Genomic DNA, 68,400 nt, shown 5'->3' with positions numbered 1-68,400 from the left:
AGGTGACCTTGCAGTGAGCGAGTGAGCAAGGCCAGAGAAGGAAAGCCTGGGCTGGTGCGATCGCTCTGGGAGAGAGTTCAGGTCCTGAGGGCTGCCAGCCCTGGCCCCAGCCCTCCCTGAACTTGTCCTTGGGGACAGTAGTACTTCAAGTCTCCTCTGTCTGTCCACCTGCTAGCAGAGTCTGCTCCAACCCCCCCACAGCAGCTCTGCCGGGTATGTCATTCCTAAGGAGTGTGGGGGACACCCCACGAGCCAGGGGGCCTTGGCACAGCAGGTCTTCTCTCTCAACCCCAAGACCAACCCCTCCACCCGTGGGCACAAGTGAGGGGCAGAGGCTGCTGGCTGGTGTGTGGCACAAGAATCAGGGCCTGGCCGAAAGGGCAGATCCGGGCTATACACTGTGAGGGCCATCAAGGTTAGGGACGGGGACTGGGGTGTGGGACGGCCCAGGGAGGCCTGACCATCTGACCGTTTCACAGACAAACTCTCCTTCCCACCCCCCACCCACCCCACCTGCACTGGCCCAGACTTCCCAGGCCTGCCTCCCGGGCTTGAGTCAGAGCCTCGAGCTGAAGATCACGGGACTTCCCGGCGGGCCATGGCTGGTCTGAAAGGCAGGGCTGGACGTGTGACTTCTGTGGGGCTTGGGTCAAGGTAGCCAGCACCCCCAGACTGTAGTGTTTCCAGGAAGAGAGGACCAGCCCCCGCCCTTGGCCTTGGGTCATGCTGTCCAGTGGCCTTGTGGGGACAGCTTGACTAACAGGCTGGGGGGCTCAGGACCAGGGGATGGTGGAGGGGAAGAGAACCGCACAGCCCCTCCTGGTTCGGGAAGAAGGGCTCGAGCAGGCTGGACCGGTGTGGGAGCGCGCAGGCCAGCAGGTGACAGGGGACGGACAGCTGGAAGGAGAGGACAGGTGGGCGTCAGGTGGACAAAGACAGGCCCCGGGCAGCTAGGGCTCGGCTGACCCCAAGCTCAGGCCCCAGGGACAGTGAAAGCAGCGTGGGGCGACGCTGGTGACAACGGAGGACTGTCCCCCTCTCACTGGCTCCGGCCTGCCCGAGGGACAGGCAGAGGAGGGGTGGGCGGTCCCCCCTCCCGCACTACCTCCCGTCACAACCGACCCACCCACCCGCCCCCTGTTCTCTCAGGGACTCTGAATTCTTATTGAATCCGCTGGACCGTTTTCAATAGCTGCTTCCCCCAGGGGAGTGAGGCCGGGAACAGCGGAGAGAGGCGTGGTGAGGGGGGCCTCCAGGAGGGTGTGGGGGCTGGGGGCTAGGGGCGGGAGGCCCAGGCCTGAGCCGAGGACTCTTGGCTGGAAGAGGAGTTGGCCACACGGGCTCCCCAAAGGCGCCGAGGCCTCTCGGATGGACCCGAGCGGCCCTGCATGGGGCCAGCACCCTGTCCCCTGGACATGCCCGGCAGGTGGCACATGCCACCCGTAAGGTCAGCGCTGTCTGTTGGGGCGGTCACTGATCTGGCCTGATGCCGGAGCCAGCCTGTGCCAGACCTAGCCCGGGTGCCCGCCCGCCTTGCCAGGGAACCCCAGCCAGTGGTACCAGGTAGACCGTGCCAGTTCCACGGACATGGACGTCCCTGACCTTCCGGGCAGCAGGGGCAGCCTTGCTGGGCCCTGTCCAGCTCGTGTCTAGAGGGCAGGGCTTTGTCTCACCCAGCAGAATTCCCCAAGGGTTGGAACACAGTTGGCAGACAAAATGGGACCTGTGGAAGGGGCTGGATGGCGCCCAGAGCCTGTGCCTGGAGCTCTGGACCCAGCTGGTCGGAAGGTGGGCTGGTGCGTCGGGCCTGCCCCGGGAGGCTCTGCAGCATCTGCCTGGAGGGGTCCCTTGGCAGAAGTGTATCGCCTGCAGGGCTGAGCTGGGAGCTGACCCGGACGGTGAGCTGGGAGGTTTGGGAAACTGATGGATCCAAGTGACTGTGGGTGTGGGGCCCCAGCACCCAGGAAAGGGAGGGCAGGGGCGGTGGGCAGAAGTGCTGGGCTGTGTATGTACCTGCGTGTATGCGGGTGGCAGCTGGACGGCCCTAACAGCTCATCCAAGCGCCGTGCCCGCTGTAAACAGGAGCTAATGAGTGGATTTGTAGCGAGGTGTGTCAAGGTGCGTCGGGAGCTGTGACAGAGAGCATTGGGGGAGGGCAGCTTCCCCGGCCCTGTACCCAGCCAGGTGGAGCCTGTGCCCTCCAGGGGCCCTGCCTGCCCCCTGCCACACCCTCCCAGCTGCCAGCTTGGCTGCCTCCAAGGCCTCCATCTGCTGGGAGCAGGGCCTCACCTGGCTGTGCAGCGTGCACGGCAGGGATGTTAGGGCGGATTGAGGGGGGGCGGCGGTTGGAGCTTTGGTGTGTACAGATATGGGGAGGTCCAGGACAACGTGTGAATCTGTCAACGTGTGTGTGTAACTGGGTGTGTTTCTCCAACTCGATGTGTGTGTGTATACACCCCTTCCCAGAGCTCTCAGAGAACTGACCCCCCATGTTGGTAGTGGCCCTGCCCCTCCAATGCTCTTCCTGGGGTGGAGGGCTCTGGGGTTCTCCAGCTGGCAGGGGTAGAAAGAGGGTGACCCTTTCTGTGCATCAGAAGAGGCGGGTCGGAGGTGCTGGTTGCCTCGGAGAAAGGGGAGAACTTTGCACCTGTAGAACCCTGCCAGCCCCGTGGCTCCCGAGAGCTCAGGAGCCCCCAGGATGGGAGAGGAGAGGTGCCAAGGCATCCGTCCTAGCAGGTGGGGGTCTCACAGTGTGGGTTGGCAAAGTGTGCACCCTGCTTCCAGCTGGGGTGGGGGATGGCGTGGGGTGCGGGAGGCCTCAAGGGGTGCCGGCGTGAGGCGCTCCATGAGGGGAGCAGAGGAGGGAGCTGTGTGGCAAATGTGTCCAATTAAATTACTTCAAACCCTGCCGCAGCAGCTGCTCCCGGCGGGGCCCTGGGTACAAATTGGATCCGTCTCATTACCGCGGGGTGGTGTCAGCGGGGCCGTAGAGCAGTGGCCAGCTCAGCTAGTGCACGGCCGGCCCTCTCCCGCCCTGCCCAACCTGGGCCTGCTGTGACACCTGCAGGCACTGGCTCCTTCCAGCATCCCTCAGGTTCCTCAAGTCCCCTGGGTGGGGATCCTGGAGGTCCCTGTTCTTGCCATCCCGACCCCGACTCCTGGCAGCCCAAGGTTTCCTCTGCTCTCTCACTTTCTTTCTCCAGGAAAATGGGAGTTTCCTGCTTTATGGCAACCCACTCCCATATCCTTGCCTGGAAAATCCCATGGGCAGAGGAGCCTGCGGGCTACAGTTCATGGGGTTGCAAAGAGCTGGACATGACTGAGTGACTGAGCCCACGCAGCCTGCTTTATAGGGGGTCCAGCCTAAGGAAACCCCTCTTAGATCATCCAACAGACTTTGTTCCCTCCACTGATAATAACAGCAGGACAATAATAGAAAGTTCTTGTTTGTGGAACATTTGGTGTGTGCTACGCACTTCATGTCCATGCAGCAAGGGGTGGCTTGTTTAAGCCAGGTGTCTGGGGTCAAACAGCTTCTGGTAGAGACACTTGCGGCTGTGTCCCTAAAGCAAGTCCCCCCACCACCCTGGCCTCAGTTTCCTCCCCTGTTAAATGGGTATGATGCTGATTCTTACCTCCCATGGAGTCAGAGGATGAGGCGAGATAAGGCAGGAAACATCTTTAGCAGAAAGCCCAGCACATAGTAAACACTCAACCAGCGACAGCTGTTATCAACATTACCCTGCACTGAGTGATTGACGTGTGGGATGCAGGTTCTGGAAGCTCCAAGGAGGACAGGCCTGCCTCAGCCCCACTCCACCCTGCTTCTGGCAGTTGGGAGGGCTTCACGGAGGCAGTGTTGGTCCATCTACTTCAGAACAGCAAAGATGTGTGGAGCATTCAGTAGATGCCAGGTGCTCTTCTAAGCCCCAGCGTACGTTAGCGGGTCCATCCTCAGACCACCCTGGGAACCACCCTTGGGAACTTGCAGTTAGAAGTTGATTTGGGACCAGCCACACTGCCAGACCCAGGACCATGAGCCTTGGGTCCAGGGTTTGGGGTTTTGGAGGGAGAATAAGAGCTGGCCATGTGAGCAGGCAGGAAAGGGTCATTCCACAAGGTGGACACAGCACGTGCAGTGCCCCGGAGGCCTGTCAGGTCTCGGCGGTCGAGGCAGCAGTGAGTGTCTAAGCCTGCAGGGCTGGAATGGAGGTCTTTGCGGGCCATAGTAGGAGACTCGAAGGGCACGGCAACCCACTTCAGTATTCTTGCCTGGATAATCCCCTTGGACAGAGGAGCCTGGTGGGCTACAGTCCATGGGGTCGCAAAAAGTCGGACACAACTGAACAACTAAAGCACAGGAGTTGAGGCTTGGGTGCAGCAGGCGGGGCCAGCTGATGAAGCTCTTGGCGTTCTGAAGTAGGCAAATTGGACTTTTTTTTTTTTTTTAATTTGGGCAACAGCAGGCTATGGATGGCTTTTCAGCATTCTCTATGAAGAATTTTAACGCAGCAGTGTGGAGGGTGGGAAGCCTGGTGGCAGGCCCGTCTATGGAGCTGGATCCCCAGCCATTAACATCTTTGTTCCCACCTCTGTCCAGCCCCTCCACTATCTCTTACCTGCACAGGGCTGTGTCCAGAGCACCCGCAGCAGGGGGTCTGGGGCCCTGCCCTTGGAAAGCTTGTGGTGGGTAATGGGCAGTCAAGGGAACAGCCTGGTGCAGGGGGGCATGGCTACACACCCCCAGGGGCTTACCTAGGGGGCCAGGGTATCAGAGGAAGTCTCCCAGAGAGAGATGTAGAGCCAAGTGGGGTGGTCCCAGGGCCCAGTGAGCACAGTAAAGGCTCCTGAGAATCAGTTCTGCACCCCACCCCCCACCATGGGCATCAGGGCCTGGCCCTGGAGGAGCTGTACTGCTCAAGCTCCAGCTGCCAGGCCTGAGCTCCAGAGCCCCACCAGAGCCAGCCTGTCTCCACAGCAACTAGGCAGGCCGCCCCCCTCTCCATGCCCACGGCCCCTGGCACAAGGACCCATTCACAGCAGGGCCTAGGTACGTCTTCCCACTTCCCTAAGGGGGTCATCCCAGAGCGAACGCCCTCACACCCAGGCACTGGCAGCAGATGAGCGTGTTGGCATTTGGGTCCGTGTGCACGCGCAATGGGTATGGGTGCCCCATAGCAGGAAGCAGGGGGTGGGGATGGTCTATGATTTCTGCCCACCTTAGCGGGGGGTTTGTTTCCCTGGGGGAGAGGGTCCAGTGGGTACCAAAGAGGATGAACTCTGGGCTCCTGCCTCAAGGATCTTGGTAAGGAGGAGGATTTGCCAGTAGGGGAAAGCTGTAAGGAGGATCTCTCAGCAGTGCCTGGTGGATCCACAGACCACCTCATTCTACATGTACGGTTTTCATCTCGTCTTCACAGCAGCCCCTCGAGGGAGATATCCTTAACCGCTATTGTACAGATGAGGAAACTGAGGCCCAGAGAGGTGGAGCGTCTCTCCAGGTCACTCAGTAGAGCAGGGATGGAACTGCACATCAGCCTCACCCCCAAGCCCTGGTCTTAACCACTGCACAACACTGCCCTTATCCCGCTAGATCCGAGCCAGCCTGTCTCTTGGTCCACTGCTCAGAAGGGAGGGTTGGGGATGGGTGCTGGCTTCAGAGCTGGACCCAAAGCGTATCCCAGCACCTGCTTTAGTGCCCAGTGTCCCCTAAAGCTTTATTCCCAGGCTCCTGGAGTGGGGTGGAGCCTCCTTCCCACCATATCTTCTCTCCCTCTCTCCGGGCGCCGTGGAAAGATCCTCTCACTCAAAAGGAGGCACCCCTTACTCCCTACTTGGCACCTGCCAGCCCTGGAGGAGCCTGATGAATCGGCTGTGTGTGTGCCCCCCCTCACAACCCCGTTCCTCCCTCTCCAGCCCCCGCCTGGTTAGGGAGGTGCGAAGGGAGCGATTTCACAGCCTGTCAGCTGAGGCCTAAAAATACACAGAACTCTGAGATGCTTGGGCAGGGGGAGGAGAGAGCAGGGACCAAGGATGGGGTAGGGGGTGTGTACCGGTAACTTGGCCAGAGTAGCCCTCTCGGCATCACAGTCCTGCTCAGCAGTGGTGGACAGACCCTCCGTCCCCTGATTCCCCATCTGGCCCCATACCTAGTGATGACAAAGGGGAGCTGGCATCTCTAGGGTCCTGAGGAGCTCAGCTCTGCGCTCAGACCTAAGGGAGGGCTTAGTGTCCGATGGGAACCATAGCCCCCAGGCCCCCAGAGCCTCTGATCGATGGCTCTTTCTCCCTCTCCTCCCCCAGGTTGGCTGGCATCTTTGGGCTGTGGGAGCCAGACTGGGCCTGTGCCTGCTTCCTTCCTGGAGAAGGTGCCTGCTTCTGTTAGGGGAGAGGCGTGAGGAAGGCAGCATGGATGGGGGTGCCAGCAGGTGTGCGATGTGACGTTTGAGCCACCCAGGCACTGGGGGGGGAGGGGGACGCAGAGGAGAAGGGGTGTGGCAGCCCACGTCACTGCCACGTGGCCATATGCTGAAGCCTGGCACACGGCTCCCTCGAGTCAGCCAGTGCCCAGAAAGGGGGCCGTGCATGCACGCTCATGTGGGCCTGCCGGAGCTGGCCTGTTCTTGCGGACACGAGTGGTCGTGTGTGGCTATTCCAGACAGAAACTGGGCGGAAGCACAGGAGTGGGTGTGGCGGCATGAGCAGACGCATGCTGTGTTATGCAGACATGTGATAGCAGGTGTGCCTCCCATGTGGAAGCGTGACGGCATGTGTGCCAGGGCCGAAGGACATAGGCAGATCTCTCTGGGGCACCAAGCCGGGGCGGAGAGAGTCATTAGGGAAACTGCAGGGTGGCAGGCAGAGCATGGGCTCTGGGTCAAAAGTAATGGGGCCCAAATCCCAGATCAGCCATGTATTGATTAGAATTGTGGCCTTGGGCAAGTTACTTAACCTTTCACTGCCTCATTTTCCCATCTCTAAAACAGGCAATAATAGCTCTTACTTTAGAGTGGGCTGGAAGGGGCTGCTGAGTTAACATCCATACACTGCCTAGAACTGTGTCTGTCACAAAGTTAGTATCATGTATACCAGCTCTGCCTGGAAAGAATTCCATGGAGGAATTCCGTGGAGAGGAGCCTGGCGGGCTACAGTCCATGGGTTGAAAAGAGTCAGACATAACTGAGCAACACACAAACATACATACATACATACATACATACATACATACATACTAGCTCTATTATCTGGTCCTACCCTTTGATGGAGAAGGAAATGGCAACCCACTCCAGTATTCTTGCCTGGGAAGTCCCATGGACAGAGGAGCTGGCGTGGGTGGGACTACAGTCCATAGGGTCACAAAGGGTCAGACATGGCTTAGTTAACTAAATAACAGCTCTCTGATGATATAGGTGGGAGAATCAAGGCCAGAGAGGGCAAAGGACCTGCCCAAAGTCACACAGTATGTTAGTGGCAGAGCCAGAACTAGAACCCGGACCCCAGCACTGTAAGACAGGGCTTATTCAAGTCTAGGATCTCCTTTGGGCCATCAGAATCTTCCACAACACAGAACTGTAACCCCATTGGCATCTGGGGCCTAGATTCTACCAGGGCTGGGCTAGGATCTTGCAAATTCAGGGCTCTGAGCATCTTCAGATAAGGGTGCCAGGGTGCAGGGGTCCTCAGAGCAGTGGCCAGCCACTAGAGTTAGAACCATGCCACTGGTTAGTCTGCAGACTTGGCCAATTACTCAACCCTCCTGAGTCTCCATTTCTTCCCTATAATAGAATAACAGTAATACATACTTTATAAGGTTATCATGGGGATTAAATGAGATCTGCATGTAATGTCTTAAGTGGCTGGAACACTGTACCTAGTAAGTGCTCAATAATGTTAGCTGCAATTATAACCCATGCAGAACACTCCCACCCAGGGCTCCATAAATGGTGACTTCCTTTGCTTCCCTTCCAGCCCCTGGCAACCCTCGCTGCCTTCTGCCTGCCACCCCATACTCTGCAAGGCTTAGACAGATCAGGGACTGACTTGCTGGCAACCAAGACCTGTCTTGTCTCCTGTTATTGGCTTCACCCAGGAGGGAACAGAACCTGCCCCTGAGACTTAGCCCCTGAGCCTTTTCATCTGGCCTCCTTGCTCACTTGTTCTGTGACCTTGGACAAGCTCTGTTTCCTGTCAGGGCCTTGATCCTCCCCTCCGTAAAGTGGAGGGGCTGGGCTACACAGTCCCAGACCCCCTTGGTCACATGGCTTTGTGACCCAGGAGGGTCCTGGCTTAGCCTGCTGGAGGAGGGCGGCAGGTTGGCAGAAAGGAGAGTCGGCTGGCTGCCCTGGATGAGTGAAGCATCTGGGGCCTCAGCCGGCTGGTGGCCTGCCATCCTGCCCGCCCGCACCTGTGGCTGCGTAGGAGGGCGGGCAGGCCCGGCTGGCTGGGCACTGACATTGGGGGAGGCTCAAGGACAATGACGTAGAGAAAGCCCTTCTTCTTGGGGCCCTGGGAGCGGCCACTCCAGCCGCCCTCCCCGCTCTCCTCCCCTTCTCCCCAGGGCTTTCCTTCAGCAATGCCTCCTTCCTCTCTCCTTCCCCCTTCCTGGAGTCCCCTGGTATCTCCCGCCTCTACCTTTTCCACTTCTGTCATCCTGACCATTTTCCAAGGTTCCGTCTTTCTCTCCCTCAGCAGAGGGGAAATCTCTCCCTCCTCCTCTGTCTCCCTGCTTCCTGAGATGCCTCCTTGTCCCTTCCTATGACGTGTCCTGTTTCTCTGGATCTTCCTGGCTCCCCCTGCTCCTCCCGAGCCCAGGTCTTTCTCTCACTCTGCCCGGCATGTCTAGGCTTCTTCCAGCTTCTTGTCCCCTGGCGCTCTCTCACATCAGAGCTGTAGCATCCTCACCTCCCTTCTTCCCATTCCTTGGAGCACCTGACTCCACCACCTGTCCCCCCGCCCTCAAAAGTTTCCTGGCCTCCTTCCGATGATGGGGCTGGTCCAGGCAGTTTCTGTGGCTGGTGCTGCTCCCTAGGATCTCAACAATCCCCCACCCCCATGAGTTGAGAAAAGGGGTCAGTCCAGGGCCCAGGGACTGGCAGTCTTGCCTCCTAATTAGCAGGAAGTAATTGCCTGGAAAAAAAAAATCATTTCGAATGAGACTCCAAGATTCCAAGTTAGAGCTGAGCCAACTGATGGCCCCTAGGGAGCAGGAGAAGGGAAGCAGCTCAGGTCAGGGCCTCAGGAAGCCCCCCAGGAGATGAAGGTCCTTAAGGCCTCCTTGCTGGTTTGCCTGCAGGACCCCAGCCATGAAGAAGTAGGGAGAGAGAGCACTGGGCTGGGAGCCCCACCATCTTCACCTGAGTTCTGGCTCCATTACTCATTGTGTGACATGGGAGAAAACTTATTCCTTTGAGCCTTAATTCTGTGTGTTTTTTTCCTCCCCTGTAAAATCGGAAGAGGGCCTCAGTATCATGAGAGTTGATTTGAACAGTGGCTTTGAAAGCAATTCATAGGCTGTAAAGTGCTGTGGGAGGGTGAAGTGTTACTGTCTTCCTCCATGTGGCTCTCAGCTGAGATATGACGATGGTGGAGGGGTGGGGTGGCTTTAGAAACACCTAAGGGGGCAGTGAAGCTTCCCAAAGAACATGGAAGGATGGGGTGGTAGACCCAGTTGAGCTGTAAGGTTAAGGGCACATAGATGTGGTTTCCCTTGCTGGTCTCAATACTTGCCAGCTGCACCAACTGAGTGGTCACCTCACCTCTCTGAACCCCACTTTCCTTATCTGTAGGATGCTGACCATGATGCTTCCCTGGGGCAGCGGGGTTTGGCCAGGCTAAATGAGATAATGTTCACAGAGCTCTCAGCACAGCGCTTGTCCTGTAGTAACTGCTCAATGTATATTAGCCATATCTGCTGTAATTAAGTGGCTTCCCTGGTGGCCCAGCTGGTAAAGAATCCGCCTGCAATGCAGGAGACCTGGGTTCGATCCCTGGGTTGGGAAGATCCCCTGGAGAAGGGAAAGGCTACCCACTCCAGTATTATGGCCTACAGAATTCCGCGAACAGTACAGTCCATGGGGTTGCAAAGAGTCGGACACGACTGAGCAACTTTCACTTCACTCACTGTAATTAAAAGCTATTATCTTTACTCCCTGCCTGGATCCAGAGAAGCTGATTCGGGGTGTTGTCTTCAGGTGGTTTGATTTGTTTTGCCATTTGTTTTACGAAGAGGAGAATTTCTGCACCCAGTGAGGCTAATACAAGCAGTCCCTAGAGACACCAAGCTGCTGTGCCTCTCCAAGAGCCCCTACCTGTGGGGTGAGGGGAACAGGCTTGGGCTGCAGCTATGGCCCTCTCCCCCAAGCCCCATTCTTTATAGGAAAGAGCTGTGGGCACGTTTCTTATTTGGGTGGATGTGAGGAAGAGAGGCTATGCCATGGTGAAGGCATATTACAGGCCTTAGTGTTCATCTTGTTAGGACTGGCCTGCAGCAGGAGAAAAGGTTGCGTTTGTTTAAACAGGTCTACCCCACCCAGCTTGGAGGAGAGAACAGGAAGTTTCACCTGGTAGGTCCAGTTGTGTGGGTTAAATTTGCTGTGAATGGAGCAGCACAGCACCCCAAGGCGGCCGGAAAACAATTGGACAGCCTGCAGCGTTTGGGTGTTGGGCAGCGCTGCAAGCTCAGAGCTCCAGATTGCCCCAGGAGGGGTGAGGGGGCGGCGGGGGCCCGACCGTCTGCCGCTCCTTCCCCACGCTCCCAGCACCACCGCTGGGGACCTTCTGTGTGCCTGCTCTGAGCGGAGTACCCGCGCTAGCCGCCAGGAGGCAGTGTGGTGGGGGGCTACCCTGAGGGAAGGGGATGCCGCATTTACGTTATCTGGGAAGCTCTTTTTATCAGGAGCAGGGCTGCTGACTGGGGTTCTTGGCATCTTCAGGCCTCATCCAGGAAAAGGGGGCTCTTGAGGTTGGCTGCTCGCTGCTGGGTCTTCAACTCGGGACTTACCAGGGAGTAATTAGCAGAGGAAAGTGGGACCGCCACGCTGCAGTCCCGGAAAAGGGCGCGGCCCTGGGACCGATTTCTGTTTCAGCACCAAGGACAGAGGCGATGTGCCGATCGTTGTTTCAGCACCGCGGACAGAGTTCAGAGCAGCAGGCTCAGTGGATCCATCCAAATAATTTGTGGTGCAAATAATACCACCAGAATATGGAAGAACAACAGCTCCAAGAAGGAATCTCAGATCCCTTATATTCTAACGCGGAGACAGGGCCAGAGAGTTAAGTTAGTTGCCTAAGGTCACACAGCCACAGTGACAGTGGGTGGCAGAACTGGGTTAAGATCCACAGTGGTCTCTCTCCATCCACCTCCCCCCACACCTGGGTCCCAGCGAGTTATATCCCTCCTTCTTGAACATCTCTGGGAGCAGCTTCACATTATGTTGCATCCCCCAGAACTTTGAGCTGGTGAGGATTAAGTGTACCCCCTCCCTCACCAAAAACTCAAATCGGGAATTTGAATCCCAGGAGAGAAGATTCTCAGCTCCCACGGCTTTCATGGCTCCAAGCCTCAGGTGGGAACGTGTCACGGCAGGACAGGTGCCCTGTCCTGTAAGGAAGTGTATGACTTGTGGAGGTAGAGTTGAGTCATCAGCATGAGGAACTCTTAAGTGCTCTGAGGTCCTCAAATAAAATATAGCGCACCATTCCAATCCCAGCTTCTTTGCAGCTGTGTATTATTAATAACAATAAGATGCTGATTTAGGCCAAGGCACAACAATGCATTATTCATAAGAGTAACTAGTGGTCAATGCCTGCACTTAATCATCACACGTCCCTGATCCTGCCTCTGCTGCACACTCCTGGTGGAGAGGCCCTCTATCTGAGCTTCTCCTTTTCCTGGGCTCTTGCTTCCCTGATGGACATGATCATTTTCATGGCTGCCCAGGAAACTCATCAGCTTTGGGGTCAGGGTGAGTGACAGGTTCCAGGCTAGCTTCTGGCTGGGCACCCTTCCGTCTGAGCTCCCTGCTCAGAGCTGGCGCCTGGTCCTGTCTGTCCTGAATGGCTTTCACCCTGAACACTTCCAGACTCAGTAGGTCTCTGGGGTCTACAGATGTCCTGTCACCCTCCCTACATACACCGTCTTTTGAGGCTGAGGACTGAAGCCAGATGCACCAGACTTCCCTAAGCCAAGAATTGTAGGAGTTTGGGTGTGTGGCTGTAGTGAGGGGAGGGAGTCACCAGATAGAAGATACCCTCGACACCTCCATTAAATATGACAATGGATGGAAAACCCTCAGTAAACCCTGGAGCACTCTGTCAACTGTTCTGCACTAAACAAACCTGAGCCATGTTACCAAGGCCATGCTCTCTGCTGGAGGACAGAGCAGAGGTAGAGAAGGTGTGGATGAGGTCCTGGTAGTTCACCAGGCCCCACTCCCTGATGAGGAGTCGGAGTTCTTGTGGATCCTGACATGTCCCCGTCCAATTTCTTGCTGGAACGGCTCCTGGCCCATCCAGATAATCCTTCATTCGCTGTTTACTCACTTGGCATCTCTTCTGAATTCTAAACTGTCTGCATCCAGCCGGCCTCTGCGGCCCCTGCCAGCACACTCTCCCTGGCTCACTCATGCATTATCTGTTTTTATTACAGTCAAGGTTGAGGAGGCTTGCTCGTGCTAAGCCCCTATTTTCAGCTACTTGTAACTTTCCAAAACAATTCCCCTCGGGCCTCCTCTTTCACCAGCCTTGTTCCTGCCCCAGGTGAGGCCAGAGGGCTTGTGGGTGCCTCTGCTGCTTTCTGAAGGACACTCAGAGAGACTGTCTGGAGGGTATGGGGGTAAAGCCACAGCCCAGCTCTCCTGGGAAATAGAAGAGAGGCTCTCTTTCCTCTCCTTTTTCTTCTTTCCTTCTACCTGTCCATCTCATTTTCTTTTTCTTGTTGGAAGGAATGAGCTGCCCCCATTCCCAAGGTGGGTGGCCTGGAGTGGGGGAGTTTTCAAGTGAAGAGAGGGCAGAAAATTCAGCATGACAGGAAGCCTGGAGCCTTGCCTGGCTGTTTGGGGTTCAGAGTTTAGCTCGCTGGTTTTCTGTTGCTTTCTCCCACACTCTGCCTTTTTCTGGCTTCCTTGTGCATGTTGGGTCGAGAAGAGGAAGGGAGGTGGGGTAGGCACCAAAAATGTTCCCTTTCCTATGCCCAAGTAGCCCTGGGGCTGGTAGGCTCTGCCCTTGCCCTGCCACCCTCCCCCATTTCCATCTGCTCTGCACGCACGTGGAGGGGTGCTTCCTGTGGAAACCTGTGACTCCAGCTTTCACTGTTTTCCACCTCGAACGTCATCCTGCAGCCACCAAAGGATGGTGGGGGGAGGTGCTGGGGCATGATACATTGCAGTGCAGAATCAAGTGGGAGGAGGCAGGATTGAGATGGGAAAGTGATGGCAGATGTAGCCCCAACCACCCCCAACATCACTGCCTCATCTCTGGAAGAGTGGTTGCACCCTAGTCAGCACCTGCGACAGGGCCCTGGGCGAGTCCTCAGATACCCCACCCACCCCTTCTTCCTGCTTCTACCCTGTCCGGCCCCAGACACCCAATCCCCAACCTATTCTGAGACTCTAGAACATCTTAGCATCTATCTGATGAGGATGCTTTACTGAGGCCAAGGGCTGGACCAGTTGAGGAAGGAAGGAGCAAAGATCTGTGGGTAGGAGGGGTCTCTTACCCACTTCTCTCCAAGAAGTGTTTGGAGAAGTTTGTGGGAAGTGGAAGCCCTTTCCCTTTTGATGTGGAGCAGTTTTAAATTCTTTATTGAATTTGCTACAGTGTTGGTACTTTAAAAAAATGTTTTGGTTTTTTGCCACAAGATACGTGGGATCTGAGCTCCTGACCAGGGATAAAACTCGCACCCCCTGCATTGGAAGGTGAAGTCTTAACCACTGGGCTGCCAGGGAAGTCCTCCTGGCTGCTCTTTATATTTTGTGTTCACTCGTTTCTTTCTTCCCTTCCGTCTCTCCTTGAAGCAACTTATTTTAAGGCTTAACTCTCATGGGGCACAGAGTTGAGGCCTTCCAGACTCCAGGTCCACTCCTGGCTTTGTCTCTCCTCTGCTGTGTGTTCTCAGGCAAGTATTTACCCCATTCTGAGCCTCAGTTTCCTCCTTTGTGAAATGAGGATAAGAGGGTTTACCTTCAGAGGGCTGCTGAGGACCCGAACATGATTCAATGTTGAGCATACACTAGTTATTATGATTAAAGGCACTTGGTGAGGAAAGCAAGGCCTTGCGATCTGAGGATCCCCCAAAGAGGGAAGCAGTCTAGGTTAGGAGGTTGTGAGGGTAATGGGACAACTTTGGAAGGGCTGGATGTGGGGAGTGTGAATGTCACCATCAGACTGTCAGAGCAAGTGAATTCTTGGGGAAAGAGCCTGTGCGCCCAGATTCCCAGCATGTCCACTTGTTTCTCTATATTGTGTCCTGGGCCATGGGCTGCGGGAAACCCGAGCAATGAGAACCCCCTAGGCCCTGCTTAAGGGACAGACCTACTCCCAAGAAAAGGAGGTTGGGCAGAAGACAGTTTATTCAAGTTTGGCGAAGGAAGAGACTGCTGTGAGCACTTGTCATCAGGGAGGGCTTCCTGGAGGAGGTAAGCTCATGTGGGGCCTTGAATAATGTCATGCATTTGTTTAGCACTTATTTATCTAGCCTTTCCTGTGCACCAGACCATGGGCTACCAGAGATGAGTGATCTGGGGGTCTCAAACCTCCAAGTGTTCCCAGTGGGGGAAAGACATGGAAAGTGCTAATTATTAATCCACAGGGATGGATTGCCATAGTTAGAGGGGAAGTATCTGGGAGGAAATGAAGACCATCTTTGTCTAGAGATCTTGAGAATAAAAGGAAGAGAATAGATGGTAGAGAATAGAGGGAAGGGCCTTCAAGGCAGAAGGAACAGCCTATGTGAAGCCTCCAGTGTGAAAGAGTTTGGCCTTTGTGAAGGAGACAAGTGGGTTGTGGCTGGGCTGTGCAGTGTGGCATGTTACAAAATGCTCTCACATGCTTCAGCTCACATAGCAGGATCGAGGCCAAGTTCAAGTTGCCTTAATCCTCCATACTTGTTTCTTCCTCTGCAAAAAGAGATAATATAAGGTTGAGGAGATCACATGAGATGGTGCATATAAGCTTCCTGGCACAGTGTCTGCCAAAAAAGGCACGTGTTCAATGAATGTTAGCTATTCTTTGATCCTGGTGACACCTCAGCAAGAGAAGTCGGGGTTCTTCTCATCATTTGGAGGTAAAACACTGAGGTCCAGAAGGAGACTTGCCCTTGGTCACTGGCCAGGTGCAGAGTTGGGACTTGAACCCAGGTCAGTTGCCTCCAAGTTTACTTCTGGTCCTACTGCTCTGCCCCAAAAGACAAACGGGGTCCACGGGGAGAGGATTCCAGGCCAGAGAAGGTGCATGAACACTTAGACCTCAGGGACAGCAGAGTGGGTTAGGAATCTGTTCATGACTGTAACCGTGACTGTGTATTCACTTTTGTGTGTGAGAGCATGGGTGTCCATCCATGGGGTAGGTCCCGATGGCTTGTGTGTATGTGTGTGTGTGCGTGTGTGTGTGTGCATCTATGCATGGGGGAGGGGCGCACAGATGTCTGCGCCAAGGGTGAGTCTCCATGACCTGTGTGTGTGCATGTGAGCCCTGGGAGTCTCTGGCCTGTGTGTGTGCCTGCGCCCCCTCTGGCTCCCCTCGTGTTCCCCCTGGGCAGCTGTGAGCTTGCCTTCAGAAGTCCGTTGCGTCTCCAGCAGCTCCCCAGGGCATCCCAGCAGCCGCAGCCTGTTTGATTCTATTCATCTATAAATCATGGCTTGCTGAGGACATGAGGAGGAGTTGGGAGTTAAGGCAGAGTCCTGGCAAGGGATGGGGTCAGCTCTGCGGCTCTTATCTGAAGCCTTGCCTGGCTTCCAGCTGTTGCCCCCACCCCGCCATGCCTCAGCTCTCCCCATTCCTTGTCATAGGTGTTCACTGAGCTTTGCTCTTGTTAAGCCCTGGGCCAGGTCCTGGGGAGGGGGTCAGGAGTACACAGCATTGAGTGAGACATGACCTCTGACCTCTGCTATCCTGTGGGGAAAATTAAATGTGTTTTTAGTATTTCATTCACCACTCACTGAGGGCCAACTTCGTGTCCCAGATGTCTCTAATGCAGGGCTCGATGTGGTAATATTATGATAATAGCTAGCATTTATTGCCTACTTATTCTGTGTCAGGCACTATGCTAAATGCATTGTATGTGTTAATTCCTTTAAGCCTCACAGTAGTCCTATGAGGCCTGTACTGTTCTAGCCCCTGTTTATAGATGGGGAAACCAAGGCACACAGAGAATCAGAATTTGAGCCTAACAGTCTGGCCCCAGACCCCTGGCACTTAATCACTGCACCGTAAAAGAAGGGTATATGCGCAGAGTGATGGGAGCTCAGAGGCAGGAGAAATTTCCACTGGGCAGATTATGGAAGGCTTCCTGGGGGAGGTGCTTTTCATCTGGGTCTAGAAAAATCAGGACTTGTCAGGCAAAGATGGGTATGGGAAAAGACCAGAATGGATCCTGGTGTGTGTGTGTGTGTGTGTGTGTGTGTGTGTGTGTGTGTGTGTGAAGAGAGAGACTCTCAAACCCTCCCATCTCTTCTCTCCCATCTTGCTTGGGTGACAAGGGAGGTAACATATGCAAACACTGGGCATTCAACAAATATTTACTGAGTACCTTGCATGCATTGGCCTGTCACAAAGGTTATAGGAAAAAGCAAAACAGAAACATCCCTTCCTTTATAGTCTGGTACACAGTAGGCACTTAATAAATGGTAGCGTCTATTATTATGTTTATCCCTAGAGGCTTGGTATTCCTCCTCATGCATTCTTTCAACAAGCATTTATCAAGCACCTACTATATGCCCAGCTGTCCTTGGTGCTGGGAAGACAGTGGTGAACACGAGGTCCAGTCCCCTTCTTGTGGAGCTGATGTTCTAGAAGGGAAGACAGTGGGTGGACCTCTTGTCCACCTTCAGAGGGGACCACTTCCTCGAGCACACAGGTTTTATTTACCCTGAGAGCTCCCGGTGGGATGGCATGGTCAGGACCATGGTGTCTGTCCACAGCACCTGGCGGAGTCCACAGCACTCCACCAGATGGTCATTGATCCTGGGCTCTGACCTGCTGACATGGTGGCCACAGTCCCAGGCAGAGGGGCAGGGACGTGCCTGAGTTCATGGCTCGCATCCTGCCACCCCTGGGGCTGGACCCCGAGGGCCTGGCTCTCCTTCTTCCTGGCTCACCCTGCCTCCGAAGGTCTCCTGAAGTCATCCGTCTGCCCTTGTCTGTGTCTCACCCCTGGGACCCAGATGTCTCTTCTGCCCAAGGGTAGGTCGTGGAACTCAGCCCTGTCTAAAGGCTGACTAGGGACGCATTATTTTCTTTCCCCAAATGTTAATATGCTGACGCTAAGGGGACTTGAAACCATGTATGTCATCAGAGGAAGGGTTAGAAGGGCTGGGGCGGCTTTGCCTGGAGAAGACCGGAAGGGGACATGAGAGCTGTCGGCGGGGATTTGGAGGCCTGTCATGTGGCAGAGGGAGCCGGCTTGTTCCCAGCAGCTCTGCAGGGTAGGCTTAGGACTGCGGGGGAAAGATCGAGGGAGACAAGCACAGCAGCCCTAGCTACCAGTGCCTGTTCGTGGAGGGTCTACCTTCTGCAGAAGCAGCTTCCTATCCCTGGCAGGGCTGCCCAGGGGGTTTGTTCATTGATGGGGCCTGACTTCCGAGGTCCCTTGCAGCCAGAGACACAGTGACCCCACGCTCTGGAAATGGTTTCACTCTGGCTGGCAGGCAAAAGTATGCTTGCCCCCCTTGGTGGCAATATCGCGTGCTGGCCAAGGGCGTCGTGCCGCTTGTTTGTGGCATCAATGCAGTTTCGCACTGGCAAGCATTTTGTTTTACCCTAGATTCAAGGACTGTTCAAGGGTTGCTTGGTGGGGGGTAGGGTGGGCAGGGAACCTTTGGGAGAGAGGTCAGCTGTGTGGAAGATGATAGCATGTAGGGGGTCCTCGGGTCACTGATCAGGGAGGGTTCAACTTTCCTTAGTAATATTTCCCTTTCTTCACATGGGATGTTCCATGGATATGAAACAGGGAAATCAGGTTCTTTTGATTGCAAACGGCTTGAGGGGACACAGCCCTATCTACTCAGCATCCATCTCTGTCTGTGGCCCTTGAGAAATTCCTGGGAACCCTAGGTGTTCCAAAGAACACACTTGGAAAACCACTGATCACTCTCGTCTGTAGTGGGTGTGATGTCTGGGCAGAGTGTAGGCTCGAAGTCAGATGGTCTGGGTTTGAGCCCTTGCTCCACTACCTACTAGATGAATGACCTTGGACAAGGTACTTGACCCCCTTTGTGCCTCAGTTTCCACGTCTGTAAGATGGGGACAATCTTAATGCTCCCCTCAGCTGTCGTGCAGACTAAATTGTCACTGCACATAGAACACCTTGAACACCTGTTCCTCATCAGAGCAAGGACAGGTCAGCTCTTCCACACAGGAGGGCACTGGCATCTAAGTGGCTGAGTGCCTTGCAACCAGTGCCACACATCTGGTTAGTGGCCAGATTAGGGCCTCAGCCTCCTTCTCCCAGACTCCAAGTTCGGTGCTCATTCTGCATCCCTGCAGAACGCTGATTGCCTAAGACAGGTGTTTTCTGGATCTCTGGGGACCGTTCAGAGGGGCCACTGGCTTCTGGGATTGACAGGCTCTGTCCTCAGGGGCTCTTCAACTCACAGCACAGGTCAAGGAGCAGTTTTGATAAGGACCTTGTTTGACAACGAGAAAAGGGAGCTCCAGGGAGGTGACCCCGTGGAGAATTGCCCCGTGGCCAAGAGATGTGGGGCAGAGTGAGTGCAGAGAGGGCATCAGGGCAGAGGAATCACCTGGGGTGTAATTGCCAACCACAGCTCCCAGCTCACGAGCTTGCTGACTCCCCCTCTGATCCTGCCCTCCCCTGCTCAAAAACCTTCTATGGCTCCCACAGCCCACAAACCCAAGGGGCCCCTCAGCGTGAAAGACAAAGCCCTTCTCCATCAGGCCCTATTCTCATTCCCAGCCCAGCCTCCACCACTTCCCTCCCCATCCCCTAGTCCAGATCTTCCAACAACACTCCTGACCGTTCTTCCCCGCTCATGCCTTTGCTCTTGCCCAGATTGTGCTACCTTCACGTCCTGTCCCTTTCCCAGATCACACCAAACACCATCTCCTCGGGGAAGCCTTCCCAGTTAGCTCCCTGGTCCAGCAATCACTTCTCTGTTTGTGCTCCTGGAGCTCTCTGTACACCTGAGAGAGAACGGACACTGCTAACCCTAATAATAATCCATATCTGCTCAGTCGCTTCAGCCGTGTTCAACTCTTTGAGACTCCATGGACCCACCTCTGTTCATCGGATTCTCCAGGCAAGAATACTGGAGTGGGTTGCCATGCCCTTCTCCAGGGGATGTTCCTGACCCAGGAATCAACCTCCGGCTCCTGCGTTGCAGGTGGATTAGTTACTGCTGAGCCATCATGGGAGCCCAATCTGTATCTGCTGCTGCTGCTGAGTCGCTTCAGTCGAGTCTGACTCTGTGCGACCCCATAGACAGCAGCCCACCAGGCTCCCCCATCCCTGGGATTCTCCAGGCAAGAACACTGGAGTGGGTTGCCATTTCCTTCTCCAATGCATGAAAGTGAAAAGTGAAAGTGAAGTCGCTCAGTCGTGTCCGACTCTTCGCGACCCCATAGATGGCAGCCCACCAGGCTCCTCTGTCCCTGGTATTTTCCACAACAACTCCATGAGTGGGTGCCATTATTATCTTCACTTTATTTTTTTTAATGTGGTGGTGGGGGGATTAATTATTTTATTTTATTCTTTTGACCATGCTGCTCGGCATGCAGGATCTTAGTTCCCCAACCAGGGATTGAATCTGTGCCCCTGTGGTGGAAGCTCAGAGTCTTAACCACTGGACCACCAGGGATATCCCCTATTTTCACTTTGTGGAGAAAATGCAGACACTGAGAGGTTAAGACACTTGTTCAAGGCCACATAGCTATTAAGAGGCAAAGACTGTACTCACACCTGAGTCTGTTCTTGGGTCTTCTGGAGTCTTGAGCTTCAGCCTGGGTGTCTATCTGCCACTCCCCGGTTCTAGGACACCAGCCGTCCTAAGAACAATTAGCTGAATTCTCACCTGTCCCCTGGGCCTCAGGGTTGGCTCTTAATAGACAGTGGTTGAAGAAAGCTCAGCCCAAGAAGGGAATTTATTTAAAAGTGAGTTCAGTAAAGGAATGTCTGTTCTCCCAGCCCACGCAGCATCCCACCCCCAGACTCTCTCCATGGAGGCAGGGGCAACTCCCATGGAGAGAGCTGGAAAGAGCGCTGGCCCCATTCCCAGAAGCTGTGTCCCACGTCTCTTGACCACAGGCCTGAGTCTGGGGCCCTATGGTATTATGGTCCCTCCGCACCCCTTGGAGCCTGAAGGTTCAAGATGGAAGCCTCCCATCTCGCCTGAGAACCATGATACAAGAGGCCCCCCCAGCCTCAGCAGAGCTGTGCTCCCTCTGCTGGAGGGAACAAAGGGCAGGACCACTTCCCGGTGTCTGCAGGCTGTCCAGGCCAGAGCCCCTGGATGCTGTGGACTCTGAGGTTGACAGTGAGCTGGGTGCAGTGGCTTTCTAGGGGCCAAGGCCAGGGACTCAGGACAGGAGGAAGCGTAGATGGCCTGGCAGGTGGACAGGGAAGGGCCCCGCAAGAGTGGCCTTTTCCCACAGCTTGCAGACTCCAGACGCTGGGATGGGAGGGGTGGAGCCCAAGCGGGATTCTGAGGAGACCAGACAACGGGACCAGCTGCCCAGAGCGCTGGAGTTGTGGTGGGAGGCAGCCCGAGAGCCCTGAGTGCTGGGGCTGATCGCTGGGCCCTCCTCCATGAGGCCCCACAGCGAAGCAACAGGGACCAGGTGCCCAGAAGCTAAAACCGCAGGAACCGGGAGCAGACAGATATTGTCGACTCTTAATTACCACCATCGCTGAAACCAAAAAGCCCACGCAGGCTCCTCTGTAAATAAACAGCGTCTCCTTGACTTGAAGATCCATCCGGGCGCACACATATTTACAGAGCACGTGTGATCGGTGCCGGTCTCTGTCGACTCACTCCCCCACACGATAATCTCCGGTCAACTTTCTCCTTCCTTACATGTAGGTTCGAGCTGGTGTTCACAACCACCTGGGAGGAGGGAGGGAGGAGGGCTAATCCACATTGACAGGGGGAGAAAGCCCAGCGGTTAGGTGACTAAAGCCGCATAGCTAGCAAGCAGTGGGATTTGCACAGAAACCTGGGCTTTGCCTCCCAGGGCATGTCCGTCAAGGTTCCCACCCTGGAAGTTTAGGGCCCCTGGGCTGTTAGGAAGGAAGCACCCTTCCTCACCCACCCCTGCCAGGAGCACTCAGGGGCACTGTGAGCAACCAAGGCGAGGCTGAGCTGGGAGGGAGGTGGGTGCGGGGAAGGACAGGAGGTGAGCTCAAGGACTAGGGCAGGGGAGGACAGGGCATGCAGAGGTCAGTTGGGTGGGCTTCCAGCCCAAGAAAAGCTGAGCTAAAGGGGATGAGGACTGCTCAGGGGGTTCCAGATTCCCTCTTTGATTACACGTGTGGCCAGCATTTGAGGAGGGTCTGTGAGGGCCCATAGGGCACATGGCCTCAGAGGGGCTGTGGGAACTAACCCTTTTGGCAAATGAGGCTGGAGTTGTGGCTCAGAGTATGTGTATGGGGTGGGGGCGGGGGAGTGGAAGCATTCTTGGCAGAAGCTCTTTAAGAGGTACTTGAAAGCCCAGTGGGGGCTTCCCTGGTGGCTCAGACAGTAAAGAATCCGCCTGCAATGCAGGAGACCTGGGTTCCTTCCCTGGGTTGGGAAGATCCCCTGGAGGAGGGCATGGCAACCCACTCCAGTATTCTTGCCTGGAGAATCCTATGGACAGAGAAGACTGGCGGGCTACAGTCTGTGGAGTCACAAGGAGTCGGACTCAACTGAGCAACTAAGCACGGCACAGCACAGAAAGCCCAGTGAGGTCTGGGTACGCCAGGGGCACACTTGACCTCTCCCTTGCCGGGCATGAAGTTTGGAGGATGGGGAGTACCCCATGCAGGGACTGGGAAAGACCTACCAGAGGCTCCCATTTTACAGATAAGGAAAGGGAGGTGCAGAGAGGGGAAGAGACCGCCCAAGGTGAGCCCGCAGGGCAGAGCTGAGTGTAGAACTCGGGGCGCACAGCTCCCAGTGTGGGTTGGGTGGCTGTTCTGGGGCGGGGCTCTGGGCTGCGGGAGAATGGCTGGCTTTGGCCAGTGAGGGTCTGACCTGTGCATGTCGTCTCCAGGGGCGCCCACCCGCGATGTCCTGCTGGTCTCTGCCATCATCACCGTCAGCCTTAGCGTCACTGTCGTCCTCTGCGGCCTCTGCCACTGGTGTCAGCGCAAACTGGTGAGGCTCCTAAGGGCCCCCGGGGGGACGCGGCCTGGCCCTGCACCCCGCCCTCCTCGATGACAGGCTCGTGAACGCTCTCAAGCGCGCGCGCCCACGACCCACCTGCCCACAGAGCCAGGCACACTTCCGTGGAAATTCACTCCGGGCGCCCTGTGTTTGCTGGGGCTTGGTCCCATATGTCTGTGTGCACACCCAGAGCCACACACCTAGGCACACACTGGTGGACAGACAGGGGTCTCACGGGCATTCGCACACTCGTGACTATGCGCACACACGCCGCACTTCCCGCAGAAAGGACCGCAGGCACACACGCGCAGACTGAGAATGGAGACCCCCCCTCCCACCCAGCGCCGCGCGCCCCCTCCCCACAGCCCGCGCGTTCCCGCCACCACCCAGGGCTGGGCGTGGCCGAGCAGGGCCTCCTGTCCAATGAGGAGGCTCCGCCCGCCCCGCCCCGCCCCCTCCCCCTGCGCCCTCCCATCCATCCTGGTTCTCGGGGGTTTGTACAGGCACAAACGGCTTCTTTTCATTTTTAACGAGGGCTGGGAAATTAACGAGCAGGATTAGGCCATCAATAAGTAAAGAGACTGTCAGGAGGGACATTCATCACCGGAGGGCGCCGGGAGGAGGAGTCAGCTTGAATCACCCTCCTGCACCCCCGCAGCTCCCCAAGGGTGGCTGCCCTTGAGGCCGCCCCCCGTTCCCTCTTCTGCTGCCGCAGTTTAGAAGTGCTGCGGGGTCTTTGAGGACTGCAGGGGGCACCCCCGGAGGTGGGCCCAGAGGTGTCCCAGGTGTGGGGCGTTCCTGAGGCTTCGGTGAAGAAGGGTCCCTGGCAGACACCTTCCATGCCCCAGATCGAGGATGATGGGAGCGAGGGCAGAGTGCCACATTTTTCTCCCTGCCCGATCACAGAAGGGCGAGGGGCAGGGAGGGGAGGGGCGGGGAGGGCATGGGTACCGTGTAGGTGGGAGCTCCATGCCTCAGTCCTAATGAGGAGAAGGGGCAGATACCCCTGGGGACAGACCCAAGAAGCCACCATGCTCCCTTCAGGAAAGGCAAGTCTGGGGGATGGGAGTGTTCTTCTTCATCCCAGGATGTGCAGTTTCAGGCAGCCCTGTTCCCTGGGGAGGAGCCAGGGAGAAGGCCAACCCGGCCCCACGCGCAAGAGTGTGCGAGTATGTGTGTGTGACTTGGGCCCACTCCTTGTGAGCAGGTGCCAGCCTGGCTGCCCTGCATTGTTCCTGGATTTCCTGCCTCTGTGTCTGTCTCAGAATTTCAGGGGAGGTGGAGGAGGGGGCTTGGCCACGTGCCTGTGTGCGCCAGTGTCCTCGGAGGCCTGGGAGGGGCTGGGCCTGCACTGCAGCCCCGTGCGTCTGGTTGCAGGGCCCCTTAGGCTGCCCGTCTGTCTGTATTTGAAGGCAGGGGACCGTTGTGTGAACAGGCGCTGCTGGTGACCTTGAATGGGGGCTGTTTTGTGCTGGGGGTGTCAGTTTTGAGGACATTAGTGCTGTGTGCGTGTGTGTGTGTGTTCCACCCTGCACGGTGGAATGTGGATCATCTCATCACATCCCCATGTAAGTGCTGCAGTGTGTGTGTCTGTGTGTGTCTGTGTGTGCGTGCGTATCTCTGTGTTTGTTGAGGGCCTCACCCCCACTCACCTGGGGATAGGAGTTCAGAGATGACAGCTTTTGTAGCAGGTGGGGGGCTGTCACTGCAGGAAGTGCCTTGGGAAGCGTAGAGCTGCAGAACCTTCCTTGGCCCAGCCCCTCCTCCCAGCCTCCAGCCAGGAGCTTCCTCCGGGGTCCAGACCAGACCGGCACCACGTGTCCCTCTTTGACTTAATCCTCTGAGCTGCTGCTAGAATGTTACTTTGGCCAGGACCCCCCAGTCCTGCCACCGCTTCCCCCCTGCCCCTCCACCTGGGTCTCAGAAGCCAGGGAGCTTTTTGTCCAGATTGTCTCCATGTTCCATGGAAGGGGCTTTCAAATGCACCCCCCCCCAACAGTTGCTGGGCTCTCCTTGCCTGCCTGTCCCCTCAGCAGCAGTGACGTGATACCTGACAGCCCAGATCCCATTTCCAAACATTAATAACTTCCTTAATCTCCAGCTGGCTTTTTCCGGATCAGCCTGGCCAACCCCCTCCCTACTAAGCAGGCTGGGGGGATCAGGCTCCTTTAGAGCCACCTAATTCTCCAGTGGGGAGGCTTCTTAGATGGCGTTAGTGGTAAAGAATCCACCTGCCTATGCAGCAGACGCCAAGAGACCCAGATTTGATCCCTGGGTCGGGAAGATCCCCTGGAGAAGGAAATGGCAACCCACTCTAGTATTCTTGCTTGGGAAATCCCATGGATAGAGGAGCCTGGTGAGCAGGAGTCCTTGGGGTCGCAAGAATGGGCCACAACTGAGCACTTGTCAGCAGCAGTGTCTCCAGGACCCCAGCTGGGGTTCCTCTCTTTGCCCCATTTACTTCCCCCTGACCCCTAAAGCAAGTCCTGCCTCGGTTCCTATCCCCCATATGCCCCAGCTCCTCTGCAAAAGGATCGTTGCAGCTGGAGGGGAAGCTTCCCTGAGCTGTGGCAGGAAGAGGGGCAGGCAGAAGCTTCCAGAACACCCTGGGTGAGCCAAATGCCTGGGCTTGGGGCAGGGGCAATGGACCAGTCTTGGAAGAGGGTGCTGGACAGAGCAAGTTCCCTGAAGACCAGGAAGAAAAAGGAGAAGGGATGAGGGGTAGGGTAGGGACTACCAGCAGATGCTCCCTGCCCCAGGCTGCCTGAACAGCTGGAAAACCACAGGGCTGGGGCTCCTGACAGAGGGTCCTGCCCATGAAGGGCACTGGGCCACCACAGAGGTGCTCCAGGCTCCCCATCTTCCCAGGTGGAACTAGGAATTGTTTGGGGCTTGAACTTCTGGGTGATGATGGGAGGGACCAGAGCTGAGGTGTGAGAGGGCAGCTTTTGTGGACCCAAGGGATCCAGCAGCTCTGGTGGGGTTTGTTTTTTTTTTCACTCTTTGGGTTCTGGCTCAGGGCATCAGCCTGAGGCTGGGATGCCAGAGTGGGTGGGGTACCAGAGCCCATACAGTCCCTGCCACTGGGGGCTACATTCCCAGGGGTAGGAGCTGAAGTAGGTAAAGAGAAGTATTAAAGCCATGATGAGAACCTTGAAGGGTGAGGGATGAGGGCTCATCCAGGGATGCCGCACCATTTCAGAAAGGAGGAAGGGAGGCTGGAGAGGGCAAGGGACGTGAGCGGGGTGACAGGGGGAGTGTGGGGCACTGCTGGGACAGGACCCTGGTGCCCCCAAGGCACAGGGGTGTGGGGGGCAGCATGAGGGCCTTCCCCCCACCCCCACCCCTCTCCCTGCAAGCTCCGCTGTTGTCCCTAAACAGGCAGCTCCAGTCCCGGGAAGGGGCTGCAGCTGGCAGGAGCGTCGGGGAACACGGCTGTGCGGCTTTTATTTTGCTTTAGGGAGAATGGAATAATTGACTGTTGTGGCTATGGTCTTGGCGCACATGACGGGATGTTGGGGAAATGTATGCCGGTTTGTGTGTGTGTGTGAGTGTGTGTGTGTGCGTGCGTGTGTGCACGTGTGTGTGTGCCCCCGTCCCAACTCCGCTGGGCAGGGGCAGGCCAGTGCCCAGTGGGTGACAGCCCCAGCCCCTGCACCCCCCCTTCCCCGCCCAGGCCCATGGCCCCTGGGTGCGCGTGAGGACGCTCGGTGGCCGCCAGGAATGTTAATGGTGCCGGGCTCTGCAGGAGCTAAATTTAGAAACCCAAACCGAGAAGGTGAATGGTGCTCACCTTCCCAGCAGCAGGCCCGGTCACCGCTGCAGCCGTGGCCCTTGCTCCAGCCAGGGGACCCGGCGTGCCCACCCCATGCCCATCATCCTGCCTGGCCCGTCCCTCCGCTCATGCGTTGAGGACCTCTAGGGGGCTGAGCCTGGCTGCCCCCAGCCCCAGAGTCCGTGGGCGGCCCTGCTTCCTTCCTACAGCGGTGGGTCCTCAAGCCCTGCCCTGCCTCGCGGGCCCAGAGCAGAAGCGCCTCAAGGACCCCCCAGACGGTAAGGGACACAGCCCCGGCAGGACTAGGCCCGGGCCCTCTCCCCGCCCCCGCCGCTCACGTCACTGGCCACTGCCAACCTTGCCCTGCAGGATGCCACCCCCACCATCTGGGGGCAGTGACGTGGCCTGCGTGACGTGGCCAGGCGCCTGAGAGCCGTCTGTCCATGGCAGAGGGAGATATGTTTCTGGGAGCCGAGCCAGAGCCCCAGGAGACAGGCAGGCGGGAGGGGCCTCGTCCCCAGGGGTCAGGGATGCGGTGCAGGTCAACGGGGCGGGGCATGGGGCCTAGGAACTGCCAGCCGGGGAGCAGGGATGGGTGGGGGCCGGCACCCCTGGCTGGTGGCACTCTCACACATTGGCCCTGGCCCTTGCCGCTGAGGCTGGGTTCACATCCACTCCCCTACCTGCTGGAACCTTGCTCTGGGGAGGCAGGGAGAGTCCAGGCCCTGTCTCCCAGGACTGACCCCAGTGCTGTCTCCACAGGGCAAACGCTACAAGAACTCCTTGGAGACGGTGGGCACGCCAGACTCAGGGCGTGGGCGCAGTGAGAAGAAGGCCATCAAGTAGGTGCCAGGCTTCGAGTCTGGGGTGGGGCACGCAGGCAGTCCAGGTGGGAGGAGCCCCCCCGGGTGTGGTCACACACAGCTTCCTCCTTACCCTGGGTGCTGTGCTCTCTCCGCCCCGCACCCCCATATACGCCCTGCCAGCACCTCAGAGTGACTCTAGGACCCCGCCTTCTCTGCCCGTGCCTCCCAGAACCCTCGCGAGGCTCCGGGGCCCCCAGCCCTCTCTCTGGCTGCCCTCACTCCCAGCATGGTCTGCCTCCTCCCTCAACCCGGGTCCTGGGTGCTCCATCAACCTGCACATCACACAGGTGGTCCCCCAGCCCTGCCTGGCTCCTCTGCATCTCCAAGCTCCTCCCCCAGCTGGGGAGCCCCTCTCTGGGGGTGGGGTGGAGGGGGCTCAGACCCCACCCATGTTCTGAGGGTCACCTGGAAGGAGAACCCTGGGCACCCCAACAGAACCCAGTGCTGGGCGGCTCTTGAAAGCAGAGCGATGGGGGAGGTCTCCCTGGTCACACCCGGTCCCCACTGCACGTCTTGCTGCCCTGAGTCTGCCAGTTTCCCTGTTTGGCTCTGTGAGCCCTCTTCAAGTAGGCAGGTCTGCCTTGCCCCGCAGACCACTCCTTAGAGTCACTGGGAGACATTGGGATAAGCTCCCAACCCCGCCGCTGGGTACTCTAGGAACTGGGTGAGGGGAGAGGCCTCTTTCTAGAGGGCTTTCTGCCCTCTGGCCCAGTGGATTGGCCCCTTCCTCTCTGCCTAGCCCCGGCCTTCGCTAAGAGGCTGCTGGGCACCCTTCCATCTTAGCCTGCCAGGGCCGAGCCTGCCAGCCAAGGGCTCTGCCTGGAAGCGGGGCCTTCCCCAGCACCCCCTGCCCAACTCAAGGCCCCACTGCTCCTGCCCACACCTCCCATCCTGCCCTCCCCCTGGTCCATCTTCCTCTCTCCCTCCTACCCTCCTTCCCTCCCCCTCTGCCCTGCTCCTGAGGGCTCCTTCCCTGCCCTTCCTTGGGCCCCCCTCCTCTTTTTTCATCTCGTGCTCTGACCCTGTTTGGGGCCTTCACAGAAGCTGTGGGTGTGTGTCTGTGCGGGAGCGGGTAAGTGGAGGGGTGGGCCAGGCCGAGGTTGGGGGTGGGGAGGAGGCTCAGGAGGAGGCTGCCGGGAGCCTTTGAAGCTGGGTTTGGTTGCACACTCTCCAGTCTTCAAAGCTGAGAGCTGGCAGGTCTCAGGGGCTGTTGCAGAGCCCAGGCCCCAGGCTTTCAGAAGGAGGGGAGGGACCACGTGGGGGAGCAGGGGGCCAACCCAGCTCCTGTGCAGCCTCCCGGCCCGACTCTAGTCGCCTCTGTAGCCACGGTCTGGGCCAGGGGCCTGTCTCTGCCAGGTGACCATCACCTTCCTGGATAAGGGTGTGTGTGTGCCAGACAGTCCGGGCCATGAGAGGAGATGGGATTCCAATAGCGGGGAGAGTGGGCAGCAGGCTCTGTGGGCTAGGACAGGGTCCACAGGTATCAGACCCTCAACCCCAGGCGAAGGAAGCCACCTGTCTTGGCTGCATGCCCCGAGGTCCCTAGCCTTTGGCTTTTACCTGGGCCCAAGCCAGTGGGCTTCCCTGGTGGCTCCGACGGTAAAGAATCTGCCTGCAATGTGGGAGATCTGGGTTCGATCCCTGGGTTGGGAAGATCCCCTGGAGAAGGGAGTAGCAACCCATTTCAGTATTCTTGCCTGGAGATTTCCGTGGGCAGAGGAATCTGGCAGGCTACATGGAGTCACAAAGAGTCAGACAGGACTGAGTGACTAACACACACAGACACAGACACACACACAGACACACACACACACACACACACACACACACAGAGCCAGTGGGGCAGCAGGAAGCAGGGTTTACCTGCTGCACAATCGCTGCATGGGCTTGGGACCTCCTCCCAAAGGATCATGTTTTAAAGGATTCCGAGAAGCTGCAACGTTTAATAGCTGTTTTTCAAACTGTGAATAGTGTTTCTCAAACTGTGTTCCTCAGAGCACTCGTGCCCCCATAAAAGATTGATAGTGATCCCATGGATCCAGGGGTCCGTGACCAACTAAGTCTGGGAAACACTAATATGCATGGGTACGTTAAAGGCTCTGAGAAGCCCCGCAGTAAAGGAATCAGTGTTTTGTAAACTTCTTTAATGAAGAGCCTCTTTTCTGGTACTACCGCACACAACCCGAGGGACCGTGGGGCTCCTTGGAACACAGCCAAGGAGGCCAGCCTGGCAGTGATGACCCTGGGTGGTCTTTCTCTCCAGGACCCTCGATTTTGGAGATCTGGAGGGGACAGAGAAACAAAAGCCTTCCAGCTGCTCCATTGCTCTGTTACGCTAGGGCAGGGGACCAGAGCATGTCTCCAGCAGAGTAGGGAATAGGGTCTTCTGGGGAGGGAACCTCCCTGGGGAGCCCCCTACCACCACTCGGGTTCCCTTCCAGTGGCCTCCCTTGCTTCTCCCACCCCTGGCTCCCCCTGTCCCCTTGAGCTGGCTCAGGGCTTGGGCCTTGGACCCTGACTGAGTACAGAATCCCTTGTGAGACATTTCCAAGGCACACTCTGGCAGAGACTGTCCACACCAGGGAGGCCCAAAGGGACCCTGCCCACCCTCAGGCCCGGGGCACTGTCTCCTTCTGGCTTGGGGAGACATCTCAGCTCCACTTCCTCTTTTTCTCCTTTGTTCCCCAGTCTGAGGCTGAGAACCAAGGTTGAGGTCAAATGCTGGGGCTGGCTGGAGGGAGAAGCAGGTCCCCCAAGAACATGTTTCCTCTATCCTCAGGGGCTGTGCCTCCTGACGGTGCCCCCCACCCAGCAGGGCCCTCACCTTGGCCTTGAGCAGTGGCATGGCCTAAGCACATGCCATGCCCACCCCTGACACACACCCCCAAGCCCCTTGCTGTTGATGCCTTCCTGAGGGCTCAGACATGACTCCTTTCTGGAACGTTCCTTTGGCCTGGGGGTTGCCCTTCTCCCCCTGTGCTCCAGTTCGGCTCTTGGGGAGGTTCCCAGGAACCCGACGAGCTGGTGGAACCGCTGGCCTTCGACTCCCAGGTTTTCCAGGCCATGCCTCCTGCCGAGGCTTCTGCTGCCCACCCTCAAGGGAGACCCCACCTTCTCTGGGCTTCAAGCATACCTGCTTCTTCTGTAGGGCGTGTCACAGGGCGGGAGGGGGTGGAGAGGCGGGCACACGGTCCCCTCCAGACCCAGCAGCTCCACTTTGGAAAGGGACAGGGATAGGCCAAGTACACGCCAAGGGCAGAGGCTGGATCTGCCCCGGCCCCTGCTGACCCTGCTCATACCCTTTTCTGGGCTGACCCAACTACCACTTTTGCAGTAAGCAGAGGGTGCCTTCGGTTCAGCTGACATTGGGACAGTCTCCTGTGAAGGCTGTATCCGAGACTTTCCTGAGGCAGGGAGAGAGCAAAGGAGGCCAGGGGGACCTGGGGCCAGTGGGAGGGTGAGAGACCAGCCAGGAGAGGGGCCTGTCCCCAGAGTGGCTCCCTTAAGCAGATGGAAGGGCGGGGAATTTCGAGTCTTATGGCTCAGTGCTTGCAGCCAGCCTTCCAGGTTGACAGGCAGGGAGACCAAGGCCAGGAAAGGGGGCACCTAGTGGGTAGGCAGCAGGGTCTGATCTACCTCCCAGACATTTCCAGCCAGAAACCAGCACGCCCCGTCCTCCTCCCCGTCCCCATACCATCACCATCCCACCCCAGGCTGCGTCCCGGCCCCTCTTCCCCCCACCACCTCCTCTCTTACCATCTTTCTCTCTCCCACCAGCTTCCAGGGTGCAAGGCTCCAGTCTGCCCACCTGCAGCTCGCCTCCTTTCACCGACCTCTCCCGCCCTGGAGCATGTGTGTGTGTGTGTGTGTGTGCGCGCGCACACGTGTGGGCGTGTGCCCGGGCCACCTGCCTCTCTTCCTCCCGCAGGCGCCGACCCTGGCCTGCCCCACCCTCAGTGCCCCCCAGGGGCCCGGCCCCTCTGCCCACACGGGACTTGGGCGGTTCTTGTTTCTTCCTGTATCTCCCTGTTTTCTCCCCTCTCTCTCTGCCCCTCCAGTGATCTAGACAGAGACTTTTGGAATAACAATGAGAGCACAGTGCAACAGAAATGGAGCTCCTACCCTCCCAAGGAGTTTATTCTAAACATTTCACCCTACGCCCCTTATGGCGACCCACGACTGTCCCTCAAGTGAGTGACTTTACCTGGTTTGATCATATGTACCCAGTACCCTCGCACGCCCCCCCTCCCCCTCCCGGGCCCTCCCCCCCACCCATGCAGCCCATGGGCAGGCCAGCCATGGAGACGAGCAACCCCTCCTGCCCCCCACCCTCGCCTGCCTACCCCTCTCCCGCCCCCTCCCCCAGGGCCAGCCACCAGGAGCGCCCCCACCCCACGCCGCAGCCACACCCGGCCCCCCAGCTGGTCCCCACGGCCCCCACGCCCTCTGAGCAGTCAGGATGGGGTTGCCCGTTTGGGTTTTTTTGGACCCCCCTCTCGGTGTGGCTCGCTTTTTCCTCCCTGCTGTGTGCTGCTGCCCTGGCTGCTCCGGTTGGTGGTCGGTGGTCTCTCGTGGAGGTGGTGGCGGTGATGGTGGTGGTGGTGATGAACTCTGACTAACACGGCTTTCTCTCTCTCCCTGCCTTGGGGCCTCCTGGCCTGGACAGCCCGCTCTTCCTCCGTCGTTAACCCTTCGTTGTCCTGTGGGATAGACTTGGAGGTGGCTGCCCTCCCCCACCCCCGCCGCCCCGGCCCCAGGCGGTGGGGAGGGGCCCCCCTCCGTTGTCGTGGTGCGTTGTTCTCCGACCCCCAGCCCGCCCCGGCCCCTCTCTCCTCTCTGCAGGCTCCGCTGGTGACCCACTTGCAGTGCTGACGTCTCTCTCTCTCTCTCTCTCTCTGTCTCTTGTCTGTCCGTCTCTCTGTCCTCCTCCTCTCTCACTGCCTCTTTCTTCCTTTTATCTGTCGTTGTTTCTCCTCCTCTGACCCTACCCCGCCCCCACCCCCACGTGTGGCCTGCCCTCTCCCCCACCGCCACCCCCGGTTGCCCCTCTGGCCCGGCTGCCTCATGGTACATCCAGTGGCACCCTCCTGGCGGGCGCCAAAGTGGCCGCCGCAGCGGGGCTGGCGGTGGAGCGGGAAGGCCGGCTGGGGGAGAAGCCGGCAGCGGCGCCGCCACCCGGAGAGGACGCCTTGAGAAGCGGCGGGGCTGCCCCCAGCGAGCCGGGCAGCGGTGGCAAGGCGGCGGGGAGAGGCCGCTGGCGGACGGTGCAGAGCCACCTGGCCGCCGGGAAGCTCAACTTGTCCAAGTGAGTGATGGCCCCACGGCCGCCGGAGCCGTGAGCTCAGGCCTGCCCTCTCACACCCCGCCCCCTGCCAGTGTGGACAGCGGGACCCCTGGCATGCCCGCTGCTGCCCCCAGAGGTGCCGTCCTCGGCCCCTGGCTCATCCCATCCCGTCACAAAACTCTCGTCGCCCGTGCCACCCGGCACGACTGACTCAGCCATGCACCGTGCATCTCAGCCTCCAGTTGCCACCCCCATCCGTTTCTCTCTTTGCCAGTGACCAGGTCATTTCATTTTATGCCCCCAGGGCAGCTTCATTTCAGCCCTTAGGTCATCCCATCCTCTTTGACTGGCTGCCCCATCTCGACCTCCATGGGCACCAGGCCACAGCTGTTAGCCACTGGACCAGCCATCCCTGGGGAGCTGGCCCAGCCTCAGCCTGCTTTCTGCCGCTCATCTGCCACCGGGCCTTCCCTCTTGCAACCAGCACAAAGCCCTAGACCCAGAGGTCGAGCCATTTCATCTTGACCATCAGGTGACTCCATTGGCTTGTCCCAGTCTTGCTTGCATCATGACACCATCTGTTCCTTGGGCCCGCTGTGAGCAGCTGGGAGGTCCCCATTGGCTCATCCCCATGGTCCCGGTCTTGGTCGGTGACCTGTCCCGCTCTCAGCTATTGGGACTGGATGTTCTTGGAGGTTGGGTTGTTGAGCCCCCAGCTAACTTTTCTGACGAGGGTGGTCTGGATGTCAGACAGAAGAGCCGTTTCCCTTTTAATAACTTCTGAGCTGGCCAAACAGTCAGTCTAGTCCCTCCCTGGGAGCAACAGGCATAGGGTGAGCCTCTATTCTCTGCAGATATTAAGTTCCTTCCTCCCCCCATGGGGCAGCCTTATTCTCATCTTGGCTCTTAGAACCTTCTATTTCCCCACAGCTAAGCCTCCCAAGCTCTAAATCCTTTGAACTATGACCGTTCTCACCTACTGGGACGTAGGTTCCATTTTCGGCTTTTAGAACTGCCTCATTCCCAGCTAATGCAGGAGCCTCTCACTTACAAGGCCAACAGCCCTGACCCCTTCTTGGTGGCCAGGGCGGTTCTCTTCAGCAAACCTGTGGTTCCCGCCAATGGGACCGCTGAGGACCACCACACTGAGACCTCGTTTGCTCATTGGCCTGAAGGAGCACCAGCCGATGTGCCCCCTGACGTGGAGCCTCAGGAAGGCCCCAGAGGGAAGCCCCGCTGTCCTTCAGAGAGCCAGGCCCAGCGCCCCACCCTCACCGAGTTACTCCGGCCACAGACTCTGGGCTGGCTGAGGCCTCCATGCCTTCCGCTGGCTCCAGACCTGGAGAAACCGATTTTAGTTTCCCTGTGACTGAGAGCTTGTAAATTGGACTAATTCTGGATGTGATAGAAAACCAAAATGAGGTCAGAGAGGAGCAGGAGGAGGTGGCCGCCCCGGTGCTGGCCTCCCCGCTCCTCAGCCTGCGCCCGAGGAGTGTGAGCCCACCAGGCCAGCCAGGCCAGGGCCTGCCCCTGGGGGTTGCCCCGATGCCAGGCCTGAGCCAGGCAAGGCTGCCACCCCTGCCAAGACCCCAGCTGAAGCCATATTTTGCTTTTCTCTTCCTTCCTTCCTTTCTGTCCTTTCTCTCTTTCTCTCTCTTCTTTTCTTTCTTACTTTCTCTCTTTATTCTTCTCTGACTTTCTGTCCCTCTTTTGCTCTCCCTCTTCTCGCTTTCTCTCTCTCAGCCCACAGGGGCAGCCTAACTGTTGTCCTTTTGGTTCCCAGGGTGGGCTCAGGGGGTGAGCCAGGCTGTCTGGTCGTGGTGAAGGTGGCTCCAGGGGCCCTGGGGCCTCCCTAGGACAGCTCGGGCAGAGGAGGGGGGTGTCCCATCTGCCCTGTGGCCCCAGACCAGGAGGTGGCAAGCTATCTCTCTAAGAGATCTGATAGGAAATAGGCTTTGCAAGTCAGGTACTCAGCCCCAAAGCCGCCATAGACAACATGTAAATGAATGCCAGTGGTTGCATTCCAGTAAAACTTTATTTATGAAAACAAGTGGCGAACCATATTTGGCCCACATGCCATAATTTGCCAACCCCTGCCCTGGATGACTGAATGGAAGATGGAGGGAAGGGACAGAAGATGAGGAAGGTAGGCCCCCTGAGGCTCTGGCCAGGAGACAAAGCAGGGGGTAGGCCCCCTTTTCAGCAGGTGCTGAAAGCTCTGGCCAGGAGACAAAGCAGACAGATTACCAGAGGAGGCCAGTGGTCTCTGAGACCTCCTTCTGCCTCCATTTCCTGAGACATCTGTAGCTTCCCCTGGCAAGGGAGCAAGGACTAGTAGCATATTTCCCTGGGCCTGACCTCATTAGTTCCCCATGGCAACACTGTGATGGAGGCAGCTCGGAATTTTTACCCCATTTTACAGATGAGTAAACTGAGAGGTCGCCTCCTTTTCCAAAAGTCCCTCAGTGAGGAAGCAGCAGAGATGGGGCCTGAACCCTGGGTCTCTCTGATCCCAGACTGCCGCTGATGAGCCATGTCCTGTTCCCTATGTGTTTCAGAGATGCTTTTGGCCCGTGAGGCAGGTGCCCTATTGCAGATGCATAGAGGACAGGATAATTACCCTGTTCTTTGTCAGAACTTGGGTAATCTGAGTTCTGCCAAGCAGCCGGCCAAGTGGTTTCCTGAGTCCCCTCCTCCAACTGGGAGTCATTCCCAAGATACTGGGAAGGGAAACTAAGCTGTGGAAACAAGGAACCCCAGAAGGGTTCTCCGTGCCAGAGCCCGAACCCTGAGGGAGCACCGGCCAGAGGGCAGAGGCCCCGGAGGCCGGGACATGCCCCAGCCTCCGAGGACAAAGCAGGACAACTGTTGGCTGCTCCTGACTCACCACATGTTACTAGGCCAGCTCCACGCTGGCCTGGATTTCCTGGCGTCTCCAGAGGCCTGTAGCACTTAGAGCACAGAGGCGGACTTTCTTGGGGTCCCCCATGAGATGGCGGGAGGGGGTGGCCCAGCTCCCTCCACCCCCTCCAGCTCCAGCAGGACAGGCAGCCACAGGGCCCTGGGACCCGCCTTCACCACGCGGCCAGTGGCGCAACTCCGCGGCCCGCTCAGACCAGCACAGAGGCCGGCTCAGACAGGAGGTATCGGGCACTAGCTGAGCCAGGGCCTGGGTGAGGGGCTGGGCGGGCTGCCCTGGGGGCCTCTGGGTGGGCGTGGGGCCTGGCAGTGGCCTCCTGGGTGAGTTGGTGGTGGCGACGGCAGCGGTGACAGCCCGGATGGAGGCCCGGCGAGGTATTCCGGCAGAGCACGCCTGGCACTGGGGCCTCCTCGTCCTGGCCCTAGGTGTCTTTCTCCTCCACTGTGATCCCTTCACCTGCTTCTCCTTTCTCTCCTCTCCTCCACCCGCCCCAAGTTTCGAGGACTCCACCCTGTCCACGGCCACTACCCTTGAATCTATCCCCAGCTCCACGGGAGAGCCGAAATGCCAGCGACCCCGCACCCTGACGCGGCAGCAGAGCCTGCAGCAGCCGCTGAGCCAGCACCAGCGGGGCCGGCAGCCCAGCCAGCCCACCACCAGCCAGAGCCTGGGCCAGCTGCAGGCCCACACGGCCTCAGTGCCAGGCCCCAACCCCCGGGCCCACGGCCGGGGCCAGGCACGGCAGGGCTCCTCGGCCGGCTCCAAGTACCGGCCGGCCGGCGGCCGCAGCCGGTCCAACCCAGGCAGCTGGGACCACGTGGTGGGGCAGATTCGAAACCGAGGCTTGGACATGAAATCCTTCCTGTAAGTGCCCTGCTTGAGCGGCCCGGCTCCCACCTCCCTGACCCAGCCTCTTTTCCTCCCTGTCTCCTTTGGAGCGGCTGGCTCTGAACCATGCTTAGCCCTCCATCTCTGAGGCAAGGTGCCCGGCTGGCAGACTCGGGCACCCTCTCCCCAGCCTCTTGTGGCTTGTGGCTCGTCCCTGAAGCTCCCCCCTTCCCATGGAAGGACTTGTATCTGAGCCACCCCCTGAGGACCCCAGCCCCTTCCCCCGATGCCCCCCAAAGCCAGTGGAGACACTAGGGGATGCTACTGAGGTCCCCAGATCTGTCTCTCCCCTTCTGGCCAGGCCTGGCTCTCCTGGCCTCCCTGTTGCCTCTCTCCTCCTCTCCTCCTAAACCTGGTCTCCTTCACTCCAGCGCCCAGGCCTCACCTCCTCCTGTCCCTGTAACCCGACTCTGCTCACCTTCCGGCCCTGCACTTCCTCCCTCCCTCCCTCCCGCTTCCCCTGTCCCTGCCCGGGGCCCTGTCCTCTGTCCCTCTGATGACCTTCCATAGCCACCTGCCCTCCACTTCCCTCCCTGGCTCCCACCATGACCCGCTCATTCCCTGAGGACAAACCTCAAAACGATCCCCCAAAGCTTTAGAAAACGTCTCTGAATCAGAGGCTTTTTCGAAGTGCACAGGTCAGAGAGGTAACAACATCCCGGCGTGTCTGGCCTTAACCATTCCCCTCCGCTGGGTGTGTCCCTCACCCACCCCCTGCCGTGTGCCCACTTGCCCCTCCCACACTGGCAGGGCCCCACCCAGGGTGCCCTCTGCCCAGTGTCCCTCTGGGCATCTACACTCACTCTCCGAGCCCGGGGCCGGCCTGGGCTTCAGTCCGTGACATCACCTCCTTCCTCTGGCCTAACATGACCTTCCTTCCAGGCTCTGGGGATTATTCTCAACACCCAGGTCTTTTCCTGGGAGCACTTTTCATGGAGCAGGAGACCAGCACACTAAGCCTGGGAGAGGAGAAAGGGAGGAGGAAGGGGAAGGCCAAGGTGAAGGCCCGGCTCACTGGCAAAATGTGAGGATTCTGAGCATCCTTCAGAGCTCGTGCCTCCAGCTGAGACCCCAGCCCGAAAGGCGGTCAGGAGCGCTACCCCTGGGAGGGGCAGCCCAACGGAAGACACCCCCTGCACCAGCTTCCCATACCCTTGGCCCTGGCCAGGCAGGAAGGTGCCATGCCGCCTGTGACTACTTGGCCAAACTAGGTAGCGCATCTGCTGGGGCTCTTCCCCACCCAAGGATCGTCAGGGATTCAGCTGGACGCCAGCCTGAGACAAGATAGCCGACAGAGCCTCCTGGCCTGCAGAAGGGCGGTTTGTCCTGGGGCGGATGCTGTGGCACTGGTGTGGATTGGAAGAGTGATGGGAATCGGTTCTGCCATGGCTTGAGCAGAACGGAGAGCCAGTGGGAACCCTGCACCCTTCTGTTCCTCCTAACTGCAGGCGGCCATCTGCACAGCCATCACCCTGCCTCCCATTCTGTAGCTGTCACGTGGGAGCAAGGGCCATGCCCAGGCTCCAGGAAGAAAGCAGCCAGCCTCAGGAAGGCCTCTGGTACCCCGTCCCCTGCCCACCCCCTCTCTAGCCAGCCAGGATTCGATGAGCATCACTCATGCAGCATCAGCGTTTCTTCTGCCCGCTGCGCTGTTTGCGCCCCTCACTGGCAGGCCAGCCCCAGAGTTCACCCCAGTCCCCCACCTCCTCCACCTGTAGTCCCTCACAGCAGGGGTCTGCAAACTTTTTCTCTAAAGGACCAGATTTATAAATAATTTAGGCTCTGAGGGACACATGGTCTCGATCACATTTGAAAAAAAACAAAACAATATTTTTTAAATGTACAAACCATTCTTAGCTTGTGGGCTGCACAAAACAGGCCACCAGCTGTAGCTTGCCAGCCCCTGACCCCTCTCACAGTTCAGCTGGCATGTTTCTGACATCCTTCTCTCACCACAAATGCTGGGGGCCCACACAGAGAGTCAGGGTGAGAAGGCTAACCAGGGTCCCCCAAATCCCACTCCCTCTTGCAGGGAGAAGGCATTCCTCCTGCTTGCAGGATGTGACCACCCCCCTCAACACCGCCAGCTTCTCCCCTTCCTCTTGCCCTTCACTCGTGCCCCTGCGGCCTGCGATGCCATGGAGAATGACAAATCAGGAACTTGTGCAGAGCAGCCGTTTTGTTTTTAAGAAGAGCAAAAGGAGTATCTGAAAAATGCATTAACCAGGGAAAAACATGTTGTTTTCGTTGGGTTTGACTTCCCCCAGCACAACCAGCTTCCAGGCAGTCAAATGGAATTTTACCAACTGTGAAACAGTACCGGTGGGCAGGGAACAAAGGAAAAACGAGGATTAGTCCTGAGGAAAGGGGGCGTTCTTTCGGAAAGTTAGATGCCGGTGCAAGGTGTCAGCCTGGAGCAGCCGTGTCCAGGACGAAGATGCAAAGACAGAGAAGTCAGCATCCACTGGCTCCGGACCCCACGGGCTTCCCCCATTTTCTGAGACCCCCGCTCCTTCCCCTCTGTCGTCATTTCTCACTCGCCTTTTTGACGACCTCTCCAGGAACTCTCCAAGGAGTCCAACCTCTTCGTGCTCTTGGACGGTGGTTGAAGCGGGAGACCTCCTGGCCCAGGAGTCCTACCCTCTGGGACGTCCCATCAGGCTGGCTATCTTTCCCTTGGTGGCATGCTTGCCGCTTCTGAGAATTGCTCTCCGTGTGTTCAGTTGAGAAGCCAAAGATGGGGGAGCTCAGCCAAGCACCCAGAAAACACCCACAAACTGCGATGGCCTAGAGGGGCGCTTTTCACCCCTGGAAAGGGCAAGCAGCCCCACAACCGCCCAGCAGTTCTCTGAGAGAAGCTGGCCTGGAAGACATCACCCCTTGACCTCTGGCCCCACGCTGCTGCCCACGTGATGATTCCTGGGCCATCTGAACCGAGACTTCCTCAGGGCAGGAGTCCTCCAGACCACCCTGACTGTGGACACAGGTCCCTCGAGTCCTGCCAGGCCCTCTACAGACCTTGCCAGCTTCCTGCACTTTCTGTCTTGTCTCTCTCTCTCTCTTTGCCCCTTGGCGCCTTCTGGACTGATTCTCCAAGGAAAGGCCCCTGAACTGGACCCCAGAGCCTTGGGGGCTATTCCCCAGATCTCCAGGAAGGGGGACCCAGGAGAAGGCGCAGGATGGCCAGTCCACCACGTGCCAGAAGAGTCTAACGTTCTCCTCCAATGGGCAGAGTCTCTAAGGACCTGGGAGGGAGCCCCCCAGACCTGCCTCCTGGCGACCAGGACCCAGGGATGTCTTGATGAGGGACTTCACTGGATGCAGCGTCCTCTGGGTTTCCAAGCTTTCTAACGACTTCCTGCCTGGAAGCCCAAACCCCTGCCCACAGGGTCCCCAAGCAAGATGGCAGCAGAGGGCCTCCCCCCTCTTCTCCCAGGGGCCCAGATGGTCTGAGTAGCCTCTGGCCTTTGTTCAGCCAGAGATGAATGAACCTTGGATATGGACCATGTCCCCGGGCCCGGGCTCCACTCCTCCTAGCCTTCCCCGCGGGTTTTCTTGGGGGCATCCCAGCCACATGCCTCTGCCCAGCCCCTCCCTGGTGGCGAGCTGGGTCTCAGGCTGCAGACACCTCCACTCCATTCCCCTCCCTTCCCCACCGCCCCGCCACCCGCCTTCTCCCCTCCTCTGCTCTACAACTGTTGACAGTGCTGAAGTTTGGTTTCTCTTCTGCAGGCCCAGTTTCTTACGCTGTTTTCTTCTCTCTCTTTGTCTCTGTCTCTCTCTCCTCCCCCTCCCTGCCCCCCGCCACCCTGCGGGGCCTCCTCCTCCTCTCCCCCCCCCGCTGGTGGGCTGCCCACCCCGCCCCCCGGGCAGGGAAGGCCGGATGGTGGTGCTATCCTTGGTCTTAGGGCTTTCGGAACAGGATGACTTTGCCAATATCCCTGACCTGCAAAACCCAGGAACCCAGCAGAACCAGAACGCTCAGGGGGACAAGAGGTACGAGCACAGGCGAGGGCCTGCGGCGGCCGTGGCAGAGAAGGAGGCGTGGAGAGGCTGCCAGCCTCGACCCCCGGCTGCTGGACGAGGCAGCGGCACCTTCTGCGGATGCTGGAGCGGGAGGACGACCCCTCCCCAGCCGGCGCCCTCACACCGGCCATGCTGGTGGTGTCCCTTGGGCCTGAGGCCAGTGTGGCTGTCCTGGGACCATTCTGGATCAAGCCTGCTCCCCGGGCCTGCCTGCCCTCGCCCGGAGCAAGCCAGCATTTCGGCCCCATCTTCCTGCTTGGCTCCCCTCTGCTGCCCCCTCATCTTTCATTTCTGTCCCACCCAACCCAGAAATCCCAGTTTCTCCGGTGGTTGGTGGGCGGCCGGGATGTTAGGGAGGGGGCGTCAGCCTGTTTTCCCTCATCCCCGCCACCTCAACCTCCCTTTCGCCTGGAGGTCCCCCTGGGGTGATGGTCACACACACACACACACCACCCCTGCAGAGATGTGACCGGCTGCTCAGGGCTGATGGAAGAGGAGGCCCTGGAAGGGAAGGTCTGGGGCCTAAGAAAGGCCCAGGGATCAGAAAGAACCAGAAAGGCAGCCCCCCCTGAGCCTGAGGTACCAGGAGGAGGGAACAGGAGTGGGTGGGGGATGAGAGCAGGTGGCAGGGGCTGGTCGGGCCCTCTGTCACTGGGAGCCCAGCAGCTGGCCTTCAGGAGTAGCCCGTGTGGCCCCAGCATGGGCTGAGCAGAGGGCTGGGCATTTAACCATCCGTCGCCCTGGTCATCAGGAGCCAAAGGGAGCATCATCTGACACTCCCATCTCAAGGAGGGAGCTGAGCACTCTCATGGGGAAGCACTCGCAAAGGTCAAGGGACCCAGGGTTCAGGCAGCATCACTAAGGTGGGATGACCCTGCTCCTGGTCTGGCCACCGCCTCCCCCCTTGCCTTGGGCTGGGTCAGGTACATACCTATAATCGCGGGAGGAGGACCCATCCCCTTGATCGGGTTGTACTTTTCATCAGCCCAAAGGCCTACAGGAGAGTTGTGTGGCCTGACAGCCAGGCCGCCTCCTTCTAGCTCTGGTTTTGAGACGTTGGGCAAGTCACAGCCCTTCTCTGGGCCTCTGCTTCCTCGTCTGTCAAGTGAGGGGTTGGACAGGGTGACCCCTTCCAGCTCGGACATGCCAAGCCTCTAGCGAGGGAGAAGCCCCTCGGGTTGAGGCACGGGTCAGAGCCTGTCCGCCAGGCAGGGACCTGACCCTCACTCACTAAGAGCCCGGAAGGTGCAGGAGGGACTGTCCCAGGCTGCTGCTGGGGGCCTGTGCAGGAGTGGAGGACAGGCCGAGTTAGCCGACTTGCCTGTCTCTGCAGTGGCTTCTGGAAACCCAACTCTCCCATGTTCTTCCCATCCCAAGTTCACAGTTGCATGTCTGGTGGGCAAAGCCGCAAGTGACCAGAGAGTGGGAGGGGAGCGTGGGACCAGCTCTTCCGCTCACGGGCACAAATGGTGCTACAGCCGAGCCCAGGTCCTGGGATGCGGGAGGAGCCGAGTCTGCCACCTCCAGGCCACTGGAACCACCGGAGTCCCAGCTCCCACAGGCCAGAGGGCGGTGGGGGAGAGGGCTAGGGGCCCGCAGGAGCTGAAGCCCTCTGATAGCCTTGCTAAGAGTCCGAGCTCCTGGCCGACAAAGGTGTGAAGCGTGAGGGAGCAGATGCAGGCTGGAAACGAGATTTCATATCACCCATGTGTTAATTAACTGGCTCCATTTTCACCCACCGCCTATTTTTACCTCCTTGCCACTCAGGTCTCACTCCATATTTTAACACACTCATCCCTTCTGATCATCGCATCAGTCGTCCCCTGCCTTTCTGGGAAAGGTGGGTGTGGAGGTGGGGGCCCTGCGCCCTCGCCCGCACCCAGCCTGACTTTCTGAGTGGACCCAGGCCATTCCCACCCAGTCACGCCTACTCCATCCCGGAAGCTCATTTCTCATGGCTGTTGGGGTCTTTCTCGGGTGATGAGCCACTGCTAGGGTGCTTCCTGCCCGGCACTCTCCCCTCCCCCAAGCTTGGCATTGGCATCACCCTCCGGGCACCGGGCACTTTGGGGTCCACCCCTCTGGGCTCCTGGCTGCACGGACCGTGTAATGGTGAGCTTGGGTCAGCTGTTCCTTTCCTCCTCAGCTTCTGCCTCCACGTCCAGGGTTCGCCCTGTGGTCCCAGTGCCCCCTTCTCCACCCAGCTGACCCCTTGGCCGGGTGTCTCCAGGGTAGCAGATGGGTGGCCCTTGGCTGTTGTTGGGGAGAGCATCCAGCCCCCCAGGTCTGTTAGCCGCAGGTTCCCAGGAAACAAGAGCCCTAGGAGGAGGCGTGGCCACTCCAGGTCCCAAGCAAGGTGCATTTAGCAAGTCACTGCCCCTCACTCCCACAGTTCTTGGTGGTCCTGAAGCCCCACCCATCCAGGACCCCCCAGACCCCTAGGCCTCAGCGCTGGAGCCCCGAGAGATGCAGACGGCTCCTGGGCCCGAGAGGAGGAGGGAAGGAGGCCACGGCTGCCCCTGGCTCCCACGCCCTGCTCGCCCGGCCCACCTCACCCACTGCCCTGCACCCACGCATGCCTCGTGCCCTGTCCATCCTTCTCACCGTTGCTCCTCGGGATCCAAATGGTTTCCACCATGGCCCCACGCCCCCCAGCGGGGCGGGGGGCAGGGCGGGACCTGGCCACCCCATCGCTGCCCCCGGCTCCGAAGCCACCATGCTTCCTCCGTCCCGGTGTGTGTCCCCGCCTCCTCTCTGCCTCTCCTCCCGGCCGCCTCACTCCTTGTCCCCTTGTCCACCCCGCAGCCTCTTCACTCGTGTCCAACTAACCTTTCTCGGCTTCTCTCCCTCCCTCCCTGTCTCCTTCCTCCCGTCTGCTCCTCACAGGGATGGCCCTGGGCCGGGCCCCTCCGCCTCTCCCTCTGCCTCTGTGCCCCGTCTCTCTGTCTCTCTCTGTCCTGTGACCTCCGATAGCTTCAGTGGCGCTGACCATCTTTTCCTAGGCTGCTTGGCAGCTGTGCTGATGCTGTGGTGTGGCCAGAATAACCGACTTTCTCATACCTTCAGCAGTCAATCTCGGCTCCCTCCTCCTCTCCCACTCTATTTTTAACCTGACTTTACCTCTCCAGCTATTTCAGTCTCCTCTTCCTCCCCGTGCCTGTCTGCGTGAGCACGTGTCCGTGTGTGTGTGTCTGTGTGATGCGTGCATGCGTGCGTGTGCTCTGCTGTGGCCCCGCCTCTGGGAGGGTGCCCCGCGTGTCCCGGCTCGGGTGGGGCGTTTTCTGTGTTGTCTGAACAAGGCCGGGTTCTCACAGCAGGTGCACCGTGCGTCCGACTCTCATGGCGTCTGTCCCCGAAACTGCTCCCTGCTTTTTCTGTTTCAGTGTGTCCCAGTTCACACACACCCCTTGGCATGCCCAGGCCTCCCCGAATGTGTGTCCTCTCAGAATCTAAGTGTGCACAGCGCTGCGTGTGCGTCATCTTGCTACTCTGGTCGATCTGCCTGGTTGCCCATGCCATTCCTCTCCGTTGCCTGGGTGTCTGTCGTGCTTGTGTGTGTTTGTGTGTGTGTGTGTATGTGTGTGTGTTCACACACCCTGCTGTTGGGTCCTGGTGTCTTCCCTCCAGGGCCTGGCATACTCCATGCATGTCCTGTCTGCCTGTCGTAGCCAACTGTGGGTGCTGGTGGCTGGTCCATTCCGAGGGCCATGGCTTGGGTCCAGCCTGTGTGTGCCTCTGAGTCTGTGGCTCTGGTAGCCTCGAAGCTGTTCTACCGTAGCCCGTCATGAGCCCCATGCTCCCCACCACACAGTCCCTTCCTCACTGCCTGCCCCCACCTCTCTTTCTCATGGGACATTCCAGTCTGGTCCCCGGGCAGGCTTCCTGAATCCTTGCTAGACGGAGACTGGCTCATCACTCAGCCGCTGGGCCAGAGAGCCCAGCTTCCCGGGGGGTCCACTCAGAGTCAGGGTGTAGACAGGGGCCTGGAGTGGAACCGTCAGAGCCAGGGGCTTTTCAGTGGGACCCTGTCTTCCTCTGACCCCAGGTGAGAGCCTAATCAAAGTGCAGTCCTCAGAGTGAGAGGAGGGTGGAGATTGGGGAGCAAAGTGGTGTAGAGTTGCCCCGTCCAGTAGGTGGCCATTTAAATCTAAATTATGCCAATCAAAAGAAAAACTTCGGTTCTCAGTTGTACTGGCCAAATTTCTAGTGGACAGGGCTGCGTGGACACTGGTCCCAAACTCATCTGGTCAGTCTCTTGTCTAAAGGGCACCTGTATTCCTGCTGAGCCTGAACAAACAGGTGGGGCCTCCAGGAGACAGGAGCTCTGGGCATGTTTGCCAAGGGAAATGACGTGGACAGGGGAGCTGGACACACCGTCTCGGGAGCCTCCCTCCTGGGCTGGGGCCAGCAGGGGTGGAGGGAGCCTCTAGGGAGGGCGGGTGCTCAGAGAGCACCACGTGAGCAGGGGCTGCAGAGTGGGGTACTTCCTAGGGGACAGGAGGAGTGGGAACATGGGCCAAAATTCACCTGCCCGGGGATGTCCAGCCGGATCACGCAGGGGCAGAGGCGAGGGGGAGGGCTCCTGCTGGCCCATAGGAGGTGGCAGCCGCTTGGGTACCAGAAGGTCCTGCTGCCTCCCAGGCTGCCTGTGCCCAGCCCAGCCCACCTCCGAGTCCACAATCATTCAGATCCCTTCCTGCCCCCAGGTTGCCTGCAGGAGGGAAGGCGGTGAACACAGCCCCAGTGCCCGGCCAGACGCCCCACGATGAGTCTGACCGCCGGACCGAGCCTCGTTCCTCCGTCTCAGACCTCGTCAACTCCCTCACCAGTGAGATGCTCATGGTGAGAAGGGCAGGAGGCCCGGGGCAGGGGGCAGGGGGGTGGAGCGTGGGGGTCAGTCGTGCAGGAGAATGACCCTGGTGGCCAGGTGCGCCTGCCCTGCGTCCTTTTCCAGCTCTTTCAGCCCCAGCAGCCTCTCTGTGCTTCAGTTTCCTCATCTGTCAAGACAGACTAAGAATTCCCATCCTCCTCCTGTCTCTGGGTGGAGCCAGGGCCTTAGAAAATCTGATACATGATCCTAGGAGGAGAGGCTTGTGGACCAAAGACTTGGGGCGGAAGGGGTCCTCTCTCTTGGAGGGACCGCCCACTGAGTGGACGTGTCTGGGGGCATTCCGGGACCCCGTTGCTGGGAGTCAGCTGAGGCCCAAAGAGAACAGGAGAGCAGAACCCCTCTGGTCCTAGTCCTTCTGAGTGGACCCCACCCTCCTGGGATCCCAGCCCTGTGGATCTGGGGTGTTTTCCCTAGTGGAGAGGTTGTGGCTTCACATGGCACCCCCTAGTGGCAGCAGTGAGTCACAGCCATTTGCCCCACCTGCACTTTCCAAAGGGCTCGTTGGAGGGCCCAAGGCCCCAGGGCGAGCCCCCTGTGATAGGGCAGCCGCAGAGGTCAGGCCGGAGTCAGTCAAAGGCTTGGCAGCCCAGAAGTCCCAGGAAGGCTTGGCGAGGACCTGAGGGTGGGGACCCAGTGCCTGCTAGATTCCTAGTGGGGAGAAACCATTTCCCATCCCTGGACCTGGGTGCCCTCTCTCCTCCCCTTAGCTCCTCCCTGTCTTCTCCATCCCTCCTGTAGAGAAGGAAGGGGGCTTGGTGGGCTCCCAGGCCCTTGCTAGACTTGACATCATTCAATTCAGTGTTCCCTTGCCCACCACTCTGACATCACACCCCCCACCATCCCAGAGGCCCCCAGAGCCCCAGGCCCCACCCTCCTGCCATTTAGGGTTCTGGCTGGCTCAAACCATCCATCCACACTCCCTTTTTCTAGATTGTGATAGGCACACACATCACTGGGAGATCTCATTAAAATGCAGATTCCCAGTCAGCAGGCCTGCTACAGGCCCAAGTCTGCATTTCTCCGGAATACAGACTAGAGTATCAGATTTTTCCACATTCCAGATCTGGGCTTCCTTCGGCCTCTCTCCTCTCCTTCTTCCTGCCTGCCCTGAGCCCTGCCTGCCTGGTCCTCCACCACCTTCCTGCCTATCTTCCCCCACCCATGGAGATCAGCCCGGCCTTCCTCTCCTTTGGATGGGCCTTCAGCACAGTCCATCCCGCCTCCCTGCACAGCCTCTTAATTGGTTCCAGCTTCCTGGTAGCCAGGTTCCCAGAAGGGACGGCCCTTTCCCAGCCAGCTAGCCTGCCCCTTGCTGCCTCCAGGGAGGGGCTGGCAGCCTCAGGCAGAAGAAAGGAGTGCAGGCCCCAGAGCTCTCTCACGTGCTCAGCGGATGCTCAGAGGTGGGCAGGCAGGGTCTAATTGCCTAGCCTTAGGCCACAGCTGGGTCACTGGCATTAACAGTGATGATGAAGATGAACAGGGCAGAAGGAAACCAGGCCCCAGGCTGACCTCCAGGTCCCAGACTGTCCGAAGCTCAGGGGTCAGGAAACAAGTCGGGCACCCAATATAGCCTTTCAGACAAAGGGACTGAGGGGAGGGGGTCAGAGAGGAGGCCTAGCCATACCCCCATCTGGGTTACTCCTGCCTGCTTGCTTCTACCAGAGCTGGGGCTGAGGTAGCACCTCCTCCAGCCCTTGGTGGGGAGGGCGGGGGTGGGGTGGAGTGGCTAGCTTGGTTACCATGGAAACAGATCCAGGAGCTGCCCCAGCTGGTTAATTAGGGCTCAGGGCTGTGGTTTGGGAAGACTGGGAGTGGGCACAGAGCCACTGCCCACTTCTGAGGTGAAGTCCACTGGCCCGGGTTAAGACTCTCAGCACCAGCCCACCTGTTTGGAAACCAAGATCCAAATAACCAGACTAGGTGGGGCTGGGGTCACCTGCGCTTCGGTCACCAGGGTCTCCACCCCAATTTTAGAAGGCAGGGGTTGGGGTAAGTGGTCCTGGAAGGGACTGCTCTCAGTCCATAGCCAGCAGTGGCAGGGGCCAGGCTGCAGAACAGGACCACAGCAAGATCCCTTAACCTTCCCTGGAACCCTATAACATAGGTCTGTCTCATGGTGCCACTCTATAGATGCAAAAACTGAGGTTCAGAGGGAGTGGGGCCAGTAGGAGGAGAAGGAAGGAGCTCCTGGGGAAAACTGGACCTGAGTTGGAAAGCCAGATTCTCAGCTGGCCTGAATGGAGCGTGCACAGAGCTGCCTGGATCCGGCCAAGGGGTGGGGCTGGGGGGGACCCACTTCCGCTGTGAGAAGAACAGGGGAGGCAGCTCCGCCCTGCTCCCACCTCCAGGCAGGACCAGGGGTGTGGCTGGTGAAGCCCCAGACACTGGGCCTGAGTGCGAAAGTGAGGCAGCTGGAAGGGCATTCATGATGGCAGGGCGCTGACCTGTGTTCGAATTCTGGCCCATCACTTAGTCACAGGGTGCTTGAGGCAGTAATCTCTGTGCCCCGAACCAGACTAGAGCCCAGTAGTGTCTGCTTCATCAGGAAGTTGGAGGGAGTAGCTGAGGGCAAAGCAAACAGGGCAGGGCTGGGCCCAGGGTGCTTACTATTGGTGTGATCTGGGTGCCTCTCACCTGGGGTAGGGGAGTCCACATACTGGCTTGAGGGGGATGGTGGGAGAGTCTCAAAATCACCCTGGGATGTGGGCCTGCTTTGGTGGCAAGAGTGGACTTTCAAGTCAGAGAGAGTCCATACTGCTGTGCAATCTTGGACTTGTGACTGAACCTCTCTGAACCCAGTCTCCTCAGCTAGAGAGTGATCTTAACTGCCTCTCCCGGCTATTGTCAGCATTCAGCAAGAAGGTGATGTAAGAGACTTCTGCCGCAGTTGGTGCACATCATACATATTCTTGTCATCTGTATTCGTTAGTAGTTCAGAGCCTACGGCTGCCTCTCCAGGAGGAAGGAGGGGGCACAGAAAAGTCTCCTGCAGGAGAAGGGGCGAAATCAAACCGGTTCCAGCAGTTTTGTCTTAAATGTGGTACCCTGGGCCCCACCCTGGCTCTTAATCACCTCAGGAGCTTTTAGAGACAGGAATTGTTGTTGTTCAGTTGCTGAGTCGTGTCCAGTTCTTTTGCAACCCCATGGGTTGTAGCCCATGAGGCTCCTCTGTCCATGGGATTCTCCAGGCAAGAACACCAGAGTGGGTTGCCATTTCCTTCTGCAGGGGATCTTCCCGAGCCAGGGATCGAACCTGGGTCTCCTGCACTGCCAGGCAGATTCTTACTGAGCCACCTGGGAGGCCCAGAGTACGAAATGCTTGGCCCATGTGGATCCCTGGGTCAGGGGTGGAATTTAGGATAGGACCCAGGGAAGGATGCAGGTGGCTGGGGAAGGACAGGATTCTAAAACCTGACCAGATGTCCCCAGTGAGCAACCACAGCTGGGAACACTTGGCTGAGAGACCCTCCCCCAGTTACTTCCCATTTTTTCAACTTCCTCCGGGGAATGGGACACCCATGCCACCCCCTATGTCTATTGGTTGCTGGGTTGGCCCAACCAAGTGCCACCCCCCGGGGATGAGGACTGAATGCAGGTGTGGCCTCCTCTGCAGCCATCCAGTGTGCAGCACTGTCATCCGAGGCTCCTAGGAAAAAGCTCTGCCGCCCAGGCCCACCCCAGCCCCTCAAAAAGGAGGCTACCCAGGGATTCGGCCTGGGAATCTGCACTTTGCATGTCCCTGCTTTACACAAATAGATGTTGCTTCTGAAAATTCACCTCTCTCATTTTCGAAATCTCTTTATCCTCAGAACCCCAGAGAGTCACTTTCTAAAGAAATACCGTGGTAAACTCTTTTGAGATGAGAACAATCTCCCTCATCTGTTTTGTAGCCCAGGTTTTTGTGTTGGTGTATTTCACAGGGGGCCCTCCCGTAGGGCTGATGGAAAGGTGGGAAGGAGGAGGAGGGAGCTGGGGTCCTGGGGCACACCAGGGGAGGCAAAGCAGCCTGTGGTGAAGCTGGGGACGGAGGCAGACCCAGGGCTGCAAGAAGAGGCTGGGGAGTGGGGTACACACAGCTCTGGGGTTCAGGGGTTGTCCTGGCTCTGCCCCCTCTCCCTGTGTGATCCTGGTCAAGGCACTTGGCTTCTGCCTCGGCATCCTCACCACCAAGATGTGAACAGGAGAGGTGCCGCCACCAACCCCACATGGTGACGGGGCAGGGATGGAGGTAGCTCCCGTAGCTGGACCGGCCTTGGGCACAGGGTGGGGCCTCCCAACCCCACTGGGCTGTGGAGGGGGCTTCAGGGAAGCAGAATTCTCCCCAACGCTGCCTGCCTCTCCTCTGCCCCCAGCTCTCCCCAGGCTCCGAGGAGGACGAGGCCCACGAGGGCTGTAGCCGGGAGAACCTGGGCCGGATCCAGTTCAGCGTCGGCTACAACTTCCAGGAGTCCACGCTCACCGTGAAGATCATGAAGGCCCAGGAGCTGCCGGCCAAGGACTTCAGCGGCACCAGCGACCCCTTCGTCAAGATCTACCTGCTGCCAGACAAGAAGCACAAGCTGGAGACCAAGGTGAAGCGGAAGAACCTGAATCCCCACTGGAACGAGACCTTCCTCTTCGAAGGTGAGGCCGTGCCGCCCCTGCCCCCAGAGTCCCCTCTTCCCCTTGGCTGTCCTGCGCACCACCCAGCCACACACACACACAGATGACCACATGCACAAACACACTTGTACAGATATACACACAGAGGCCCAGGAACTCGGCCCAGTCACCCTGGTGCATTTCACGTCTGGCTGGGATGAGATTACAGGGCTGAGTGGAGCCAGCATCGCAGCCAGAGGGCAAGAGGGAAAGCTGGGCCACTGCCCGGACACAGGACCCATCCTCAGCATGCACGAAGGAGGGGCGGCAACCACAGGATCCAGACGAGGAGCACCTGCAGTGACCACAGTGGAGGGGGTAGGAGCCCAGGCTGTGGCCCAGGCTGCCTAAGTTCAAATCTCAGCTCTGCCGCTTACTAGCTGTGTGACCTGGGGCAAGTTCCTGAACCTGTGCCATGGTTCCCCATCTGTAAAATTAAGATAATAGGGTTAAACAAATCAGCGAACTGTAAAAGCACTCACAACACCCAGAAAACACTTTATATCAGTTTGTTAAACACCCTTTGGCAGGGCGACAGCCAGCTCACCCACTAAATAAGTCCTTAAGGGTGAGCCAGTGGGTGTTCGTTTGTTTCTCCCCTCCTCAGTTCTGCATGGGGTCCTCAGTTCTGCATGGGGGCCGGTTTAGAGATGGCATAACCAGTGAGAGGCTCAGCTGTCTGCTGGTGCAGGTGGCCAGCTGGTCGGGCGAAGTTTAAGGGTAGAGCCTCAATCCACTGATCCTTTCTGCAAACATTTACCCAGCATCAGCTATGGGCTGGGCACTGTCCTGGGTACTGAGGGTACAGAAAAGAATGAGGCACCATTATGACCCTTAAGGCATTCCTTGGAAAACACAGATGTGTAGATAGGTAAACCATACATTGCATGGCAGATGCGCAAGGGCCCAATATAAACTCCTGTTGGTGACACTGAAAACCATTTCCCAGAAGCAGGATCATTCATGATGGGTTTTGATGGATGAATAGGAGTTTGCCAGATAGGAGACTGGTGTTGAAGAGAGCTGACTCAGGTTCAAGGACTTCTTGGAGCCTTCAACCTTTCCAGAACACCTGTCTGTGCTCATTTCACCTAAACAGATGCCAAAGGTCACCTAGGGAATTCCCTGGAAGTCCAGTGGTTAGGACTCCCTGCTTTCACTGGCAAGGACCTGGGTTCAATTCCTGGTTGGAGAACTAAGATCCCGTAAACCGCACGGTGAGGTGAAAACAAAGTCACTTGAACAGGAGCCTGGGGTATTCCAAAGTGAGCAAGACATAGCCCATAGCCCCCCCCCGCCCCCGATATGGGGCCCTCTCAAGAATTCAGAAGCTGGGGGCTAGAGGGACAAAGAATTTCCTCTTCGAGTGCACCTGCCCCTATCAGAGGCAACTCCGTGCTGCTGGCATCTTTGGTAGAAGGCACCAGAATCCTGCGGAACTCTTCCTCTCCCTTCATCTTCTCCACCAGCAGAGCTAGGATCTTAAGTATTCTCTCTCCTTCCTGCTCACACCTTGGTTCAGGATCACATCACCTGAGGCCTCCAGGCTGGCCCACACCCCCTACTTTCCCACGTCAGCTCTTCCTCCTCCTAAGCCTCCCAAAGCCCAGTGAGTGACTGAGGCTTCAGACCTTCCTCTGGCTCCCCAGTATCTTCCATCCTGTCCCAGCGCCTTCCCCTGGCTCTCCGCTCTGGCCTGAGGTCCAGCTCTTCCATCAGGCCCTTTCACAGGCATTTGTTCAATGATTGATTCACTTAACAAATATTTAATCGAGTGCCTACTACGTGCCAGAAATGGTGTTAGATGCTGGGATCCGGTGGTAGCTGAGGACAGAGATGCCTTCCTGGAAATTCTAGCCTACTGGGAAAGCCAGGCTGAAGGAAACATAAATCTCTAGTGCAGCCTGTGATAAGTGCTGTGAAAGGAACAGGCTAGTGTATAAAACAGGGAATCCGAGCCCCTCTGGGACGTCGGGAAAGAAAGCTGAGACCTGATGGAAGAGGATAAGCTGAGACATGGTGTGGGGGGGCCAAGGCAAGAAAAGCCAGGGTGGCTGGAGCCCAGTCACTGAGTGAAGAGCGGTCACAAGGTGAGCAGGGAGAGGACAGCGGGCCAAATTATAGAAGGGCTTGAAGCCGAGGCAGGGCACCCGGCTTTTATCCTAAGTGCACTGGGAGCCATTGAAAGGCTTTAAGCCGGAGAGTATCATGATGTGATTTCTATTTTTAAAAGCTCACTCTGGCTGCTGTGTTGAGAATGGGCTCTAGGAGAAAGCTCACGAGCAGGGAGGGCTGTTTGGAGACTCTTGTGACTGTCTGGCCAAGAGGTGCCAGTGGCTTGGATGGCGCAGTGGCAGTGGAGAGGCGGATGGCTGCTGGTCTGTTGAGGAAGGACGGACGGACAGGCTGATGCATTCACTGGAGGCTAGGGTGAAAATGGGGAGTCCTAAGACAGGAGTCTAGTGCTGTTTCTCCACCTTTGCCATTTCCCTCTGTCCTGTGTCCTCCTGGGCCTTGCTTTCTAGCAGCTGTGGCCATCTCAGGCAAGGCCACGTGCCCAGACTTGTCTCAGGATGATTGACAGTGGCAGGGCTGCCCAGAGGGCAAGGGGGGCACTGCCCAGCCGCCAGATGGACTCGTGATGAACGAGTGAATGAATGGTCTGCTCTTGATTAGCTGTGGGACTTTGGGTGGATAATTTAAGCCATCTGGGCCTCAGTCTCCTCATCTGTAAAATGGACATGATGCCATCCACCTCGCAGAACTGTCGAGGGAGACAAATGAGACGGTCCTTGCTGACCCTTCAGGGAGGTCTGAGTGCGCATGTTCCTGCCCGGGAGCGCTGCCCTGCCCAGGCTCCGTGTGACTGCTCTGTCCTGCTCTTCACCTGCACTGTCTGTCCCCCAGGTTTCCCCTACGAGAAAGTGGTGCAGAGGGTCCTCTACCTCCAGGTCCTGGACTATGACCGCTTCAGCCGCAACGACCCCATCGGGGAGGTGTCCATCCCCCTCAACAAGGTGGACCTGACCCAGATGCAGACCTTCTGGAAGGATCTGAAGCCATGCAGCGATGGGAGTGTAAGACCCTACCTGCAGGTCCCCGGCTGGGCAGCTAAGAGACCAGGTCCTGGTCGTTGTTCAGTCGCTAAGTCGTGTCTGACTCTTTGTAACCCCATGGCCTGCAGCCTGCCAGTCTTCCCTGTCCTTCACTATCTCCCAGAGTTTGCTCAAACTCATCTCCATTGAGTCTGTGACGCTTTGCAACCCCATGGACTGTAGCCCACCAGGCTGTCCATGGAATTCCCCAGCCAAGAATACTGGAGTGGGTTGCCATTCCCTTCTCCAGGGGATCTTCCCCACCCAGGGATTGAACCTACACCTCCTGCATTGCAGGGGGATCCTTCACCATCTGAGCCACCAGGGAAGTCCAGATGGGGTCCGAGTCCCTCCTCAATGGCAGGGAATCAGGAGGGTTGTGGGCCGGGTGGGTAGGCGGGGCCTAGCAGACCCAAGTTCCCACCAGCCGGCTGGAGGCCAATGCCAAAGCTCAGCACCTGGGGAGGCTGGGCAGTGATAGCCTGGGGAGCAGGGCCCAGACCTGCCAGATGAAGGGGAACCAGCTGTGCAGCTGTGACAAACAAGAGGGGGTGGGTAAGCACCCAGGTGCAAGGGGAGGGGTCCCCTGGTCCCCACGCCCTCTTGTTCTCCCTCTCAGGGGAGCCGAGGCGAGCTGCTCCTGTCTCTCTGCTACAACCCCTCTGCCAACTCCATCATCGTGAACATCATCAAAGCCCGGAACCTCAAAGCCATGGACATCGGGGGCACATCAGGTGCTGGCACCTCTCACGGCCGGGGGCGGACGGGCCAGGGAGCTTCTGGTGCACAGGAGTCATGCTGGATGTGAACAGCAGGGTCCTAGCAGTGGGCTTCACCCCCAACCCCCAAGCCCCACCTCCAGTCCCCATGCCTTTACCCTACAGCCCTGGTGGCCGCCTTTGGAGTACCCTCAGGGTCAGCATCATCTTGAACTCTGCCCTGCTCAGGATCAGGAAGAAAGTGAACACGATGGTGGGGGGGCCTTGGGTTCTAGCCCCAGTTCTGACACACCTTATCTGTGACCTCGAGTGAGATCTGAGCCTCTCAGTCTTCCCGTTTGTGTTCCCAGAAGAGCACTAGGCAATGGTTACAGTCCCTGGCAGCTCCTCCATCTGCCGATGCCCCAGGTCCCCCCGCCCTCCTTCCTTGGGCTTGGCCTCACCCCGCAGGGAAAGAGCACAGCCATTCCTGCCCCAGCTTCCCCTCTCTGCTCCTCTGACCCTTCCCCCTGGTGTCCCCCAGACCCCTACGTGAAGGTGTGGCTGATGTACAAGGACAAGCGGGTGGAGAAGAAGAAGACGGTGACGATGAAGAGGAACCTTAACCCCATCTTCAATGAGTCCTTTGCCTTCGACATCCCTACGGAGAAGCTGAGGGAGACAACCATCATTATCACTGTCATGGACAAGGACAAGCTCAGCCGCAACGACGTCATTGGCAAGGTAGGTGGGTTGGCAGGGGCACCCGGCAAGGATGTGTCCTTAAAAGGAGCTGCCGGGGTAGTGAGTGAGCACAGGGCTGGACAGCAGGAGGGAGAGGGCGTCAGTCTGTTTCATCTGAAAAGGAGAGGATTGGTCGAGATTTGCCCCAGTGTCCTCCCATGACCATCAGTTCAGGACAGACCACTGGAAGAGCAGGGAAAGAAGGAAATGATAGGGAAAAGTGTCCCGGGTTCCCCAAAGAGGGTTTTCTGGGCAGGACCCTCTGACAAGGTAAATCAGTGTCACCCTGGATTCTGCCTGCAGAGGGTAAGTGGCCTGGGGCTTGTGTTGAGAGTCAGGCTCCGAAGACTCTGCTCTTCAACAGCTGTAGGACCTTGCCTCTCTGAGCCTCAGTGTTCTCATTTGCAAAATGGAGCTATAATACCAACCCTATGGTGTTGTAAGAACTGCCTGAGGCAAGTGGACATTCTCCTTGAATCATATATTAACTGAAAGTCCATGCCTGGCCTTGAGTTTTTCCAGGATGCCATTCTGTACCGTAAAGCCATCTCTTTTCTACTTTGAAATGTCTGTTCCTTTGTTTGGCTATGGCTTACAGTGGAGAGTGTGGGCTTGAGAATCACCCTGCCTGGATCCAGAGCCCAGTGCTGCCTCTTAACAGTCATAACATTTATGAGCCTCATTCTTCCTCTTAAAATGAGAGTAAAACAAACCTAGCTTCACAGGGTGCTGGGAGTATAAATAACACAGGCAAGATGCTTAACACAGCACATGGAACATGTATGTTAGCCACTATCGTAATGAAGGTTATTACTGAGAAGTTCCTAGTAAGGGCATGGGCGTCCAATCGGGAATGGAGGTTTGACCAGAAACAGTGCCGGAAGTCAGTTGACCAGAGAGGTACAGAGGAAGGGAAGATGCCAGGAGCAAGTGAGGGGAGAACATGCGTCACCCAGGGGATAGCCCGGTATGAGGGAAATGGGAAGTGACCTGGGCACCCACAGGGAAGAGGGCTGAGGTGGAGGCACCCCTCAGGCAGACGGAGATGGAGAACCTAGCTATTGGGGGCGGGAGGGAAGCAACTGGCCCCATAGAGGACAGCTGACCCTGCCGGCCATCCAGCAAGGCCCAGGGAGTACGTATGACTTGCTGACCTGTGGTCACAGGTAGGACGGGTCCCCAGGACAGCATCATCCACATCCCATGGGACCATGAGTGTGGAGCCCTTCCTTGGCCAGCGTAGTCTTTTCTCAAGCTTAGTCTTTTAGAGTTGGGTAGGTCCTATCTTCTGCTGGCTGAACTGAGGTGAAGGTGGACTTGTTCTCCCTTTGGCCCAAGTAGCTTAGGGAGCCCTGTGCTCTGAGCTAACCACCAGTCACAAGGCTGAGGTTAGCCGGGGGATCAGGTACACAGCCTCCCCCTACCCCCCGGGGCTATGAAGCTTCTCACACAGAAGCAGGTAGATCAGGTTGATAGTATAAAGCCCACGGGGTCGCCGAGACTCGGGTAAGACTGAGCGACTGAACAACAAATGAAGCCCCAGAGACCCAGATTTAAATCCTTCTGCACCACGCATAAATCCTGTGACTGTGGGTCAGTCTCTTAACTCTCTGTACCTTAGTTTCTCCATCTGTAAAATGGGGATAGTAACATACCTGCCTCACCGGTAAGGATTTGATGATCTATGTATGCAAATCCCTAGCTCCGTGCCTGATAGGTAGTAAGCGTGCCTATGAAGTGTAAGAGTGTTTGTCAGTAAGGAGGGATAGACAGTGCCCAGCAGGTAGGGGAGGGAAGAGCATGGGAGAACCCTGCCTCCATCCCCATCCCTCTCCCACCACGAAACAGGCTGGGTGTTTAATTGGAAAGGGCCAGGCATGCCCAGGCTCCCGAGGGAAAGCACAACAAGGAAGATAGGTCAGGCTGGTTGGGGGGTGGGTGGAGACAGGAGGGGCTTCTGTAGGCTAGGTTGTAACTGCAGGCAGAGACCCCATTGGTCCCCACGATCACAAGCTAGGGTGCCACGGTGGACACGGAGTGTCACCACCAGTGGGGGAAGGGACAGTGCCTCAGAGGGTGCCGCTAACGCCTCCTCTTCCCTCTCTCCCCAGATCTACCTGTCCTGGAAGAGTGGGCCCGGGGAAGTGAAGCACTGGAAGGACATGATTGCCCGGCCCCGGCAGCCTGTGGCCCAGTGGCACCAGCTGAAGGCCTGAATGGGGCCAAGGGAGCCCCAGGGGGCTGAGGGCCGGGTCCCCATCACGCCCTCACCACTTTATGCACAAGGCCCGGCCTGGCCCCCCGGCCACGGGTGAGGGAAGGATCCCGAGGGCTCGGCCAGGGAGAGGTCCCAGGAACCAGTCGGGCCCTGCTTCTAGGGAGCACCAGCCCCATTCCCCACCGGTCCAGCTCTGGGGGAGGGGCTCTGGGAGCCATTTGCCTGCTTTGCCCCTTTCCTTCCTGACTTGCTGATACTCAAGAAGCGGGGAGGTGAGCTTGAGAGCCAGAGGGCAGATCCCTCCAGAGGCCCGCCAGGTGGGCACAGTCCCCCGTTTTCTTTAAGGCAGCGCCTAGGAGTGGAGGAAGGCCGCCCCCCGCCCCCGCCCCCAACGTGGGCCCAGGAGAGGGGATGTCGGAGGCGTTTGGCCCCGGCCTGGCCTGACCGAGAGAGAGGGAGGCCTGTTCAGGGCAGTTTCAGGAGCCGGCTGGGCCCTGAGTGCCGAGGATAGTATATAGCCTACTCCGGGGGTCCTGGAGCCGCAGCCCTGTGTATTGTGTTGTGTCCACCGTGCGTGTGTAACGTGTGTGTGCGTGCACGTGTGGGGGTGGCAGTACGCACTCCCTGTGTCCCTGGGGCCCATGTGCTGAAGAGGCTGAACAGAAGAGGCTGAACGCACAGGGTGGGCTGGAGGCTTGAGAAGTCAAGGCACAGAGCTAGGGGGTGGGAGAGGAGAGGCAGGTGGGGGGGCGGGGTGAGGCAGGGATGGAGGGAAAGTCGGGTGGGGAAGAGGGGCAGAGAGGAGCTAGGCTGAGACCTGGGCTCTGTCCTTCTCCTCCTGCCTCCCCACGCTCTCCACCGGCTCTCTCCCCAGCAGCGTCATCTCTTGAGCATCAGTTTTTGCCTTTTAGGCACCACTGTGCATATCACATTCCACCTCTGCTCCTTTCTGTCTCAGGGGTCCCAAGCCCCCACTAGCTCTCTTCCCTAACATCCTCATCCAAAGACACCCTCCCCGTTCCCAGGTGTCACATCCCAGCCACACTGGCAGCACTCGCCACGCCTTCCAGCTTCCTTCCCCTTCCTCCTGTCTGCCGACCTCCCTGCCACACACATTCTCCCTCTCTTCCATCCCACCCCACGCCCCCATCCCCATTCGGAGACCTTCCTTTTCATTCCATCGTGGTCTCTGTCTTTGCATCACTTGAGCAGCTCACCTTTCCCACCGCCCCTGGTCCCATAGTTCAGGCGAAGGAAGCAGAGAGCATTCCCGGATCCTGTGAGTTTTGAGGTTGCCCTACTCCCCCACAAAGAAGCTGTGGTTTCCCTGCCTCCGCGGCTGCAGAGACTAGAACTAGCATCTCTACGGAGAGGGAAAATTTCAAGATGATCCCTGCTTAAGCCCCCTCATCCCCACATGGGTCGCGGTGTTGATACAAGACAGCTGGCGACCGCTTTCGAATCCCGGGGTCCTCGCGCTTGCGCCTGGCATTCCCAGAAGACGCCGCCAGGTGGCGCCAGCACACCACAGTCTGTGGACGAGGCCTGGGACCACGGCTCTACCCCTAAATGGGTGACGCCCCAGGAAAGGAGACTCTGGAAAAGGTCCCCCACTTTGCACGGCAAAAGCATGGGCAGTTGGGAACCATGTTCCTTAAACAGACTTCCCTTTGAGCTGAGCATTCTGATCACATTTTTGCCCATATCAAAATTTCTTACATAGACTCACGCCTTCGCCCCTACACCTGACCCTAAGGATCTGGAGGAATATCATACAAAGTAAGTGAATCATTTTGTAGAGTGAAGAGTGCTAACGTAAAGCAAGTAGTCACCCACATTCCTTGTAAATCCCAATTTTTCTATATTGTAGCTTTACTTAAAATGGGGATCTGCCCTCATAGCACGGCCCTTATCGGGCAGGCCGGGGAACCAACCCCCAGCGGGGAGGGAGGGCAGCGGCTCCGGAGACAGTGGAAGCGAAAAAAGGTTGCTGTTGGAAGCTCTGAGAAGCGGAAGGGCTCTGCCAGCCTCCATCCCGCCCTCAAATCCTGTGCACCTCCACCCCGAGGCCGGTGGGACAGCAAGCCCCGCTCCAGGTCCCCTTGCCTGCTACAGAGCTCTCGGGAATTGGACCAACTAGCACCGAGTGGGCGGGGCAACTGCGTCCCCGTTTTCCGAGCCCCGCCCACGAAGCTCTTAGCCAATCACATGCAGAGAGCCTTACCTGGCCCTGCCTATTCCAAACCTGACCGCACCCAGGCGCAGCGATGAACCCCGCGTGGGGTTCTCCAACCCCCGACGTGCAGCCTGAGCTCTGGGACGCGGGGGAGCGGTGGCAAGCGGCGGGCCAAGGGCAACGTGGGCTAGCAAGGGAAGAGGCGGGTGGTATGGGTGAGGGCGGGGGGAGGTCTAAGGTTTTAGGGAACAGAGAAAGGGGGAACTTGGGGGTGGAGGAAGGGCACGGCCCTGTTGCCATCCCAGGACCTTGGACAGATCACCCACACTCCCGGGGCCTCAGTTTCCCCATCTGTAAAATGATGGTAATAATACTTCACCTACCTCATGGGGGAGGTTGTAAGGCCGCCGTCACCTGACCTGGGGGTGGAGGCTGGAGGATTCTGAAGGTGCTACCCGCGAGCAAAGTATTATTACCGAAGCCTGAAGGCAAGGCCCGCCTGCCCCTCCCCCCACAGAGCCTCCGGGGATAGCTGAGGCCGGCCTGGGCCCACCTATCTCTTCTCCACTGTGTCCCTGCACCCTTCTTGAGCGTCATCCACCATCTTTGTGGGCACCCTAGAGTTAGTCGTTAACTTGTTCAGGTATCCTTTCTTGTGACCATCACCCCACATAACTGCTGTATAAATTCCACCTGCCCCAGGACCCCGCACCTGCCCACCGGCGCTAGACGCCAGGGAAGGGACAAGGAAAACAGCCACACAAAAAGCCAAGGGGAGTCCCCAGAGTCCCCAGTCCTGCTGGGGCCCCAGGGGTGGGGATTGGTGGTTTCTGTTTGTACTGTGTTTGAGTCCTTGAGCGCAAGTGTTTTATTAAAAAAAAAAAAAAAATCTACGACAAAAACCCACCGTCACAAAAAAAAAAAAAAAAAAATTGCAGCGAAGAGAAATGAAGAAAAACTGAAGAAAAAAAGAGGGGGGGAAAAAAAACCATACAAAAATTTTCCACCACATGCACCCTCTAAGCCAGCAAGATTTCCTCTTTGCAAAATCATATTTTTGTGGGGATGGGCCCTGCTTTTTGTGGCAAGGCCCGTTCTGATTAATAAAGGATCGTGAAAAAGTAGGGCCTTGGCTGTTTCCTCCGTGGGTCCTAGCCCTCCACTATCTCCCAGGGGAAGAAGAAGTGGGGGATGGGGATGGATAGCCTGGGGCCAAGTCTCCCCTCACCTGTCACCTTTGGGATTCAGCTTCACTTGATGAGGCCCTTCTAGCCTATCTTCAGGTTGAGAATATGAACCCACCAGCTACCCAGAAATCCAGGAAGCAGCCATACCCCCTGGATCATGCCTAAAGCAAAGCTTATTGGGAGTGGAGTCTCCTTAGGGCTTACAGGGTGCCCCTCTAGTTCACCCAGCCCCACACGCCCTCCCCACAGTTCCCAGGGGACCCTCACCACCCTCCAAGGCAGGTGAGACAAACCAAAGGGAGACCCTTCACCTTTCCCACCACCAACGTGAACTCTGACAGGGCCACTGTCGTTTCAGGCCAGTGTGTCCTCTCTGTTCCCTGTGGAGTTCTGGGCTGTTGGCTGGACCTGAGCCTTCTCTCCAACCCTTTTCTGGTTTCATCCTTTAGAATTAGAAAAGTCTCAACTCAGTCCCTGCCTGAGGACCTAGGAAGCTGGGCCCCAGCAGACACAGAGGCCCCGGGGCAAGCTGTTTCCTTCCGCAGTTCCCTCCATCCACAGAAGAGCAATAACAATTCTTGCCCTTTCTTCCTTCCCTCTTGCACACAGCCCGGGGGAAACCGAGGCTTGGCAGCTCTCCCGGTGCGTTCAGAAGGGAAGCGCTACACCTGTTATGGGCGCACAGGAAAGGAGAGCCCTCCACTGTTGTGCGTCCACCTGCTGGCCCCTGTCCACCCCTATTAGAGGGGCCACCTTGCCTCTTGCTCCCCCATACCTGGGGCTGGCAGCTTTCTCCTCACTCTGCGCTAAGTACTCCCACCTGAAGCTGCCCGCCCTCTCCCCTTCTGCCCCATACTGACGATATGGTTTAAGTGTCTCTGGTTCAGAGGTTGGAGGGAGCCCTAGGGTCAGGTAAGTAAGCCTCACAAGCAGTTCTTGCCAGGACTTCTGCTCGATCTGGAAAATCTAGGCTAAAAAGCAGGACAGCTCGGCCTGGCAGAGGTGACAGCCCCTTGCCGTGGGCTCCAAGCCTCTCTCCTCCTGCACTTCTGTCTTTCTCCCGCCTTCACTTCGTGGGGTTTCTCTTCATCCCTGCCTGCAGAGGCTCCCCCATCCTTCCCTGTGCCTGGGACCACTGCCCTCTGGTCTCTCTCCTGCCAGTCCCTCTTGGATGCCGCTGCTTTCTGGAAGGCCATCTCAGGCCACGTTCTGCTCGCCTCTCCCTCCCCCACAAAGACAACCAGAAGGACGCAGGTTGAACGTGCTATATGCCCCAGCCGTGGCTCCCCTGGCCGGTCTCCCCTGAAGACGCCCCGCTCCCTGTGTCTGTGTCCTGTGTGTACAAGTTGTGCCACCTTTAGACTGTGAGCCCCACCCCCGGGCAGGGACCCCTGTCTGAACACATGTTCTGCGTGGCACACTCAGGTGTGCTAATAAATGTCCATTCTGAGAACGAGTGTCCAGGTGTCTTAAGGAAGCTTTGGGGCAATGGCTAAGCAAGCCCATGTGATGGCACTGGAAGGAAGGGAGGTGCTTCTGGGCAGGGCCCCCAGTTTCTGAGCACCCTGTTCTCCTGCTTTCTGAAGTGGGAAGAGGGGGATGATGGTAACGAATCCAGGAAGGCATCCAGTCTCTGCTGCTCTGCCAGCTGGGAGGGCTGGCTGTTGGGAAGCTCCAGGAGGAGGAAGAGAGGCTATGATTCCCACTGACTCCACACCCAGACCTGACCACCAGCCACAGGCAGGTAGCATCTCCCGTGTCGGATTGAGCACTGGGTTAGCAGGCCTAACATCCACTTATGGGCAAGTCACTTACCTCCCTGGGCCTGTTTTTTGCCCTGTTGCTGCCTCTGCTCTTATCTCATCACCATCCCCACAGCCTGCCTCTGCCCTGCATCCCTGGCACAAACACTGAACTCTTCCAGGGCTTCCCTGCCCTGTTCCCCCACAACCAACCCACCCCTGACTGTCCCCCTAACAATGTGGGGAACCGCTGACCTGGCCATTGTTACAAGTGCCCCTATAAAAATCATCTCCCTTTCTCCCTGCTCCTCCAAGGCCAAGTGATAAGTCACGGGTAGCTGGGGGCTGGGGAGCAGGTAGGCCAGTGGGGAGGGACCACCAGCCCTGATGGAGCCTCAACAGGGGTAGCGTGGCACCTGAGGGTCTCTGGGAGGGACACAGCCAAACCCCAGGCTCCTTTTCTTCCTTGAGAAGGCAGCCTCTAGTCTTCCCCATTCTACAAGCACTTTGTGCATTTGGAGGCCTTCACTCTCCCAAGCTGATTCCTTCAGACCCATCCCTGGCCTCCTCCTGATCTGCAGGCCCAGCCCAGTGGCCAGCAAGCTGCTGGGCCAAGCCTGACCTTTGGGCCTTTTATGACATTATCCTTGTTGTCATGGTGATGGTGGCCTGGCAGCATCTTCTCATGGGACATGGGCCTCCAGGCTTGATGTTTTACAATTTTCTCTCTTAAAAAAAAAAAAAAATTAACTCTGTTTATCCCCTCCTTAACAATGAAGAGAGAAAGGAATGACTGAGCTAAAAAAAAAAAAAAAAAAAAGCGACTAAGAGAAAGAAACAGAGAGAGGAAAATGGAGCCAGGGAGATGGAAGGAGGGAAGAATAGTCACAGATGGGGAGGAACAGGGTCAGTACCAGTGAAAGAATAGATAAAGGTCAGCCCAGCCTGAGATTCAAAAATATATTAAGAGTCAGGAATCTGAGAACAAAGCTGGAGAAGACTGGGGAAGGGAGGCTGGGGGTGGGGGGGCAGTGGCTGGGTGGCAGAAAGATACAGCCAGACGGAAGAGCAGTCTTGAGCAGCCAAAGCCATTTGTGACTGAAGACAAGCTCTCCTGCCCCAGACAGGACAAAACAGTTGGCTGGGGCCACTGTGACGCAGGGCTGGGGCACATGGACAAAGGGCAGTGCCAGGGGCAGCCCAGAGTCCCCACAGCAACGGGACCCAGTGCTCCCAGGGCTTATAAATAAACAGGCATGTGGGAAACGCACATTCTTTCTCCAAGAAATATAATTTATGTTTACAGCCAGTTTTTTTTTTTTTTTCTCTTCCTAAAGAAAACACCACCATGTGGGGCCCGGCCCCAGACAGTGTCCCTGAGTGGCCCTGGCCCTGGGCCTTCCTCCCATTATTGCTTGGATGGGAAAGATCTGACCCTGGGAACTACAGAGCAAAGCCTCATTCCTCACCCCCTGGAGGCTGTCCTGGTGACGGAGAGGAGGCACACAGGGCTCGTCCCCTGCCCCGTGCCGTGCCAGCCACCCTGATGCTGCCCATTTAAGGGAATGGAGAGTCCAGGCGGTGGCTACACAGGAGCAGCCGCCCGGAGCAGAGAGCCTCTCTCTTGGTGCAGGAGGCCCTGGAAGCACAGTGGCTTCTTTTCAAACCTGACAGCTGGAAGGCTCAGGCCACGGGGAAGGGAGGGCCTGTTGTCTTTGCAGCAAGATTCCGCACACAATCTGGGAGAAGAGAACAGAATAAAAGGCAGGGGCAGAGACCTTGCCTTCTGGGTGACCCCCTTATCCCCACCCCTTCCCCACACAAAATTTAGGAGGCCTGGAGAGGGAGGTATGTACCATGAGCCCCCGTGGAGGGGCAAGGGCAGCTGTGGTGTTTGGTCCCCAATCCCCGGCTCCCACACCTGTCTGTCCAGGGCACAGTCTCCAGCTCCAAGGCCCCTGCCCCTGGCCCAGGCCTCCTTCTGTTTGCACTTCTGCCTCATGCAGGCATGTGGTCCACCCAGAGGTAGTGGCTCCTGGGCCAGAAAGGGTGGACCTAGAAGATCCAAACTCCAGTCGGAGGTGGGGGCCCTGGGCATCTAGACTCAGTCGAGGAGATGATTCCGTGATCAGTGGTGACCCTGGTTCCAGGAAGAAGCTGGTGCTTTTATTGTGTTGTTAGTGACTTTATCAGGGGCCATTCGAGCTATAGGTGGAGAGAGCTGGGATTTCTTGGCCTGACGACTGCCCAGGGACCAGCCGGGAGGCAGTCTTCTCATTACCCTGGAATGTCTGAAGATGGCCACCAGGCCTGCCTGTCCCTGGCAGTGTGCCCAAACTGACCCTTTCTCTGCCCCCAAGTAGGAACCCACCGTTCCCACGAACCTTGCCAGAGCCCCTCCTCCCAGACTGGCCGAAGCTCATCGTACAGATCACAGGCTCAGGTGCCCAGTCCTGGAGCTGCTTCCAGGGCGCGGAGGCTGTCCCCGGGGCCCTCCAGAGCCCGGGAGCTACCGCCCCCTATGAGCAGGTCTTCTTCCTCTTCATCCTCAAAGGCCCGCGCTGGGCGCCTGGGCAGCGGCCGGGGCGTGGGCTCGTCGCGCTCGGCCATGCGCTCGACGGCGCCCTCGCCCACAAGGAAGACTGTGTCGGCCACGCGGGGGGGGCCAGTGACCGGGTTGTGGTCGTAGGAGAAGACGCGCAGGGCGCGCAGCGGGTGCAGGTCCGGGAAGCCGCCCAGGCGGTTGCGGTCTAGGTCGAGGATGTGCAGGCGGCCCATGCGCAGCAACGCGGGCGGGAATTCCTCGAAGCGGTTGCCGTAGAGCCAGAGACCGCGCAGGCCCGTCATGCGCGGCAGCTCCGCGGGCAGCGCGCGCAACCGGTTGTCGCCCATCTGCAGCGACTGCAGCGCCACCAGGCGCAACAACGGGCGCGGAAAGCGCCGCAGGAAGTTGCCCTCGATCCAGAGGCAGCGCAAGCTCTGCAGCTGCGCGAAGTCGGCGGGCAGCGCCAGCAGCCGGTTGCTGCCCAGGTAGAGGCGCGTGAGGCGCGGAAGGCGACACAGGCCGTCGGGCAGGCGCTCGAGTTTGTTGAAGTCGAGCGCCAGGATGCGCAGCTCGCGCAGCTCCTCGATCTCCTCGGGCAGCTCGCGCAGCCCCGTGCCGCTCACGTACAGCTTCTGCAGGCGGCTCAGCGCGCACACGGCGCTGGGAAGCCGCCGCAGCCGCCTCCCGCTCAGCTCCAACTGCTGCTCGCCGTTGCGCAGTTGCTCCTCAGCGTCCGACGGCAGCTCGTCCGGCGTAGACTCGGCGATGCCCATGGTCACCAGCCCCGGGCGGGGCCACCGCCGCCGCCGCCCGGCATCGCCCCGCCCTGGCGGCCCCTGGGCCTCCTAGACGGGGCCGAGGCCGCGCTGGCTCCGGGACCCCCCGCCCCGGCCTGTCCCTGCTCCGCGAGGGAGGCCGTGCGGGGCGGGGAGGAGGCGCCCCCCTGGGGCCCCGCCGCGGCGCGCCGCGCTCGGCCGCCCGCCCTCCGGCCTCCGCCGCTCCCTCCGCTGGAGGCCGACTGGTTCGAGTTAGCGCGGATTCTCAGCTTGGAGACCCGTCGCCCTGGCAACCCCCGACGCGCGCGCGGCTGCCAATGAAGCGGAAGGAGGGCGGGGCGGGGCCAAGGTGCGGCTGAGTTGGGTCCTGGAGCCCCGGCCCGCGGCCCGCTTTCCCACCGGTCGGGCACCGGAGACAGCACTAACCCAGGGAACCCAAGAACCGCGCCCCGCAAGCCTGGCTCCGTGCCAACACAAACCCGACGACTGACGCTGTCTACGCTTCCAGCCACCGCGAGCCGTTTGGTGTGCGGTTTGCAGGCGCCCAGAGCTGCCAGTCCAAGAAGGAAACGAGCAGTGAGGAAATGCTGGCGCGCGACCCAAGCCTGGACAAGTGGCTCTCCAGGAGGGACTGAGAGGCGAGGCCGACGCCCGCCGTTCGTGTCCAGCGGCGTGCGTCCAGTCTTCCCGCTAGGGTCACATTAGGGGAGTAACTCAGAACAGTGCTCTTTCTGGGCTTTTTCAGGGTGGGTCGAGGATCTGCGGGGACCCAAGCTTGGCTCCGTACCTCTCCCCGCTCGGTACACCCTCAGCGCGCCGCAGGTTCCCGGTTAGCGCACTCACCCCTTCTGCCGAGTTCCTCCAGCTGTGCTCAAGGTCGGTGGGTAACTGCGGTGGACAGAGGACTGGAGCACACGAGCGCCTTTGAGCACCACAAACGGTGACCACACTCGTTCTGTAACGCTTCCTCTTGCACACGCTCTCACCAGCAGCCTTTTTGCCCCTGACTTCTCCCCTCCTACTCCAAGCCCTCCTGCTAGAGCTGCCAGCAGAAACACTCCCTCTGGTTTATTGCCAGCCTGTCATGTGCCCAGCACTGTACTAAAAGTATCGCGTTGAATCCTTGCCACAAACCTGTGAGGTAGGTACCCCCACTGCCCCGATTTTAAAGATGGAGAAACTGAGGCTCAGAGAGGTTTGACATGAGCTGGGTGACTTGCTTGGGGCTTCCCCGGTGGCTCAGCCGTAAAGAATTCGCCTGCAATGCAGGAGATGCAGAAGACACAGGTTCAATCCCTGGGTCAGGAAGATCCCCTAGAGAAGGGCATGGCAACCCACTCCAGTATTCTTGCCTGGGAAATCCCATGGACAGAGGAGCATGGTGGGCTACAGTCCATAGCGTCGCACAGAGTCAGACACAGCTGAAGTGACTTAGCATGCACACGTGCACGGGTGACTTCTCCAAGGTCACCCTGCTCGCTAGTGGCTGAGATTTAAACCAGGCAGGGGACTTCCCTGCCTGTCCAGTGGTTAAGGCTGGCGCTTCCGTTGCAGGGGGCACAGGTTCCATTCCTGGTTGAGGAACTAAGATCCCGCATGCCTCACTGCTTGGCCAAAAATAATAATAAATAAAAATAAAACCAGGCAGACTGCCTCTCCAACGTGTGTTCTTAACCATGTGTATGTGTGTGCTCAGTCGTGTCCGACTCTCTGCGACCCTATGGACTGTAGCCCGCCAGGCTCCTCTGTCCATGGGACTTCCCAGGCAAGAATACTGGAGTGGGTTGTCAATTCCTTCTCCAGGGGATCTTCCCAACCCAAGGGTCGAACCTACGTCTCTTACATCTTCATTGGCAGGCAGGTTCTTTACCACTAGCACCACTTGGGAAGCCGCTCTTATGTACTTATGGGATTAAGAATGCCTTCATCATCAGAGTTAGAGGCTCTGCCGTGAGAAAATTCGTGGTCAGAAGTGGAATCATTTCCATTTATTGGAGTAGTCTTAACCATGTACCACTCCAATAAATGGAAACGACTCCAGTTCTGACCGTGAATTTTCTCACGGCAAAGCCTCTAATTCTGATGGTTATTAATCCCATAAGAAAGATGAGGAAAGTGGTCCCAGAGGGATTAGGCAACTTGCTGAAGATCGCAGAGTGCTGAGAGAATACAGTCAGGGAGTCAAGTCTGTAGGCTCCAAGCCTCGTGCATCCTGCCTTCCCATCTTGACTGGTGTGTTGTTAACTGGCTGGGCGACTTCTCTGATGGTTCAGTGGGTAAGACTCCACGCTCCCAATGCAGGGAGCACAGGTTCCATCCCTGGTCTGGGAACTAGATCCCATATGCCGCAACTACGAGTTTGCATGCTGCAACTAAGACCTGGGACAGCCAAATAAATAAAATAATAAATTTAAAAAAAAAAGATAATTGGCTGATGGGACAGATCTCTAGACTGCATCTTGCCCTTTGACCCATCCCCCTTTTTTTCCCCACTACAGGCAGGGCAGGAGGCCAGTCCAAGGGCAGACAGCAGGGGCCGATGCAAGAAGAGGATGAAAACCACAACCCCTGAAATGTAAGCTGGGTGGGGCAGGCACACTTGTCTCCTTCCCTGCTGGCACAGGGTCTGGCACATAGCAGTGGTTCAGTGAAAACTGTCCACATTTTAAAAGATGAAGGCAAACTTTACATACCGTGAAATGCCTAGGCAGTAAATATACGGTCTGGTGAGTTCTGACAGATGTAAACACCATGTAATATTTCCATCACTCAGAGTTCCCTCCCACCTGCCTCTTCCAGACAATCCCCACCTCCCAGCGGCAATGGTGATCCTGACCTCTATCATCATGGATCAGGTTTGCCTGCTCTTGAATTTCATATAAATGGAATTATTCCGTGTGTATCTTTTTTTTTTTTTTTTTTTGGTCCTGGCATCTTTTGCTCAGATGCTTGATATCTATGTGTTGGATAAGGGAACAAAAGGGCAGGGCAATAGCAGTTTTAATCAGGCGAGGGATGTCACGGGGCGAACAGGTGATGGGGAACACAGAGGCAGGTATTGCTCTGAGCTGGGAGCTAGCCTCGGATCGCTGCCCTGGAATGAAGGCTAACAAGATGTGAGCTGAGTAGAGGAACCAGAGGATAAGCGGGGCTCAGACACCAGATCTGGGATGGAAGAGGATTCTGAGCCCCAGGCAGTGGGATTTCAAGCTCCTTCTGGATCTCCCCTAAGCCCCAAACCAACTCTCTCCCTTCTACTCATTTGGGAGAACTTCTGGGAAGAGCTGACACCTCAGAGACCAGTAAGCTAGGAAAACCCAGCCAGGCAGCTGGGACAAGAAAGAGTGCCTCCCCATCCCACCCCACCTCCTAGAGCCACCCCCCACCCCCGCC

At 58.0% G+C, this 68,400-nt stretch overlaps 2 protein-coding genes and 1 long non-coding RNA gene across 11 annotated transcripts; 1 reads left to right on the top strand and 2 right to left on the bottom strand.

Moving 5' to 3' along the window:
* Positions 1-19,498: 19,498 nt before the first annotated feature.
* Positions 19,499-59,881, top strand: SYT7 (synaptotagmin 7). 9 transcript variants are annotated; one of them, XM_060404290.1, is made up of 13 exons: positions 19,499-19,556; positions 22,423-22,526; positions 27,073-27,152; positions 31,235-31,366; positions 32,254-32,481; positions 35,876-36,244; positions 40,142-40,264; positions 45,001-45,136; positions 49,538-49,808; positions 52,734-52,903; positions 53,541-53,655; positions 54,164-54,363; positions 56,475-59,881. In XM_060404290.1, exons 1-13 carry the CDS (start codon positions 19,514-19,516, stop codon positions 56,577-56,579), a joined length of 2,076 nt encoding a protein of 691 aa, XP_060260273.1. In that variant the 5' UTR covers positions 19,499-19,513; the 3' UTR covers positions 56,580-59,881. The 9 variants fall into 9 exon arrangements, with proteins under 9 accessions (XP_060260273.1, XP_060260274.1, XP_060260275.1 ...); XM_060404291.1 differs by lacking the exon at positions 31,235-31,366; XM_060404292.1 differs by lacking the exon at positions 32,254-32,481.
* Positions 20,285-22,811, bottom strand: LOC121817558 (uncharacterized). Its single transcript, XR_006057525.2, has 2 exons — positions 22,404-22,811; positions 20,285-21,275 (listed from the first exon to the last, which is right to left on the bottom strand). It is a non-coding gene; the product is annotated as an uncharacterized LOC121817558 (long non-coding RNA).
* A 3,949-nt stretch (positions 59,882-63,830) lies between the features above and the next one.
* LRRC10B (leucine rich repeat containing 10B) lies at positions 63,831-65,251 on the bottom strand. Its single transcript, XM_027959351.3, has one exon. It carries the CDS (start codon positions 65,002-65,004, stop codon positions 64,126-64,128), a length of 879 nt encoding a protein of 292 aa, XP_027815152.2. The 5' UTR covers positions 65,005-65,251; the 3' UTR covers positions 63,831-64,125.
* Between the last annotated feature and the right edge of the window lie 3,149 nt (positions 65,252-68,400).

The sequence above is a fragment of the Ovis aries genome, chromosome 21, assembly GCF_016772045.2.
Source record: "Ovis aries strain OAR_USU_Benz2616 breed Rambouillet chromosome 21, ARS-UI_Ramb_v3.0, whole genome shotgun sequence".
Classification (NCBI taxonomy): domain Eukaryota; kingdom Metazoa; phylum Chordata; class Mammalia; order Artiodactyla; family Bovidae; genus Ovis; species Ovis aries.
This window is presented reverse-complemented; position numbering and strand designations above follow the sequence as displayed.

What these genes read in the sequence shown, in the direction of transcription:
- SYT7 (XM_060404290.1), top strand. Translation starts at nt 19,514, where the DNA reads ATGTTCCTGACCCAGGAATCAACCTCCGGCTCCTGCGTTGCAG. An exon ending in GACCCACGACTGTCCCTCAA is followed by an intron (nt 31,367 to 32,253) that starts GTGAGTGACTTT and finishes TGGTACATCCAG; the next exon opens with TGGCACCCTCCTGGCGGGCG. An exon ending in TTGGACATGAAATCCTTCCT is followed by an intron (nt 36,245 to 40,141) that starts GTAAGTGCCCTG and finishes CCCCCCGGGCAG; the next exon opens with GGAAGGCCGGATGGTGGTGC.
- LRRC10B (XM_027959351.3), bottom strand. Translation starts at nt 65,004, where the DNA reads ATGGGCATCGCCGAGTCTACGCCGGACGAGCTGCCGTCGGACGCTGAG.